This window comes from Glycine soja, chromosome 11, assembly GCF_004193775.1.
Source record: "Glycine soja cultivar W05 chromosome 11, ASM419377v2, whole genome shotgun sequence".
NCBI lineage: Eukaryota > Viridiplantae > Streptophyta > Magnoliopsida > Fabales > Fabaceae > Glycine > Glycine soja.
Genome location: NC_041012.1, coordinates 44,007,651 through 44,060,135, shown reverse-complemented (window position 1 = coordinate 44,060,135; position 52,485 = coordinate 44,007,651). Strand labels below are relative to the sequence as shown.

At 31.8% G+C, this 52,485-nt stretch overlaps 4 protein-coding genes, 1 long non-coding RNA gene and 1 pseudogene across 8 annotated transcripts; 5 read left to right on the top strand and 1 right to left on the bottom strand.

The window, feature by feature from the left end:
• The first annotated feature begins 4,054 nt into the window (after positions 1-4,054).
• LOC114374469 lies at positions 4,055-4,872 on the top strand. The gene has a single exon (XM_028332110.1). It carries the CDS (start codon positions 4,176-4,178, stop codon positions 4,674-4,676), a length of 501 nt encoding a protein of 166 aa, XP_028187911.1. The 5' UTR covers positions 4,055-4,175; the 3' UTR covers positions 4,677-4,872.
• A 1,428-nt stretch (positions 4,873-6,300) lies between these two features.
• Positions 6,301-7,779, top strand: LOC114377216. The gene is made up of 2 exons (XR_003659051.1): positions 6,301-7,352; positions 7,426-7,779. It is a non-coding gene; the product is annotated as an uncharacterized LOC114377216 (long non-coding RNA).
• Positions 7,780-8,913: 1,134 nt separating this feature from the next.
• LOC114377215 (tobamovirus multiplication protein 2B-like) lies at positions 8,914-10,950 on the top strand. Its single transcript, XM_028335641.1, has 5 exons — positions 8,914-9,143; positions 9,778-9,843; positions 9,935-9,999; positions 10,243-10,333; positions 10,451-10,950. The coding sequence occupies exons 1-5, from the start codon at positions 8,943-8,945 to the stop codon at positions 10,487-10,489; spliced, it is 462 nt and encodes a 153-aa protein (XP_028191442.1). The 5' UTR covers positions 8,914-8,942; the 3' UTR covers positions 10,490-10,950.
• A 4,832-nt stretch (positions 10,951-15,782) lies between these two features.
• Positions 15,783-24,904, top strand: LOC114377214 (ubiquitin carboxyl-terminal hydrolase 15-like). 4 transcript variants are annotated; one of them, XM_028335640.1, is made up of 14 exons: positions 15,783-15,966; positions 17,136-17,559; positions 18,179-18,602; positions 18,696-19,152; positions 19,295-19,458; positions 19,585-19,673; positions 20,051-20,136; positions 20,277-20,439; positions 20,633-20,756; positions 20,882-21,039; positions 21,206-21,290; positions 22,355-22,567; positions 23,436-23,497; positions 24,044-24,904. In XM_028335640.1, the coding sequence occupies exons 2-14, from the start codon at positions 17,273-17,275 to the stop codon at positions 24,687-24,689; spliced, it is 2,958 nt and encodes a 985-aa protein (XP_028191441.1). In that variant the 5' UTR covers positions 15,783-15,966; positions 17,136-17,272; the 3' UTR covers positions 24,690-24,904. The 4 variants fall into 4 exon arrangements, with proteins under 4 accessions (XP_028191441.1, XP_028191437.1, XP_028191440.1 ...); XM_028335636.1 differs by having other exon boundaries at positions 15,793-15,966; positions 19,292-19,458; XM_028335639.1 differs by lacking the exon at positions 15,783-15,966 and adding an exon at positions 16,020-16,383 and having other exon boundaries at positions 19,292-19,458.
• A 1,199-nt stretch (positions 24,905-26,103) lies between these two features.
• On the bottom strand, positions 26,104-34,525 carry LOC114375996 (annotated as a pseudogene).
• A 13,844-nt stretch (positions 34,526-48,369) lies between these two features.
• LOC114374372 (gibberellin 2-beta-dioxygenase 1-like) lies at positions 48,370-50,374 on the top strand. The gene is made up of 3 exons (XM_028332010.1): positions 48,370-48,948; positions 49,071-49,416; positions 49,856-50,374. The coding sequence occupies exons 1-3, from the start codon at positions 48,560-48,562 to the stop codon at positions 50,099-50,101; spliced, it is 981 nt and encodes a 326-aa protein (XP_028187811.1). The 5' UTR covers positions 48,370-48,559; the 3' UTR covers positions 50,102-50,374.
• The last annotated feature ends 2,111 nt before the right edge of the window (positions 50,375-52,485 follow it).

The following is a 52,485-nucleotide window of genomic DNA, read 5'->3' as shown; positions in this document are numbered from 1 at the left end:
CACTTCACAAACACACACATATAAAACGGATAGCTGATGTATCAAGTGATCGAAAATTTTTCTTGTGAAAATGAGAATAATAAACCTAAAACATATATATAACCATATGTGAATTATTAAAATTAAAAGTTTGTTAGTGATGATATGATTGTTTAAAAAATTATGTGCATTTTATTTTAATCGTATCATTCAAATGCTCTAATGGTTTATAAGAAGAATATTTATATATGTATACGACAAGAAAAGTTACATATATTGTAAACATGTAATATCTCTTATTCTTTATTATGACAAAAGAAACCCTAGCATGCCTTACAACGCATGACCTAACATGATCAAGGGGGAATCATGCCTATATACGGATTGTACTCTTTAACTTACTTGTATTGTTCCTCTCATTGCTACCTTAACGGCGTGAAAGAAGACGCTAAGTTTCCTTTGGTCTGGACCTATGATTTTGGGGTCCTGTACAATTTCTATGTAATTTGATGATCATGATTAGTCTAAGACGGTTTAATTCATCCTGAATCCTGATCAATAGATTACTGTTCGATTTAGAGGTCAGCCAATAATATGTGGTTTAGAGGTTAGTTAATATGCTCAGGTGATCACTCCGAAATTGAGCCTTACTTATTATCATGTTAAGTCCAATTTGTGCCATCTTAGTTAATTCTATTAAACATTAGATGAAATCAAGATGGAAGGATTTAACTGTAAATTAGAGAAAAGTTAAAGAACCTAACTGATACAATTGAAAGTTGAAATATTAAAATTACATAAAATAAAGTTTAAGCCTTAAATTTTTTATCTCTTACAATATTTTTTTTATGTCGTATCTTAATTACAATATAACATTACTCGTTGAAAATTATAATGTCGCACTAAACAGATTACAAGCTAATACTGGCCATTATTCTAATTGCATAAATGCATAGTGAGGCCAGAGCACTAAGCAAAAATAATTGTGCAAAGCATTGATCCTGTTGCTAAGACCATCTTTTGAGCAAATGAGTGGCATAATTGTAGTTGCAACAAGATATCCATGATCATGTTTCTTGTTACAATGACTTTTGACTAATATATATTCTGGTGGCATGTAGAGTCACCCTTTGCAATAAAGAATGGTACACGATACTCTGGCTTCAGACCATTGAGTTCAAAGATTAGCATTGGTTGCCAACATTCAATTGAATAACATAAAATATATGCTTAACTCCCCAATGATGCTGTCTTGCCAATAAGGGTTGGAGTTGGCCCCAGAAAGGATGCATTTCACATGGCAGTGGGTTCCTTCACAATCCATTATTTTAAAGTGATATATTCGAGGCATCTAATCTAAATCTTAATTAAAGCCCACAAAAATGAAGTGTAGTGGCAACATGTGTATTAAAATGTGACTTGGGTGGTCACAAACAATGGTATATCATCAAGCTCTCGTTAGTTTAATTGGGTCCACTTGCTTTCATTCCTTAACTATTCATTGGAGGCATATCTTTTCAAAATCCTACATGCACAAATGTAAAAGCTAGCCAAAATCTTAGAGAACCCCACAATCCAGATTTTCAGTACGGTCAATTTTAAAATAGGATGATATGGAGATTTTTTTTCCACCCTTTTTCTAGAGATTTGACATTATCAATATAAGTGGACCAATTTTTTCTGCATCAGAACCTTATCTATAATTAAAGTGGGGAAAAGATAATCTCCATATACTATAGGGTTTTTTATTAAAAAAAATACATGTTATAGTTTATAGTAGGGTGTCTTTATAAATTATAAACACTTATATTTTTTAGGAATTTTAAAGAGATGCTTGTAAATTCCAAAATTAGAGTGTATGGATAAAGAGAAGAGTGGTGAAAAAAATAGAGAAAGAGAGTAAGACAGTAATATATGTATCAAATGATGTGATGAGAAATAAAGGAAAAAAAAAATTAAAAATGATGCAAAAGTAAGATGAAAGGAAGATAAAAATAGATGTATAGTAATAATAACTCTAAATCTCACAACCTTTCTAAACTTATACTATGTTTTATTTTTAACAAAACTTATACTATGTTTTAAGAGAAGTAATATTTAGATACCCTTAAATATTAAACACTCTATTAATACTCTTAATTTTTTCTACCACTCTTTTTTTATCATATTATGTATGTTTCTTTCTCTCCTCTCTCTATATATTTGTCTGTATATATAGCATTGGTTATCCATTTATTTATTTATTTTCTCTGTTTTAAACTCCATGCTTGAGGCAATGACCGTACTTACAAAAGACTTACCGAGAACTAGAATTTCCCTTGGCACCACCTTGTCCAATGGCCATTATTAGTGACGGCATGAAGGTGCCACCGAGTCACTTCACAATGCAATTCGTCGTAACTGCACAAATGGCAGCCTGGAATATTCAATACATGTAGCAGAAGATTCACCCTTTTCTTTTTGCTAAAGAGGAAAGTCAAAACAGAAGATTCACCCTCAATGCTCAATGCCAATCATATAAGAGAAGTCAATACACAGCCCTCCAAGTACATCCCCCTCTAGTTCCTTATGATTATTTCTTACTAAAAAATGTTCTTAATATTAAACTCAAAAACATTGAAATTTTTATATTTTTTAAATACTAAATTTATTTATTTATTTAATAATAAAAAAATTATTGAGGAAATTTTTAAGAGAATATGATTACTATAATCTGCTTATTTGAAAATCAAAGAAGTGTTTAGTAAAGGCATCCTTAATTTATTATAAAAACACATTCATTCTCTTTTCTATCTAATTTTGCTTTGTTTTTTTTCTTATTTTTATATCACATCTAAATAAAAAATCACATCTATCTCTTTTTACTACTTAAATAACACACACATATCCTTAATTAATCACACAGGATCAATAAGCTATGACAATGGGCATCTAGCTATATAATAGCTAGGAGACCAACTATTTAGTTAGATTGAAGGATACCTTTAATACTATAAATGAAAAGTAAATGACCCCATAATCAAATAATATGAATAATCAATCAATCAAAAGGACATGCAAATTAATAATGCAACTAGCTACTGTTGCAGTTTCCCTTGTTAATCAGACATAGTAATAAAATTTTATGCACTATCATTAAAATAATTCTTATTCAGCTTAACCACTGAGCAAGGAGATTAACCGACACAACATTATTCTATCTTAACAAGCAATTGGTATACAGACCAAAAAAATAATTATTTTTTATTTGATAATTCACAGCAATTTTAATCATAATACATCTCCTTCGCCTTCCCCTGAAAAAGAATTTATGTTATTCCTTTTCTCACTTTTTTTACATGATTATTATCATTTTGGAATCTTGATGATACACTATCAATGGTGAAGCTTCCTATTTGTATTCAATGACAATATTCTTATCTAACCCTTTTCATAATACTTTTTACAATTCATTCTTTTATATTTTTTTTCATCATTTGCTCTACAATTCTCTTCATCTTCATCTATTTCTTTATTAAGCAAGATGTTATGAGAAGGAATTGTTAAAAAAAAATTGCATTATTCTATCTATTCTTAAGTAATTCTTTCTGCTTTGAACGCATACAGACCGCCAACAAGTCATTCTATATATAAATAAACTATTCCCCACTTTATTGTACAATTCAGTCACTATTATACACAAAACTATTCCCTACTTTATTGCAACTCGACGTTTCATCCACTGAAAGCTTTGTCTTTTCATGTTTCCTTGTCCCACTCACAAAAATGAGGTTTTTGGGTCAGATTCTACGATTTCCACGAGATCTTGCTTACTTCAAGCCGTCCTTATTGCCAGAGCACACGAGCAATATATATCGACATAGACACACATTTTTCTTTAATTATTGCTATTAATAACTTTTTTCTTTTGCTACATTGATATGCAACATGATCAATCAATACAACATAGTTTTCTTGTGTGCACATGTGCACATGACTGTCTAGCTCATGATGGATGCAATGTCCCCTTCTTGAGGTGACGTGGCACCCATATAAGTGCTTATATAAAGCCCCCATTTTGATCATACAACTCATTCATCTTAAGCTTGTTCTCTCTCTCTCTCTTGTTACACATTCTACATTCTCTCTCTATTATTTTTCACCCTTTTTCTCTCTTTTGCAAAGAAAACAATTTAATTAAGTCAATTTGTACCAAAATGGCTTCTCAAGTTTGTGAAACTTTGGCTTTCATCAACGGTGATGATGGGTTGAAAATCAACGGTGCTCTTCTAATGTCCCTGATGGAAGAGCCATCACCAAGTGATGAGAGTGATGATGATCGATTGGATAGCTTGATTAGGTCCTTTGAGGCTGAAATTAGTGGAAGCAAGATGGGGGATCATCATGATTCATCATCCATAGGGTCAGAAATATTGATGAGCAATAATATTATAGAAGAGTGTGCATCTCAATCATGGAATAATAACATGGGAGAGATTGATGGAGTGGAGTGTTGGGCTAATTCATCATCAAGTGAATTTGGGGTGGAGTGGGTAGATATGGATTTTGTGCAATCATCCCCATTTGAAGAAAGGAGCTGGAGTGTTGACCCTTGTGGAGATGAGTATGCTATCGCAAACAACTTGAAAGGGTATGATGGGTTTGCCTTGGGAGAACATGGATGCAATTCCTTGTGGCAAGACATGGCATGCAATTGATCTTGCCTTGCTAATTTATGATATTGTTCATGTAAAATCATGTTGTAATCCTCAAAATGATTTTATAAAAAAAAAATGGGATAAGATTATGTGCAAAAGAAAGTTCTTTGACATGTCAAATGATCTTCACTAGACAATAAACAAACAAAGGAAAGAGAGAGAGAAAAAAAATCTCTTTCATGACTTTTTTTTTCCATATTTCTCTCCTTTTTTTGGTCTTTTTCTTTTTAAACAGAACAAAATAACATTTTTTTTTCAAAACAAACATAATAATAACATGACACACAGAACACTTGAAAGCTATACGAAATTATTTACTCATTCTGTGAATATGTGTGTCGTAAAAGAGTAACAGCATATTTGATATTCCGATCTCTCGAATTCTCAATATGTATACAGAAAAATAATAACTAATTTGTTCTTGGTAGATGTACTGTAAGTTTTAATTAAACACGCAAAACTATGAAGTTATAACTTCAAATAAAAAACTAGTAATTAACTACAAATTTACCAAATTTATATCCTGTGGTATATGTATTTTATCACAATTTTGATAAATATTTTTCATTAAAGATTATATTCTACACTTTATCTTTTTAAAGCATATTTCTCCTTTTAAAAGAATCGGATCGGAAACTATTCTATAGAGTGTAGAGAAAAAAAGGAATGGATAAGTTATTCTTAGCATAAGTTTTATTTAACTTGTTTTTTTTTTTTTTTTTTTTATCATGACTTGTTTTGCTTATTAACATTTTATATAGACATTATAACAACAAAAAAAATAGAAATGTAACCAAAAAAATTTATACAGACATTGAAGTTCATTGAACCAACGGACCAACCATTGGTTTAAGATCTATAAAAGTAGATATATTGAACTTCATTATTAAATAGATATAAAAGTACATGTTGGTCATCAGCTTAAATATCTATAAATATTCAAATCATCTAAATATTTGACATACATGATCATCAAGCTCGTAAAGTAATTCAAGGATTAGATTTATCAAATTAATATTCTAGAAAAAATTATTAAGTCGCAAAATTTTTACTCTCAGCCGAAGGAGCAACTTCACAGGTAGACAAGATAGAATTTTGGTGATTACTATACTTGGAAGATTTATCATCATTATAATTGGAATGTTGATGCATCCACAATATTCTGTAACTTCTTCCAAAATCTTATAACTTCATTTTTTTGTTAGGTTTCTTCTAAAGATTCATACTCCTCTTTCTTGGTCTCTTTTCTTCTTTTCCCACACTAGTTGTACTTTTTTGTTTTGTTTCTTGTCAATTTGACAAAAACTAATTGTTGTTTTGTATAAAAAAAATTCCTTTATATTAAATATTTTACCAAAAAATTTAATGTAACGAAAATTTACTTTTACCGAGGTAAAGCCAAAAAAAATGGAGAGTAGTAAATAAAAAGAAAAGGAAAGGAGAAAAGAGAGAGTGAGAATAGCATGGGCCTATCTGCTATTATATAAACTGAACTGGATTGAATCAGTGATGGACTTTTTGTATTCGGGTTATGGGCCAGCCCAAGATTTTTATACTCGGGTTATGGGTCTTACTCATTCTGTGCAAGCGCAACCCTATAAAAAAAGTACTGGTCGGCGCCACATACCTCTGCCAATTCAAGAACGTTAGGGTGCGGAATCACAAATCGAACAGGATCGTTAAACATGTGCATATTTAGCTTCGTTGTTAGTGGCTCTCACTTCCAATTGGGTTTTCTTTTATAGCTTAGAACTTTACCCCTAAAAAAAAGTTTTTGTTTTTTGATATTGAAAAACGATGAGGATGAAGAATCATGTGTGTTGCAGATCCTGGTCCAATAACTGCCCGGTTAATTACCGTAGGTGGTTATTGGTTGCTGGATTTGATGTTTTTTCCCTTACTCATCTGAGATCTTCTTTATCAATTTATTTATTTTTCGAAAAAAAAATGTCAATTTTTCTCATGAATTGTCATGTTAAATAGATTTTTTTTGGTGTCGTGGTAGGAGAAATAGAAGTATTTATTTATATTTAAATTATGAGAAAAAGGGTTATGCATGGGACAGTGGTAGAAAGTGATGAATAATGCAGGTACTTCTGATGGCACGTCTAGCGTTGTTCTCTTGGTGCAGCCAATGTGGCTGTGCCGAGCTTCTGCACTGTGTCTGCGTGAATTACACTAACATCTGCCACTGATTTATTCACTGTCCCAAGTTGTTGTTGCTCATGTCAATAGGCAATCTCAAATTGTGCTATTCTTTTTTAGTAAATAGAATTTGTACAATCACAATATGTACCTACCTTGAAATTTATGATTTTAATTTTTATATTTTTTAAAATATATGAAATGTTCAAGGATAAAACCTATTTGATAAGTGTGCGTATGGATGAAAGTAAGAATTCAATTGCAAAGGTTTTACAATGATGGGAACCCCAGTCCTCCATTGAAATTTTTTGGACCTTTCATAGCATTACTTCATGCTAGGTGCCTTTGTAGTTTATTGAATCCTAAAGAAAACAACTTGGTCATCTTCTTTACAATCCTGCTACTACTGAATAGTCTGAGTCAAAAGAAGAAATTGAACACAAACATATTGGATTCCTCTCTGATATTGCAGGTCCAAAGGGTACCCAGCTGGAATTTTTTTTGTGGAGCCTTTGGATGCATTACATGCAGGTCCTCTCAACATGCTTCATGTCATTTTGCTGATGGTGGATATAATATTAATATGATGTTTCCAATGCAATAGGTCCTTTGGTCGGTGCAATAGCAATTCTTCAAGGTGCTAGCTAGCAAAGGAACTGAGATTGTTATTCCAACTGATGTTCTTGCTTGGGGAGAATTTGGATTTGTTGAAGGGCTTATGAAGTGGTGTTATAGAGTGATATAATTGGAAAGAAAATAACAGTACTTACAGCAATTAGAAGATTTGCTGCTGAGTTTGCAGCAGCTTATGTGGTTTTGTTTGCTTCAAAGATGAAGCTACCAATCTCAGCCAGTCAAATGACATGTTGTACAATTAACTTGCTATTTGATCAAACTGTATGACAAGCTGGTTTTGTTGGAGTTTCGGTTGATGATGCTAAGTGGGATTAATTTTCGATATGGACCTTTTGAGTTTGGATTGATTTTGGGGAAATGCACCTTTTGAGTGAAAATTCATGGCTGTCAGATTATAAGGAGATTACCACATGATATATATAATAAAGTAACATCACTTCCTAGCTATTAAATATAAGAATAGCTCCTTCAAGGTGCATCTTAGAACTAATTTGATGTACATTTTAAGTTTCATCGCTGAACTCCTCTTAAATGTTGTTCACTTGACAATAAAAACTAAAACAAGAAAATTTAAATTTTTAAAGGACAATTTTTTTTCAAAGGACTCATAAAAAATATCATATTTTATAGAGACAACAAATGTATTTAATATCAATATTATACAATGATTTTAATGCAATTAATTAATTATATGTATATATTCATTTTTATTTATTTATAAGTGTCTTTTAAAATATTAATTTCATTTGTATTTAACTTGTGAAAATATAATAACATTTGCCTTTAAATTTATTTTTCAATTTTTATTTTTACAAAAACATACTTTGGTATATATGTATACAAATTTTTAAAATCATACATACAAATAATTATGATTTAATAAAAATATATACATGCTTAAGTATGTATATTTTATGAAATGCTCAAAATCATAATTGATTATTGTAATTAAATATATTATAATTAAATAAACTATTGTATGAGAAAAATGCATTTTGGTTTATTTATTTTTAGTCATATTTGATTTTGGTGTTTGTATTTTTAAATTGATGAATTTAGTTATATATGAGTTTAATTAATCTCTTCATTTTTGTGCCAATAAAAAACTTATTAAATGTTAAATCGCAAAAAAAAAAGACTAAATTCATGAATTTAAAAATATAAAGAACAAAATAAGTTTATATAAGGACTAAATACAAAATTTTCTCTTATATTATTATAAATATTGTCTCTTTTTCAAAAAAAAAAAGAATTATAGATGTTGCGTCTTTGTTATTGTTATAGATTATAGATATTGATATATAAATCTACCAAAAATAAAAATAACAATGCAGACAAAGTGTAGATATAATTAGTTCCTGTTAATCCGTGTAATTATCTCCGTAAATTAACCCTTTTAACTTTCTAATCTTCTCACCAGAAGTAACAGCCGGTAATTCTGATCAGTTAAAAAAAACATAACACAGATCAATAAAGGGACGAAAAATGGACCGCAGGCGAAAATACCCAACACTATTTACTACAACCAACGGACAAGCTTCGTTCTGGCGAAGAATGGCGGCGCCGGGCTCATCCGCCGGCGGCGGCGGAGGGACGGCGAAGGCTACGGTGGCGGAGCAGATCTCGCAGGCGGTGCAGTCCACCTCCAACCTCCTCCACCTTATGCGGCACTCTTCTCCTGCCCAGGTACCACATCAACAGTGCCAATTCATTGAAATTTCATAATTAAAAATTAAAAAAGAGAACTTTGATTTGAATGATGAAAAATTGATGTTTGATGAGATGACCCTTTTAATGGGAGATAGGTCTTGACTGTTGTAGATGTTGTTGTTTGATGTTGGGGTTTTGATTTTGCATTTAATTAGAATTGAATGAAGTGAAAATGTTGTTTGGACTGCAATCTAATAATAACTTGGACTGAAATCTGATCATAGAGTGTCATATAATTGAAATTTTTTTAATATTGTGATAAGAATTTAATTAAAATGCACCTGTATTGTAAAAGTTTTTAACACTGTTTTCCAATCACGGATCGTTGCCAATCACATATTACTTGTTAATCACATATTACTTTTTCGATAAATTTGTTGACTTTTTATAATAACTTCTTTGAAAGTCGTACTTAGGATAATTTTTTATTAATTGAGAGTGTAAAAATATTTATATTAACTGTGTATGAAAATTAAACTTACTTTAAAAGTCATGGAGTAATTTCTATTTAATAGACAATAAAAATCTGTACACTATTAACCAAAGTCTTTAATTAGTTGAGTGTATCAAAATTAAATCGAGTTTTTTTACCCCTTTGTATCATTTGCAGGCTCAACTGGTTAAGCTTCCTAAGAATCTTTTGGCAAAGGTTTCCACCATCAAGAATACAGAGCAGGTATTACATCTATCTGATCCTAGGTTGTGTAGATAACACATCAATGTTAACAAGTGTGTGATGATGGTTATTTTCTGTTTTTGTTGCACAGGTTTTGGAGCAGTTGCCTGGGGTGATATCATCTCTTGACGCACACATGGAAAATGGGTTGCAAAAGTCTGAACCTTCTCTTGTCTAATTGAATAAGCTGTAACTGTAATTTTGTCATCTATTTTTGAATCTAGGGTGCCTGTGAAGTATTATGAGCTGAAACCTTTAGCTAAACTGCTAATTATTCATTTTGAAGATGTTGTGTGGATGCCTAGGCATTGGAGGGAACCCATTCTTTTTAGTATATTAAGATTTTGTGTGAAATTCAGTTTGTTTTGATTATGGCTGTTGCGGGTTATGAATTTGCAGTGTTCCACATCTAAAGACCGTGGTTCAGGTACTTTCAAATATGGAAAGTAGCCAGCTTAGCTTGCTATCCCGACCCCATCCTCTCCAGAAGGTATAAATATAATAGTTTTGTCACTGATGCAGTTGTGAATATCACTATATAATTGAAAGTGAAGTTTAACATTTTTCTATGTGTGACTGATCATTTTCTATAATTTTTTCTTAACAGGAACTTGAACCAGGAAACCAATCTCAAGGAACTGGTTAAAGAATCTCGTGTTGCTTTAGGAGTTTCACCCGTGATCAATTCATGCAGATTTTGGAAGGTTTGGAACTGTGACTTGTTGTGTTTCCTTCTTGCAGTCTTCCTGCAAATCAAATAACAATACCATCCTCTGATAAAGTGCATGGTTATTCAACTGAGAAACCTGTTAAATATTAGTGACAATTGGGAATCTTGTCCAAAGAATTCAAGGCTAGGCTATTAATTGATTGATGGCAATTGGGTATCTGTATTCTGTAATGTATGTCCATTCATTTTCAGCTTGTGCATTTTTGTTTTTCATCTTGCCAAATGTTATGTTCAAAGTGATGTAACTTTTATTTAAATCAGTTTTGTTTTACTAGCTATGGAATGTCTCAAAGCTGAGTAAAAACCACTTACTCCTATGATGGCACTTCTACTCCCCAAGACAATACAAGCTTTACATCCCAAATTCCCGTTGTTTATATTATTACTCTCATCACTACTAAATTCAACTACCACCTATTTTGCTTTTGATAAAGAGATAATTTAATGTTGAAAAGAAAGAAGGAATACAAAATTCAACACCAAACTTTCACCTCACTGATATAGTTAAGACTGACAGTCTGACACAGAAAGGTTAACTAACATATGCAGACAATTAAGCCATCAAGACGGTTCGACAAGGAAACAAAGCTACTTTGAAGAGTACAGGGTATATCAAAGTTAATCAAAATTATTTGGGATATACAGATTTAGTAATTTACATTTTGTCATTTTGGTTGATCTAGAGTCAGAAATATTCGATCTACCAAGATCTTTTTCTTGTTCGCTATAATCCAATTAATTATTTACATACTCCTATAAGTTCCTTATCTGATTAGTATGGTACTGAGATCCCTGATTAAAGTACATGAAATGAAGATACAAAATTGTTAAATCAGAAATAATGTGGATTGACACTCACCAGTCTTGATCCCTTTGCTGAAAATCCTGGTGGGATCACCTACCAAAACTATGAACAACTCCTACCTAGTCTTTCTTTCCGAATCCCATTTATTCACACAAAACATTCAGTTTTAGCCTCTATTTTCTCACTTTTGTTATGAAACTTCCAATAGAGAGAGATCAGTGGTCTTGAGAGGTCTTTATCTCAATAAATTTTATCAGGTTCCTTGGCTATTTTTCTTCTACTACCAAATGTGTATATAACTAGAAACAGAATCACACCAGAAGAAGACTCCATCTATAAGCTGATTTCTAACTCAGATGACCAAAGCATGAACAACAAATAAACAGCATGCACGTAGATGCAGTGTCTGACTGCAAATTTCGAGTCACTGTGTGGAACCTTTTTTCACCTCGCCTGTACTTTCATAGCTACGACTGTAATTGTAAATGACAAAAAGGGTATTAACGGCAGACTATAATTAACAGTTTTTGATCCATTGTCCAAAGAGCTGAAATGCCAATTTCTAATGGTCATCATGCTTCAAACTTCATTTTATATTATCAAAAACTAGATTGATGCATATCAGAAGGATGAATACAGGCTTCACTTTCAGCATCAAGCAAATACCCAAAAAATATTGTTTTGCTCGAATGATGATAGGTTTGGTTGGATTTTAGAGAATTTTAGGTGTTAGCCTTGACCCAATCCAATCACTTTTATAAAATAGGATTGTGACCCTTAAATCCATATAGATGTTTAGTCCAGGAGAAAACTAAGCATTTTTTCCGAGTGTACAAAATTTCTTTGGGTCAATAATAATCATGTGAGCGAGTAACAGCATAGTTACAAAGTTCAGAAAGCTGTAGTTTTTTGTAATTTTGTAGAAAATATTGAGATTGCTACTTGAATCACATTATCCACTAGACGAAGGAAACAAATCTACTGTGATAAACAAAATTTTGGAGTTCGTTAATAAAAACTGACACTTTATTATTTTAGTATTTTTCCATTTTATGCTCGAACTTATTTTAAATACAAAACCAAATAATGCAAATAACTTGCACTAATTTTTTGTAAATTTATTACTATAAAAATTAATTCTTTTAAAGCTATTATTTTTTGTTATAATGCTAAAATCTCAAGTAAGCTAACTCATCGTTATCTTTATCTTTTCAGACGTTTTGAATTTTCTATTATTTACTTCATTTTTTATTTGTGTGTAATGTGATTTTTGGTTACTAATGGTAAAGTCTTTTTCATCAAAATTGCAAGGTTATTGGGCTTGCTCCAATCGAAATCACAACTTTGTTGATACACGATACAAAAATGTCTATATTATTAATATATTTTTTAAAAAAGTTAAAACTTAAGATAGTGTAAGTGGAGTTTTTTCATTCACACTTTCATAACCAATCGCCAATACTGAAACATTTAAATTAGTTTTCTTAGTGAACGAGTGTTACATACACCTTGGTAAAGTTTAATTTTGAATGAAATAATATATTAGAAAATTACTTTTTACCTACCATATTGACATATAAAGCTTATTTCATCTGGTCAAATTGTAATAATAAAAATTGACTATTGAAATGATTTTTTTCGCAGTTAATTCAACACACGCTAAGTAATATTCAAACCACAGACCGTGATTCCATTTTCTCATATTTATTAGATACACAAATTTAGAAAACTCAACAATTCTAACCCGCCAACTTATCCAACTACCATCAGTTTGCTTGCTACACTCACTTTTATGACTTTGTTTCTCAACTATATGCTTTTTTTCCATATTGATGCTTCTGTAAAAATGATGGACATAATCAGCAAGCTCTATATTAGCAATGCACCTTGTCTTTCTTTCAATAGTGTATGAGAAAATAGACTAAATTGATACCTCCAATATGTGGAGACGATTTTTTTTTTTGCCAAGAGATCTTTGAATACCAAAATAGGACCCAGGGGTTGTAATAGTTGGTCACGGTCAATAATGTTAAAATAGTTAAATCCACTCAAAAAAATACCAGTAAAGAGTTGTTATATGAGAATTCTAAATCCTCCCATTATATCCTTTTACTAGCACTCCTGATTTCTTTTTGGGCTTAAATATTTTTTTTCCTGAAATATATTTGTATTTTGTTTTTGTCTCTAAAATGCTTTTGCTTAACTTTTAGTTGCTATCAAATTTCTTTTTTGATTTTGATCTTTTTATTTTGTTTTACTCATTCTAATATATCAAATTTTCATTTTAGTTTCTATAACATGCAGATAATTTGCTTTTGCTCTCAATCAAATAATTTTCAAAAGACTAATTTAAAATGAGCAAACTATTAAAGGGATTGAAAAGAGAATAAAATTTTTGAAATTCATTTATTTCTTGCAGGGGTGGCTTGTTTTGGTTTTGGCGCAGTACCAAAGAAAAATAAAAACTTCGGGTGAAATGGATCAATCTATAATTACGTTACTTGTCACACACATTTAAACTGAATTCTTAAATCAATCTAAACAAACACTTCCAACTTGTCACAAAAATATTCTCTATCGAGTTTAATACAATTGCATTTTAATAATTTATATTCAAAATCATTAGATAAGCTCCTGAAAAATTCGTTAATGTTTATATGTACTAACTTCCTAATATACCATGGTTTTTTCAGACAAATGAATAAACATAAAAGGCCACGTCAATTTCATAAAAAAAAAACATTATCACTACAAAATTAACAGTTAAAAAAGTGAATTATTTAATCACGATGCATGACTCAATGATTCTTAAACGAGTGATTAGGTTAATGAAAATAGCATAGAATAAAGACTCATGTTCAGTCTTTGAAAATAAAATAACTATTCAAATAAACTAAAAGTTAAGTTGCTTTAATATATTTGTGATGTGTTTTTATTTTAAATATTAAAAATTAAAACAAAAAATAAACTAAATTAAAAATAAATAATTTTGAATTTTTATATTATATTAAAATTATATTAAAGCAACTTGACTTATATATAATTAAAATTATTTAAATAATTTTAAATTATGTGTCTGTAAGTTTAGGTTATAATATATATTCAATAGTTTTAAAAAAGCAACAATTGAATCTTCGATCATCATGCTATTAGTTAGCTTAATTATTAACTTGAATATATTAGTTATCTTAATTACTCTTTTAATATATCAATTGTTTAAATCCACTTAAGCAAATAAATCATACTAAACTTTTTTAAGTAAATGAGTTTGTCTTCAATACTAATTTTTAAAAATAATATTAAATTAAAAATATATGATTGTAGATTAGCCATAATATTTATCGAAATGCGATTTCTGAAAATATAATATGATACCTTCAAACAAATGTTCCAAATATTTTTTTTTCCTTTTTCATGTTTTGGTTGAATTTTATTTTATTTGTTTTATAAAAAAACAAATTAATTATACAAAATCTAATTTCACCATTATTTTTCACATGTAGAAACAACCAACAACTATGTTTTACATAATATATAAATATAGATGATTATACCATGCGCACAAAACTGATCACTGTGATTTAGATCTGATTGATTTTTCTTAATCAGAATTATCCAACATTGAACTACAATAATTGCATCCACATGCCCCTAGCTACAAAATTTTAAGTAACAAGCTTAAAATATGTCTTTCATCATTATAAATATAAAAATGTTTAAAATTTATTTTTATTAAATTTTTAATATATTTTTTATTCTTATAAAATTAATATATATTATTTTTCAATTTAGACATAAATTTAAATAAATCTAAACTTATAATAATATTTTTTATATTAATTATGTATATGATCAATGTATAAATATAATGTTAATACACGTAAATTTGGATGCTGAATCTTGTTTAGGATAAAAATGACATTTTAATTTTATGAGATAAAAAATATACTAAAAACTTTAGATAAATGAATTTCAATTATTTTTATATTTATAAAAATAAAAAATATATTTTAATTTTTTATTAATAATGATGTAAAAATTATAGTAAATTACTAATTTTAAAGAATTTTTATTTATATTTTCCCAATTTCCAAGCCTCTCTTACCACTGACATTGTAATATTCGGAGCAAAGGACAGTCACGGCTCTGTCACATCACATGTCTCATATCAAAAGAGTTAAAAAAAACATATAATAATTTTTCCTTAGTGACAATTCAAAATTCGCCACTCTGACCAACAATTATGCTCTTATTAATGCATCACCCGTACACGTGGCATCCGCGACAAATCATTGGAAACATCATCGGAGTAGGTCCCACTCTGCGATCCGACGGTGTAAAACGTGTTGTCGTGATCAACGGGTGCGGTGCTTCCATGTGGAGGGTCCTGATGGAGGCTTGTGTGGAGCGGGAACAGGCTAGTGTTTCCCAAAAACGTTAAAGAAAAGGGTGGTAAGAGGCTGCTAAGTTGTGTGAAGTGAAGAAGAAGGTGTGTTGAGGAGGGAATCAAGGAATCTTTTGAAGGGTGAAGAGAGTAAAGAGGTGAAGTGTTGGTGGGTTTTGCTCAGATTTCTTCTCTGTGTTGAGGGTATGTTCAAAGTTTGTAACTTGCATTGTGTTGCACTGTTGGGTGGTGTTGATTTCTTGTACTTGAATCTTAGATTGGGAAAAAAAATGCATTATCTTTTCTGGGGTTTGGCTCATTTGTCTGAAACACTTGGAATTTTTTGAGTTTTTTTTTGCTGCTGATGTGTGGAACTAGAGAGTTTATTTCTTTTTTTGTTTTATGGGGTTGAAATTTGTCTATTTAGAAACCAAAAAGAAATTTTTTAAAAAAATTTAGGGTGGTTCAGTGGTTTCTTTTGGTGGAAGCATCTTTTTAGGTGGAGGGGTTTGTCCCATTCTCTCTATACAACTGTGGAATGGGGTTGTTCACTTGTTTGGTTGTGTTTTGCCTGAAATGGGTGGTTGTTGAATATAAAATTGGGGCAGTGGGCACACAAAGGTGAGGGTTTTTTTTTTTTTTTATGTGCTCATTGCTTTGTTCTGTGCCATTATTGCATCTTTGACTGTTGACATCTTTGTGTGTGTTAGTGAAATGGTATTTAATCAGACCTTTTGGTTTTGTGTTTAGCTTTGTTTTTTTTAACTGGATGAGAACATGACAACTAGGCCGATGGCTGTTGCATTTCCTGTCGGACTTGAAAGCAATTGTCCTCTATTTCTTCTTGGAATTTATTTTTTTCCCTCTTCTCCCTGTAAATTTAACGTTCAAGCAAACTATGCTGGCACTATATTTAAGATGTGCAAGTTTGGGAACTCTTTGTTGAGTCTGTTGTTTCTTTGCTGTAAAAGTTTGAGCAAGCCTGGATTACATTTCATCAGGTTATAGTGTTATTATACAAGGTAGGTGATTAGGTTACTCAAAGAAGGATAGATTAACACTAACCACTGTTTCTTTTTTTGGAACTAAATGAACTAATATATTAATCTAAAGTTTTGCTTTCATTAGTGTATCTGGAAAGCAAAAAGAATTGCAGGGTTGAGGCATTTGTTCCTTCATTATAATGGACAGGAAATGGTGTAGTATTAATGTCTAAGATAAAGTGCTTGGGTGATAATTGTGAACGCTTTTCATTTCATAAGTAAATCTGTAAATGTCTTGTGAGAGTGCTGAAAATTCGTAGATTAATTAAGTACTTAATTCTTTATTGGGAAACCTCAGATCATGAAACTGTAGTAGATGATACTTGACAGGTTTGAATGCTGGGGAATGGGTTATGCTGCACTTGAAGTTTCTGTTTACTCAGATGCTGATTACTTAGACTTTTAGGGGATGATATTCTGATTAGTGATTTTGGGAGGAAACTGGACATGAGTATGCTTGTGGGGATATGCTCGAACCGCGAGAATCTGATATACCTGTCCTGTTTCTGGTCCTGGTTGTGCTTCCCTTGGTGGCTTACATCTTACTTGGAAAATGGAGTGAAACTAGTAAGAAGAGAGATAGGATAAATTTGCTTGCCCATTTGGCTGCTGAAGAAGCTCTAAGAGCTGAAGAAATGGCCGTGGCTGATGTAATTCCTCCAGTGTCTGCTTCAAAAAATGAACATCATGTGTGTGCTAGGTGCTCTGCTCCAGCCAGAACTCGCTGCTCCAGATGCAAAATTGTTAGATATTGGTAATTCTTCTAACTTACTTTAGCTGCAAATCTTTTTTTTTTTCTCCCCTATTTTCTTAAATTGTGTGGAAGCATGCTTTGAATACTTATCACAATATCTGCCTTGGGAATAAGGATACATGTCTGCTAGTTAGATTGAAGTTTTACACCATTACCGCGCCACCAAATGAAGAATACATTACCTTAGGAGTTGTGCTCAATTAGTTCTCAGATAGGTAATTCTACTCAGTTTTCTCTAATTGCTATGAAATAATAAACCCATGGCTATAAAAATTAGTTCTTGGCCAGTAAAATGTGCTAGTTTTTCGATTGTTTGTCACATTGGCAATTTGCTAATTTTGTGCTTTTGTTAGAACAACTCTTTATGTTGATTTCTCCATGACATTTTGATTAAGAGTTTTCAAGGCTTCAACTAATGGAAATGAAGCAGAACGACTAAATCTTGTTTTCCGATTTGGAAGAGAGAAGAAGAGGGGAGACAGGGTATATTGTAACCTATATTAAACAGCTCTTCTATCTGCTCTTTTATAAATTTTCTTCTATAACATGATTGTTGGGGAAAATATTATGTTTGACCTAAAGATTAATTCTCAAAATTTGAGCTGTAAGTGGTTTGCAGCTCTGGAAATTGTCAAATAATCCATTGGAGGCTAATTCACAAGCAAGAATGCCAGCAACTGGAACCTCATAAATCAAGCTCATTTCCTCTGGCTGTTTCAGTTGAGGAATTTGGTCATGGGGATGGTAGTTACTTTTATGAAAATTTGAACAACCAGTTCTTAGGTCCCTCTTTGAAGCAGACTTTAAGGGAGAGTGCACCTTTGGACTATTTGGTTCACCCTCTGACAGGCACTGCTGCTCCTACTACAGCTGATTTTTCTGTATTTAATAACTTTCAACATTCTGCTTTTGAAAGAACTTCCCATAAATCCAACAGAGAAACATTGAGAAGAGATAATGGCTCTATATATGAATCTTCTGATTATAAAGCTAGCAGTTCTCTCTCAAGTGTGGTACCAAAGGAGGCGTTTATGAGACAGAAGGTTTACTTGTTTTACTTTGATATCCAATTGACATACATTTTATAAATTAATCAATGCTAAATCTCTGATCATGTTGCTTAACTTTTGCTGCAGTCAAGAAAGAGCAGTGATTCTGTGTTGGAAGAAGAAATTTCAAATGTCAGTTCTGGTGGCTTTGGAGTTTATATTAACAGATTTGATGCATCAAAAAACATGATCCATGAGAATGACAACCATCAAAGTCAATATGGAAATGCATTGGTAACAAGACACAAATATGGACGCTCAAATGTGTCAAGTGCTGCAAACAATGATAACGGTGTAGATGAATTTGAAACGGACATCACCACTAAAGGTGTAAGTGTAGTCAAAGGGGGAAATTATCATTCTGATGAAGCAGCACAATACAAACGCCCTTCTGAATCGACAATCAAAGGAAGCATGAAAGCTAAAAAGATATTACATACTCCCAAGACCAAATCTTCTAAATCACCAAAGTCAACATCAAAGACATCAGCTGACTTTTGTTGCTCAGAAATAGAGAAGAAAGGAAAAACTGCAGATGAACTTAGTTAGTATTTAAGATGTTTTTTTCCCCACATTTGTTGTCTTAATGTCACTTTTCATATAGTTTTAGTTCAGTATTAATTCTATGTTAAGTTATTCTCCCTTAGATTTTTTTTAAATGCAAATCTATGTTAATCATGCAGAAGTTGCTGGAAATAGTGATACCATCCCTTTACATGGTAATGGTAGCAATGGGACTGCAAACACTGGAATTATGAAAATGATGGGCTTGAGGAAATCAACAAAGCCTACTCCTCTAGCCTCTACAGAAAGCATGGACGTAAAGTGCAAGAAGGTGAAGAAGATAAAGGTCAGATTTGTGTAGATGCCTACAAATGTCCATTCCCTCTCCCCTCTTACTTGAAACAGTTTTCTATAGCTGCTAGTTAGAAACTGATGCCTTCACTAACTAATTGGTGTCTGGATCATGTCTCAGATGTTGTTTCCTTATGATGAATTTGTAAAGATTTTTCAGAGTGATGTCTTTGGCATATACCCCAGGGGCCTTTTAAATTGTGGGAACAGGTAATACTAGCACTACAACTTTATAATTGTGATAAAAGTAGAAAGAAATGCTGAATATTTTATAGATTTAATCATTTAAAAATAGATATTAACTTTGGTCATTTATCAAGTGATGCTGTACCCTTATTCAACAGCTAGATTATTATTATTGTTATGGTGGCCAAAAGTTTTGGGGAGGGGAGGTTTCCCCATTTCAAGATTACTCCTGTGAACTGTCTCAATTTACCTTTTGTTTTCAAACTTCTCATCTTGCTGGAATTTGCAAAAATGAGCCATGATTCACTTGGAGATAACTTTTTGGAAAAATTTAGTTATGGTTCATTTCTTGGTATGTTCCGAATCATTGTTAATTTTTTTTAATCTCTTTATTTTTGCAGTTGCTATGCCAATGCTGTCTTGCAGTGCTTAACTTCTACAAAGCCTCTAGTTGTCTATTTGCTTTATAGATCACACTCAAAAGCTTGTATTGACTTTCTCTCTCTCTCTCTCTCTCTCTCTCTATATATATATATATATATATGCTTTCACTAAGATGAGTGTCAATACTCAATTTGCTTTCAAGACATTGTTTTAGATACTGTCTTATTTTTCCTTGAATGTCAGGTTGTGCGAAAGATTGGTGTCTCATGTGTGAGTTAGAGAAACACATAATGGTTTTAAGAGAAAATGGGGATCCTCTATCTCCTAGTAGGATACTTTGGCATATGCGGAGCATTAACTGCCACATGGGTGAAGGAAATCAAGAAGATGCCCATGAATTTTTAAGGTCTTTTTAGATTATCTTGCCTATGTTTTTTGAAGTATTGATTAATACAGATACTTTGTATTCCTTTCTTAGCACATGCACACACACATACACTAATTTCCTTTATTTTAGCTTGTTTCTATACTGAAATTTACTTGTGTTTGTTTGAAACCTAGGCTTAGTCATTGGTAAATTAAATGTGTTGTTTATATAGGCTTCTAATTGCATCAATGCAATCTATATGCTTGGAGGCACTTGGTGGTGAGAAAAAGGTTGATCCTAGACTACAAGAAACAACTTTCATACAACATACTTTTGGTGGTCGTCTTCAATCCAAGGTGTGTATCCCCTTTATCATTCCTTTTCTCTTATGTTTTTCTGTTACCTCTGGCTCTAAATCTTACACAACAGTGATCTTAGTTTTGCATTTGTTTGATGGCTTAGTGGAATTTAATGTCTACAGGTTAAGTGTTTGAAATGTAATCACGAATCAGAAAGATATGAGAACATTATGGACCTGACCTTGGAGATATTGGGTTGGGTTGAGTCACTGGAAGATGCACTGACTCAGTTTACTTCCCCTGAAGATTTGGATGGAGAGAATATGTACAGATGTGGAAGGTCTGATGATCTAATGTGTATCTATTTTGTTACTATTATGTGGTTTAGTTGGTGACTTTAGTTGTAATTAAAGGATATGAGGAAAAAGAGAACAACAAAGAGCACTGCTAGATTTTTCACCTTAAATTTAAGGGACTCTCACCCATCTTTATACATTTTGATCTAGGTGCACATCATATGTCAGAGCTAGAAAGCAACTGAGCATACATGAGGCTCCTAACATCTTGACTATAGTTCTGAAGAGATTTCAGGTATCTCAGCTCTTGTAAGGTTTTTCTCTATTGTGGTTCCTCTTTTGCTTGGGAAGCTTGACTTTATTGTTTGTCTTGCTAGTCTTATAGCTACTTATGGCTTGGTTAGTGTTACTGTTATTGGCTTTCTAGATTAAGGTTGGTTAAGCAAGACATAAATTGACTTATAAAACTTTATATGGCTGTTGATGTGATGTGGAGCTTTGCCATGTAACAATAATGCTCTAAAATTACATTCCAAAATTCTTTGGCAATATCTTCTAAAGCAAAATATTACTAACATATATTTTTTTTTCTCTGTATAAGTTATTTCTTTGTCGAATTGGCTGTTTTTTGTTTGTGTGAATGAGTGGGTTTGACCAATTTCTAGAGACCCTTTTGAGAATAAGTTTTAAATGGTATGGAAGAAGAAAAGAGCCAACCCTTTTGACAACAAGTTTTAAAGGGTATGGAAGAATAAAGGAGGTTAAGGATCTGTGGAACTGTGCTTTGTTTGCTATTCTTTGGTGCATATAGATGGAGATGAATGCTTGGATTTTTCAAGGTGTTTCGGCTTCTTTAGGAGTGTTGTGGGGTAGATTATGATTTTTGGCTTCTCTTGGATGGTTAGCTCATGGTCTTTATAAAGTGATGACTTTTCAGATTTGTATAGAGACTAGCATTATTATCACCTATGCTATGTATTGATATAGTCTCAATTTTGGTTATTTAATTGTTCTGTTTATTTTATTTTTGACACAAAATCTTGATATGATTTGTCTAAAAAATATTCAGGTTAATGTTACTAATAAATAATAAATAATTCTACAGATGAAAAACTTCACCTAAATTGGCCATTACCTACATAATGAGAGATTATGTAAATAGTACATAAATCTGCAAGTCATTGTTGAGTTCCTTGACACTATCAGTCTTAAATTATCTCATTTGTACTTGTGCCTTGTGCATTTATAACTTTGTATTTTAGAACTTATACGTTTGGGTGCCTGAAAATGTTTTGAATTTCTTCATTGTCTATATATTGACTCTTTGGATTGGAATATCTTCTGGTTCTGTATCATCAGGAAGGAAGATATGGGAAAATTAACAAGTGCATAACTTTTCCTGAAATGCTGGATATGATTCCTTTCATGACTGGGACGGGTGATATTCCGCCACTTTACATGCTTTATGCTGTTGTTGTGCACCTGGACACACTAAATGCGTCTTTCTCTGGACACTATGTTTCATATGTGAAAGATCTGCAAGGCAATTGGTTCAGAATAGATGATATTGAGGTAATGATATTATTGCCTTGTTTGCAATATCTGCATGTAATTGGCAATTTAACGTGTGTAATAACTAATAAGTAATTGTCATACATTAACTATCTCAAAAGCCTAAGTTATTGGGTCGAAGTGCATGAATGTTTTTTATATCTAACAGTAACCATTGTCTTTTGTTGCTTAACATTGTATATTCATGTCTAGTGTGTTTGTGAATATTAAAGAATTTGGGGAGGAACTCATGATTAAATGGAATTAAGAAGTAATCAAAATATTCAAGGAGTTGGAATAACTTGTTACCTTGGGTTTCTGCCACGCTGCCCATTCTCTGTGCTATTAATACTTTGTCTTCAAGTTTGTGTCTTTGTACCAAAGATTCATAACTTCTCAATTTTGAATTACAAATCATGTCATTTGGCCACTGCAGGGTCTGATTGTGTGGTAGCGTGTAAACTTATAGCTGCTTAGGTTTCTCTTTTATAATAAGCTGATTGCATTTTTATGGATATGGACTAAAAAGAGATGATGGGTTTAAATTAACATGGAGTTTCTGCACAGTGAACTTAGATACTTGATTGCATTTCCCTATGTAAATTGTATTTAGATAATGCAGTATGTATCATCTGTAGATGAGAAGTTGCTGCAACATTGTTGTTAGGAACCCAGAGAAAAGAAAAGAAGGATTTTATTTATGGAAAGAAATTGAACAGAACAAGGAGAAAAAACTATCTACCAAGGATTTCCCCTTCAAAAAGGGTTTCCCTTTTCTGACAAATCTATTTTTCTGAATGGTTCTTCATACCTTGTTACCCTATTTATCTAACTGATCCCCTTTAAATAACTTATTACTCTAACTACTGAGATTATTTCTATTTAACAGGTTCAGCCAGTACTAGTTAATCAGGTCATGTCAGAAGGAGCATATATCTTATTCTACATGAGGTAGAGATTCAGTTGCTGTCACATTTGTTGACAATTTATATCCTTTATGAGTACGTTGGCACTTTAATATGCTCATAATACTTGGTTCTATAGTTGTATTTATGTTTACAAGTGTTACTTTCTGAGCAAATTACCCTCCTTCGACAATAAAAAGAAAAATTCAAAATGTCTTTCCAAACTAAAGATGAAAGTGCTAAGGTGGACATTATGTGGAATGTTGTCATTTTATCTTATTGCTTCCATCAACTTTAGGTGGCTGTCTAATCAAAACTGCTCTCATTATAATAGAGGGCTTGAAAGTAAATCGTAGTTTGATAATATTCTATCATTCTGTTGCTGCATATGGTAGGTGGGGATGCGTTTTTATATTTGACTTGCTTAGTTCCTATAAACATACATATTTTGACTGATTCTTCATCAATATTGTATATGATCCTATTTCTGGGATTTGATAAATTGTATTCTTCAATGTCAGTGCATCTTTCTATTGATGCATGCCTGTATATATGTTTTCTTTGGGCTTTAAAACTGTTGAATTTTTGGTAGGTCTTGTCCCCGTCCTCCGGTGGAACATACTGTGAAAGCTGTGCAGCAATCAGTTTATGATTCTTCAAAGCACAATCCAATGGAAATGCAGAAACCTAATAAACCAGGACATAGCAGGCATGGCAGTCATCAGTTTTTTGTCTCAGAGTCATCACCCAATGCGAGGCCAGAAATTTCCACTCACATTATTGACACCACCAATGGCTTCCTTAGAAAAAGCACCAATAGGAATGCCCTGCCGGTGACCCAAACTTACGCCAAAAATGTCAGGAGTGAGTTCTCTGACACCACCTCAAGCGACTGGTCCCTTTTCACAAGCTCGGATGAGGCTTCTTTCACAACTGAGAGCACCAGGGACTCCTTCAGCACTGTAGACTATGGTGATTCAGGCAACATGGATCCAATTTCATCAATCTTCAACTACACCCCAGAAAAGTCCTACTTGAAGTTTTCACATAGTAGGCCAGTTACCAGGGTCTTCCCTGAAAAGGGTCATGTTGAACAAGTACAGAGAATTGATCACTCCAAAAGGGTCAGCCATTCTTCAAATGAACATCCACCAAATGGGAATTGTGGCTTGTATGTATATTATGGGAGTAATCCTGTGTGTGGTACTACCCGGACTTCTAGTCAGTGTGAATTTTAGTCTTTGGAGAATCCTAACTTGTTGAACTGATTATTAGATGCAGTAGGTGCTGTGCCTCAAAGTTTTCAGTATTTAGTTGATTGAGGCATATAGTTCTTTTAAGCGCAGATGTATTTTTTTTTACTATTGATAATTGTAAAGATGACGGCATCGATCCTTTAGTTAACTATCAATCCATCCAAGTCTTTTCCTAGTGGTATCACTGTTCAATTTCATATTTGAGACTATTTTTAAACTTGAGTTAATTGTTAGTAGGGTCCATGCTCTCTAGGCAAGTTGATGTGTATTTAGAATGCATTATTATAATATTAAAAACTTATCGGGAATACTTATGTTATTATTTAACTTAAAGCTCATTCTTAATAGCTATTCACTTAACGAGAAATTCTAGTACAGTATCTTCTTTAGTGTAAATTGTACAAAACAATAATTGATGTATCATCATTTAAATAATCATAGAAGTTTGAATTCCACAACTACAGTACTTTCTATTTAAAACGATAATGTGGCTGTTATTGATTGGTGTATATTATGGAACTTGTGTAAACGAGACTTGCACATGTCTATATTATAATGCAGGTTTTTCAGTTGACCAAGGCAAAGAAAGTTGGCCCTTTAACCAATGGCATCATGAACTTGATATTCTTGACATAAATTTTCAGGCATCATCATAAGGATTTTCGCTCAATTTTGATTGAGTTTTACGAATCTGTCTGGCAATTATAGGGGATGATTACATTAAGTCAGGGGAATAACAACCACTAAACAAACCAACTTTAAAGCACATGACAGTGATCACACTACTCAGCTTATGTTTGAATTAAAGTTTGAAAAATATATTTGCAAATTTTAATATGCAATAACATTCCAATGCACAAAATGAAGAACAAAATTATTAATTTCAAAGTAAAAAAACTTTTAATACAAACATGCACTCAATCTTGTGTAAACACCATTTGAACAAAGTGTATGTTTGAATTAAAGTTGGGACAACTCAAAAGTATTTTTACTCCAGAAGCAACAAAATTTTCCTTCTCAATTCATGCGTCAGAACACATCATTTTGTGTTGAAATTTGCAAAAGTACTTCTGTGACTTTAAACCAAAGATAGACCCAGAAGATACAAGCCAAAAATAAGATATCACTCTGCACATATGCCTACAAGTATTTGCAAAATTCTGATATATGCACTACATGATGATTTAAACTCACCAAGTGATAAAGTAAAATATTAGAAGTAGCTCATTATAAATGTTCAAAATGACCGTAATAGTGTATTTGGATAGCTGTTTGAAATCCCAAAGCCTTCTGCAGTTCTGCTCAATCCATGATTTTTAATTTTTCAAGTGGAAATCTAAACACGCTAAAGCTGGCAAGCTAGCGATCCAAAATACTATTTAATCTAAAAGCATTGCGTAAGCAAAATGTTAAACACTTTATTTTATCAATTTCAGATGCTCTAATACCTCAAACCATGATCTGCTCAGTTTTCTTGTATAAATTTTAGAAGCCAAGTGCTGAAAATAGTTCTCTCACAGATTTCACATTGCATGCCGTTCACTTTCCATTTCAAACAAGAACCATATCTCATTCACATTCTCATATTCAAAAGGGTCATTGTATTGTGCCACGGTGTAAACAGAAGCATGACCAGCTCTGTGGCTTTTGTCAATGGCACTAGACCATTCTGTGCCAGCAATACTAGCTCGCAACGCAGCGGCTTCCACCCAACATTTGAATCGTTTACGTGTCCACCAAACTGCCTTGCTGCTACATACACATTGTTCCATCTTTGGACACGGAGACCCTTTGCAGGAGGAGGGTTTGCTTGGTTCAATTTTGGCACAAAGAAGCTGAAAACAAATGAGGATTTACAAAAGGGTCCATCACTGGGTGAAACTTCTGTAATCACAGGTGCTATCATCTCAATTCTTTGCTTGTAGTTGTTCTTGCCTTGAATATAATCAAATAGACTGCATGTGCAAAAAACCAAAGCGGATACTCAAGGATACTCAAGCTCAGTTAAATCTTTGGATGGAATAAGAAAACCAGAAGCACTTGTTGAAAACTTTTGCAATGTTGATGAACTTAATAACTTATTTCATTGAATAAAAATAAACCATCCCTTGTTAAATGTTTTTCGTGCAAAAATAATTATGCGATAAGTTGCATTTGCAATTGCAAATGAGTTATGGCTAAGGATAAACTCTTCCAAACTACCATATATTAATTTCAAGATGCATTTATTATAGCATACAGGGTAAGACATGGGCTTTTATAAGGATAAGGATACAGTTCTTTAGAAAAAAATTTATACTATTTTGTAATTAGAGTTGCATCTCAATAATCAACATGATAAACATTTGCATTATACGTAAACATAAATTCCTGCGATGAAACTCTAATTTTGATTAAATTGTTGCGAAAAGTAGTTGAGTAACTGTATCTCAAATTTGTCTTTTTATAACTAGTGAGTGTCTATTACCAGTTTGCCACTCCTATTCAAATAATTGTAATTTAAAATGCCCTTCTTATTCTTTGTTACTCAATCTAATAATTTAAGGGGGGAAATATGAAATTCAATTAAATAGGAGTGGTAATAGACATACTGACGTGACAATACATACTAATGATAATGATGATGAACATAAAAGAAAACCAGTACCAGAGACTGAGTGTCACTGTTGCACTATTACTGAACTTGACAAGAAAACAACTCAGAAATTCATATAAAAAAATTGCTAAAATGAAAGAAACTTAACTCCTGAAGCCAGTTCTAGTAGGGGAGTTGCTACGTGCACCCAGCATTATTGCTGGGGCACCCAGCAAACAGTGAAGTGGCGAAACTGCCCTTCAGCAATTATTCTTCCGGAAGAAGGTTCTTCCGGAAAGTTTCCGGAAATAATTTTTCCGGAAAGTTTCCGGAAGAACCTTCTTCCGGAAGAATAATTTGTGTCTTCCGGAGAAACTCACAGACAATTTCCGGAAGAACGTCATCCGGAATGTTTCCGGAAGAAGCTTCTTCCGGAAGAATTCCGGTGTCTTCCGGAAGAAGCTTCTTCCGGAAGACTTCCGGAAGAAGCTTCTTCCGGAGGTTTTTTTTTTTTTTTAATGCGTACGTAATGACGATTTTGCCCTTGTGTAAATTTCTTTAAATTAACGTCTTCAGGCTGTGTTTTACTGCGCTTTCTTTCTTTCTTCTTCCGTTTGCTTTGTTTCTTCTTCCGTTTACTTTGTTTCTTCTTCCGTTTGCTCTTGTTTCGGTGGTGGTCCCTTCAGCAGTCTGTTGGTGGTCCAGTGAAGTGAAGTATTTGAAGATTTGGTGGTCCCGTGTTCCGTATTTGAAGTTTTATTAGTGGCTGTTGTTCCTATTTTGTCGGAGGTACAAGTTTATTTCGTTTTCCGGTTAGCTTTTAGAGAAGAAAAACAGTAAAAAATGTATCCGGAAGAAATTTTAGGCACAGGAGGAGGAAGGTCCGGAATGACCACTTCCGGATGAAGGTCTTCCGGAAGTTACGAAGGTCAATTCCGGAAGAAGTGCTTCCGGAAACTATTTCCGGAAGACCTTCTTCCGGAATTGGGCTTCGTAACTTCCGGAAGAAGGTCTTCCGGAAGTTACGAAGCCCAATTCCGGAAGAAGTGCTTCCGGAAGTAGTTTCCGGAAGAACTTCTTCCGGAATTGGGCTTCTTAACTTCCGGAAGACCTTCTTCCGGAAGTTAAGAAGCCCAATTCCGGAAGAAGGTCTTCCGGAAATAGTTTCCGGAAGCACTTCTTCCGGAATTGGGCTTCGTAACTTCCGGAAGACCTTCTTCCGGAAGTTAAGAAGCCCAATTCCGGAAGAGGGTCTTCCGGAAATAGTTTCCGGAAGCACTTCTTCCGGAATTGGCCTTCGTAACTTCCGGAAGAACTTCTTCCGGAATGTTAAATTATTACTAATTTATTAATTTCTGTTTTATAATTTTTTTAATTTCTGTTTTATATATATTTCTGTTAGTTAATAATGAATTATTGGTTTAATTAGGTATAATGATATATATTGTGGATTATAATTTTTTTTGTTTTATAATGGTATATATATTTCTGTTTTATAATTTTTTTTTATTTCTGGTTTATATATGTTGTGGATTATTGATTTAATTAGGTATAATGGTATAATATTAAATGATTTAGGTAACTTAAATGTATAATGGTACAAAAATGTTTTATTAGTTGTTTATTATAGTGATAAGTTTAGTTTAAGTAAATAATGTAGTTATAAATTTAGAATATAGTGATAATTTTAATATAGTCGTGTATGATGCATATGTCCTATTAATATGTTTGTTATTTAAGGTGTAGTAAATTTTTGGATGTGGTTATATGATAATTTGAATGTACTTGTGTATGATGCATATGTCCTTAAGATGGACGAAGATCAATGGAGGTATGACTTTGCGATGTCACAAGAAGTTGATATGGATTATGATTATGATAATCAAGAAGAATGTGGAGTGAATGAACGACATGTCGATTGTTCAAATGCTTTTAATACATCTCAGGTAATCATAGATAATTTGAGTCATTGGTTGAATTGATGGTTTGTACGAAAATTAATGTGTTAGGGTTGCGTTGTAGGTATTCACTACTCGAGATGATGTTTTGCCTGTAAGAAAATTGGCACGTAAATGGAAATGGTTTTTCATCTATTTCGTAGAAAGAGCTCCAACCCATGAGTGACTGAGACTCCATGATTATGCTTCACACAGGAAGATATGTATAACGATGCTGAAGTAGTAGTGAAGAAGGATTGGAGTAAGTCCTTTCCTTGATGAAACAGTAGTAGAACGTGGGAATATGAAAGGAAGTGTTGGCAACATATATGAATATACGATATGATGAGAGTGAATCATTTGTAACTAAAGGTGGCTATTAATTGTTTGGAGAATGTGCGCGCCGCCTTCTATGCGTTTTAATGGTGACGATGAGTATGCTTGTGAGAGTTACAAGATCAATTTAATTACTAGGATTAGGATATATCCAAGGTGGTTGTGCTCAATCTCAGCCATTGGATTAAACAAAATTAACTCCCTTCTTTTTTATTCTCTCGTGCGGTAACCATGCATGCATGGTCAGGAGGAGGTCCAGTCTTATGAAGATTACTGTATTTATCTGAGGTTGATCAATATACTATAGCCATAGAAGATTAATTAGCATGCCTAGTTATCGCTCTTTCCCAATCAAATTTGTAGAAAGTGACTACGAATTAATTATCAAGGGGAATAAGAATATTCCAAGTTTGAACTTTAATGAACTCTCTTGCTTCTTTAATGAATAGGTTTTGAAGATTGTGATCGTGGAGCTTCTGTGCATTTGGAAAAAAAAATCCCAAACATGGGTACTTGAACATGGAAAAAGGGTTCATTTCCTATTTTTTTTCGATTTTGAGGCTTTGTTTTGACGTGTTAGTTGACGGAACTGGGGAACAGGACTATTTTTTTTGGATTCTTTGACGTCCAAACATGAGAAATGGCCGCCCTCCATTGTCTCAGGGCACAGGCACACCCACGCAAAAAAATCCCAAACATGGGTACTTGAACATGGAAAAAGGGTTCATTTCCTATTTTTTTTCGATTTTGAGGCTTTGTTTTGACGTGTTAGTTGACGGAACTGGGGAACAGGACTATTTTTTTTGGATTCTTTGACGTCCAAACATGAGAACTGGGGAACGGGACTATTTCCTGATTTATTAATTATTTTAAAAACTTTTATTTTTTATGTAATTCTTACAAACAAAACTCATGATTCTAGGTTCCCTTTTTTTAAAAATAAATTTAAAACAACCGTAAACTTTGCTTAAGGACCACAAACAATCGGAATAACAAACTATATTATAAAATAATAAACTGTGCAAAACACGCCAACTATATTAAACAAAAACTGTAATAATTACAAATATTCATGTCAACTACAACACAACAATATAAATACAATGATCAATGGTCCGTGCGGCGTCTCTGACGAGCCCTGACCGTCCCATCAGCACTGGGTCCCCCTCTCGCGATCGTCAGGCAGTCCTGCATAATGTCATATAACTCTGTGCCTGCAGTGACTATCCTAAGGTTGAGCACACGCTCCAACCTCTGTGCAATCGCCTCATATCCCTCGTAATCATCCTGTCAAAGTCAGTAAAAACATTTATTATGAAATTCAAAATAAACAACAACTCATAAAACATTAAACGCGCAAATAATCTTACCACATATGGAGGGGGGTCAAATGCCACTGGAACCTGGGGGCTGGGCGGCTGTATGTAGTCCTCAGGGTCTGCAGCTGGTGCATCCCTCTGCTGGTCAGCTGCCTGGGTCGGTGTCATGAAAGGGTGAGATATGCGGAAAAACCACTCAATGTAATCCGCAGATACCTGCCCAGGCACTAAACAAGGCTGACCCGCAGGTAGTAAGTGATCCGCAAACTCCATCCACCTGTCATCTATCTGCTCCTGTGACAATCGTGCACTAACAGGCGGCGGAGGGATGCTCTGGATGTAACCGAACTGGCGTACCACCCTCTCCGGTCGAACTGCGACGATCATAGGACCCCATCTGAGCTGACCCTGGAACGATGAAATCTCCTGAAACGCCCTAACACCCCGATGCTCCGTGTACGGCAACCAGGACACATCTGTGACGGTCAAACCATCACAACGTGCCCTGTAGGGTGCTCCTGTGATGCCCTTCATGTGCGCCTTCGACGTCAACCACCGGGAAGCACGTGGGGACGTCTCCTGGTATGTGTCGTCAGTCACGCACTGATGCACACTAGGGAAGTGCTCATAGATCCAGCACTACACAATAATTGAGGTTAACATAACATAAAAACATGTTTAAATCATAATCGAACCTAACATATTAATAAACACAAAATTTACCTGAAATAGCGTCAAGTACCCCGCAAGCTGTCGGGTGGTGGTCCTACAAGCCTCATCTAACTGGTCGTACATATGAACCAGCGCGGCAACCCCCCAAGCGTAACCACCACTATGAGCGAGGTCCCGGAAAGCGTCAAGGTGGACCACATGCACGTATGTTGCACTCTTATTAGCAAAAAGAGTGCAACCGACAAGGTGCAGCAAATAAGCGCGAGCTGCGACAATCCACCGCCGGGCCTGACATCTGGTCTCATAAATGTCACGAACCCATCCTAATCGTACATATGCTCCACGTGTGAGCGCTGTCTCGGCTCTGGCCTCCTCCGCAGACACTTCCAGCAACTCTGTGAGCAAGAATCTGGCCTCCTCCGTAGAAAGAGCGTGGAAACTGTGCAAGGCGCCAGTGATGGGCAAATGTAGAATGGACGACACATCATCCAATGTGATCGTCAGCTCTCCTACTGGAAGGTGGAAGGTGCTAGTCTCACTGTGCCACCTCTCCACAAATGCGGATATAAGTCCAGGATCGCCAGTAATAACTGAACAATCTATCAGTGGACTTAATCCTGTGGCAGCCACCAGGCCTTCAATCTCAGGCACTGGCCTCCCAATCAGTGTCAGCTTCCTCCCATGTGACACTAACTTCAAATCAGGACGTTCCTGATTTGAAGTACAAATTATACAATTATTAAAAAAAAATTAATCATAAATAAATAAATAAACAATGACAAATAATTAACAAATTAAAATACCTGTCCACTCCACACGGCATGTGCAACATGCTCGGCAAATGATGTGAGCACTGACGGGTCACGTGGACCACCAGGGAATCCCTCTGCAGCATCATCACCATCTGACCCCTCACCACTATCAGCACCCTGTGCGTCCGCACGCATCTCAGGTGCCTCCGTAGGCTGCTCAGGGACATCATCAGTCATGTCAGCGACGTCCTCAGCCATATCACGTCCCTCCGTAATCATCTGATGAACGCGTAGCCTACGGGCTGAGGCAGTAGGCCTACGCCTCTCGGGAACATCGCCAGCATCCTCGCCAGCAGCTCTATCTCTGCCTACAAATCTACCTATGGCACGACCTAAACCTCGTGTTCTGGCCATGATCTGTAAATCATGTCGAACACGTTTTTTTTTCGGTCAAAATATACACAATTTTCTTTATAAAAAATCAACTTTATTTATAAACAAATAAGACTAACTTAAATCAAATCATTTTCACACATACACGACCTAATTTTAAAAAAAAAAATTAAACAACTTCATTTATATAAAAAAAACAACTAATGTAAAATAAAATTATTAATAAACATGCACAACTTAATTTTTTTAAAAAAAAAATAAACAACTTCATTTATATAAAAAAAAACAACTAATGTAAAATAAAATTATTAATAAACATGCACAACTTAATTTTTTTTAAAAAAAATTAAACAACTTCATTTATAAAAAAAAAAAAACACAACTAATATAAAAATAATTCATTACTAAACATCCACAACTTAATTTTTAAAAAAAATTAAACAACTAATGTAAAAAAAAAATTATTTAGTAAACATCCACAATTTTTTTAGTAAATAAAATACTTCATTTATAATAAAATAAACTAATTAATTATAAAAAATTAGTATTTTTATAAAACTTCCAAAACACACAACTTTAATTATAAAAATAGACAACTTCATTTTTAAAGAAAAAACACTAATTTAAAAAAAAACAATAAACAAAAACAAACACAACTACTTTTATAAAAAAAAATTAATTTACAAATTAATATTTAGTAAAAATACACAATTTAAATTATAAAAAAAATATGACATCAAAAACCCAAACTTCATTTTTCATAAAATCTAAAAAACAAAATAACCAAAATAAATAAAATAATTCATTTAAAAAAAACAAAACAATTTCTGTTTAAAAAAAATTTTAAAAAAAAACACAAAAAAAAAACAAAAAAACCACTTCCGGAAGAAGTGGTTCTTCCGGAAACACTCCGGAAGAAGGGTTCTTCCGGAAAGGTCTTCCGGAAGTTTGAAACTTCTTCCGGAAGTGCGAGTCTTCCGGAATTCTTCCGGATGAACCACTTCTTCCGGAAAGTTCCCGGAAGACGTTTTCCGGAAGTCTTCCGGAAGAAGTGTTCTTCCGGAAGACGTTTGGTTACTTCCGGAAGAACACTTCTTCCGGAAACTTTCCGGAAAACGTTCTTCCGGAACTTCCGGAAGAACCCCTAAGGGGTCTTCCGGAAGACTCCTCCGTCAGCGATTTCCGCCATTTTTTCCGGCGTCCTCTCGTCTTCTCCCCTCTCGTCTTCTACCCTAGGTTTCGTCTTCTAACCTAACGTTACACTAACCTACCCTAATGTAGTGCATAACAAAACCAAAGCTAAGAAGAAGGCCACCTACCTCGAAAGCAAATGGGTCCAAGGGCTGTCGGAGAAGCTCGCGGAGGGCTGTCGGAGAAGCTCGCGGAGAAGAAGCTTGTCGGGGAAGAGAGAAGAGAAGAAGCTTTTTGCGGAAGAGACACAGTGAGAAAAAGAGAGAATGCTTCCGGGAAGAAAAAAAATGCTTTTTATATTTTTAACTGAAGGGCAAAATTGACCTTTCATTGAATTGCTGGGTGCACCAGCAATATTGCTGGGTGCACCTAGCATATCCCTTCTAGTAGCTTGAACAAGAGAAATGTCTTGAATGGGAGAAGTTGACTCAATCACATCATGGGTGGGGCACTCGATGCGATTGCATGTTGGAGGAATCGTTCTTCTCCAACATGGTGGCTATGTGATGACCTTACACCACCTAAGAGTGAAACTGAGAGAAGGAGACTCAAGAGGAATGAGAACTTGAGTGTGATGATAGTACTTGCAGCCATGGCTAAAGTTGCTGAATGTTCGATGAAGATGCAATGTGTTTAAATTATTACTGTTATATCATGTGGCTAGAAATGTTTGATGTTCACACATTTACAATGTAATGTTTCTTCTAGTACCTGCTTTTGTATATTCTTCTAATGTATTTAGAAGGTCATGCATCATTTTGTACCGTCAGAATTAAATACGGATTTTTCTATAAAATAAATCATTTTTATTTATATGAATATAATAAAATCTTATAATCAACTCTTTTACAAATATATATCTAATAATCTAATGTAATGTTCTAAAAAAAATCTAATGTATTGTTTTATTTTACATTCATTTTAACCAATTTGGATCATAGCTTTCGTTTATTATTTGAAAATATTTACAAGAAATTCATCTAATACTAAAAATAAAGTGTGTGACTTTAATGTTTCTCTTGTTTATATGACCTTTCTTATGACATTTGGAAGAATAGAAAATATTTGCATGAATTGTTTTTTTCTGCATTGTTATTATTTGAAGGCTCTTACTACTTACACCACCATGTTTTCTTAGTACACCCCCATACACTCCTTTCTACCTCCCAACTACCTATTATACCCTTTTTCCTTAAAGATGTACACCTCTTTTACTTTTTCAAAATATATTTCTGAAATTAAATGTATCTATTCCAGAAACATATCTCTGGAACTATAATTTATAGTTCAAGAAATACACTTTCAAAATGATATACATTATTTTAGAAAGACATTTTCACGATAATAATAAATCATACATCAATCAAAGTACTTAAGAGTCATTGAGGGTTGAGACATGAATGTTTGACGTAGACTTGGATTAGAAAATGAATGAGCATACTTAAAAGAAAAAAATCATCGTCAAAAGCTTTGTTTTACAATTAAGGTGTATAATAGATGTAGTAATGAACATACCTTTAAACAAAGTGTCACATAAAGAAAACCATAAAATATTGTATGTTATTGATGAAAACACAATATTATATAATGAATATATGGTAAAGATAATTTAAAATTAGGATTCAAAAAATAATAAAGATAGAATGAAAATAAGATTTTACATAAAATTTAAAGAATCTTAATAATAAGGTAAAAACAAGACTAACAAACATCTGTATAAGATAAAATGTTTATTTTGTCTTTGTCTATTTTTTTTTGTATTTCTCGTCAGCAATCTAAATTCCATTGTGATATTATATATATATATATATTTCAGAAGTATACCTCTGAAACTATCAATTATAGTTCTAGAAATATATTTCTAGAATAGATATATTTAATTCCAAAAATACATTTCTAGTAAGCAAAATGGATGTACATCTTTAAGGGAAAAGGGTATAATGGGTAGTTGCGATAGAAAGGGGTGTACTTAGAAAAATAGAGGTGTAATTAGCAAGAACCTTATTTTAATTGATGAAATTACATGTGGGCCCATGTCAGAATTGAAAAGGCCTACGGCCCAAATTGTATCAAAGTTTTTCCGTTTACGAAAAACTTATTCGGCCATTATTATTCTTACTCCCCTTTTCTCTTTTTTCATACCCCAATTTATTTTTTTGAAAAAACACGTTTGTGCAGAAACTAGTTTTCTTTGTATTTCTTTTTGTATATTAATAAAATAGAAACTAGCTAGTTTCTGTTACATATTCATACTCAACGAAAACATATTTTTGTTAATGGTATGTTTGTAAAAAAAAAATTAAAAAGTTAGAGTTTGAAAATAGAAAAAAGGGTTGGGAAAATAACAATGGCCAATTTATTCCTAAAAAAGGGCCCTAAGGAATTTAGTATGTTGGGTATTGCTTGGCTTCATGACTATATATGCTTAACCGTTGTTTCCTGCACTTTTCAAGTTGCTTTCTACATTAGTTTGAAAATGTTTTTTTGACCTTTCAAATTGGTCATTTGGAAAGCCAAAAAAATAAGTACGTTCTAGAATATAATTTTACATTTTGGATTAATCATTCCAAAAGGCAAAATGGAAGTGTAGGAAGCAATTGCATGGTAACCTTTGGCATGAATTGGAGGGCTAAATTTATAGCAAGTACAATTGTTCATTGTATTTGTAGAGAATAACTATCTGGTTGGATATGTAGTACAAGTTCACTTTCGGTCTCAGATAGGCTAGGACGGATAAGGGAATCTTATTGCAATTTTCAACTTTCAAGTATGATGATATTGGAAGATTTGACAGGTTTTACCATCTTTTGGTGCTAACTGTTACATGACATATATGTGATTTTTCTTAGATTTCATGTAAGGGAATCAATGAGTCGGTTCAGTGTTGCTTTACCATTTGCAGGTCTAGCAATGAATAATGTGTAGTAGCTAAAGATGAGACATGTCATGCCTTTTGTACTCAATGTGATAAAGAAGAAAGAAGAAAAAAAAGCTAGTCAAAGCTTATGTGCTCAAGTACTCTACAAAATCTGAATTCAGAAAGATATTGTACGGTTGAGAATATCTACACTGGTGAGTGGTGAGGTGTGGATTGAATGAATTCCAGCAAAAAGGGATCAAGTTAGTGCAAGCACAGGATAAGCTAGGTGAATTTGGATAAAGTTAAGCGTAGTTCAATACTAAGGGTAGTTATTCTTTAAATAAAATTATTCTCTTCATATTCATGATTCTCAGTTAGATGAGATTATCCTAATCCTTGACTGAAAATAGGGATTCGGTTGGCAGAAATTTGGGCTTTGCTTTCTATTAGGCCTGATGGGAACTAATTGTGTGATGTTCTTTGGGGGAAAGAAACGGTTTTGAAAGTCCTAATATCTTTTGTTAGAATTTACTAAATTAACTAGTAGTATTTTAACACCTCCATTATTTGCTACATAATTAAAGATCGTATTAAATATTTTGAATTTACAATAAACCATTTAAATTGTAATATAAAGTTATTTCTAACTATTGACAAATTATTTTATAAAAACTATTGAAATGCAATTTAAAGATAGAAATAAAAGAGGCTAAATTAAATGGAATAAGAGATTAAGTAAATCAAATATACATATAAAAAATAAAAGAATGATAATTTGAGATAGTTGAGCATTTTATTTTATTTTTTTGCTTGTCGTGAGAGTAGTCAGTAAAATGTGCATCCAAACGAGAAAAGAGAGAAAAAATTAACATGACAAATTAAGAGAGTGGGTAGAATGGGAGCCTCACTCTCCAAATTGTGTACTTAAATTTATAATGTAAGAGCATATTTCAAATTTTATTTATAAGTAGACTTGGTTTTTTAAGTGTGTTAGATTTTGGTATATAAAAAAGCAACAGAAACTTAAAATATTTCTATAAATTTAAGTCATTTGAATTAATTATGAGATTAATTTTTCATTCAATACTTAATCACACTCAATTTTTTTAGAAGCACACTTAAAATCTCTGTCCTTTTTTAAAAAATGTGTTATACAAGAATTAAACCTAAATTCTCTCCGACAAATTAAAGATGTGAAAGTAAGTAAAACACATCCATTGGATGTTAGATTTTGATATATGGTCAAGTAAGGGAAAACTATGTTAGCTGCATGTGCACTTTTCTCCATAATTAGAAGTCTCAATTATTGAGAGGGAAGAAGCAGAAGATCTTTTTGCTGGACATGTAGAGGTGCTAACATTTTTACGTAGCATTCTCAATCTTCATTCTTAGAAAAATCTCTTCAAGACGTGCATTTGCAATTTATTATAGTTTTCTTTAGGCATATTGTAGGTTTTATTTTTGCGTCTTCCAAATTCTAGTAAAGAAACAATTAATTTTACATGTGATACCAAAATAATTTATATTAAATTTGAAACCCTTGAAAATGATTTTAGAAAACACCAAAATTTGATTCATAGTTTGGAGAGAGTTTCTTAAATGCTGATTTTTTTTTATTTTTTTATTTTGCACAATGCTGATGTGAGATTGAATCAGATCTAATGTGCTTGTGGGACATTTATACTCGATAAGTTTTGGCACGTTGGAGATCCTGACATCTTGATTTTTCAAGTGACCAAAATTAAAATAGATAATTCGATATATTTTTTGTGGTTTGAATGGGATTTTTCTTTCTTTTTTAAGAAACTCTTGGTGAAGCATGGTCAAGGGCCATGGTACTATTCACTATTAATGGTGATTTAGCATGTTTGTGCTGCTGCCATGATAGTAAAAGATTTCTTATTATTATGTAGCGGTAGATCCTTGGATTTTGTTGGTGTTCATGATTTGTTAAGAATCCTAACAAGATTTGGTTGTTTTGGTACTTTCCATTGGAACCCTATTTTGGGTCTACATTGGTGTTGAGCGTGCAACAATGCAAAAGGAGATCAATCTTTAGAGGTTTTGGCAGTGTCATGCCGACATGCGTAACTCCCGTGTAACACCCGCGTGAACCAAATGCACGACTCACTGTGACCTGAGTTTCATTTCACAAGTTTCTTTCCTTTTTGGCGCCATATGTCACTTCACATTTATAAGTATTATAGAACACATTTATAATTACATATAGTTGTATGTATAGATTAAAGTTTGCAAACTTAAATTTACAAAAATATTACTTTTCAAATAAATTTTTATTATGTTCAATTAAATGTATTTTTGGAATCAGTAATCAAACATATCACTAAAATAAGCGTACGTGTGTTTGTTTTCACGGTGGATTTACAGTAATACAAAACCCAATATGATTTCACTGCAGAAACATGTCTTTTGTTGTTTCTAGAAACTTAAGTTGGATTGTCATAACGGCAATCCAAACACACGTTAAGTTTATTTTTCAAACAAAAATTGAAGTCCCTAAACAGAAGACCAGACGTAGTCATATTTGACGAAAATCAGTTTTTTTTTTTTTATACGAAAATCAATTCATATAAAATAACATTTTTCATAGTTACATGCAAAGTATATACTTGCCTACAAGATTAGATATTGAAGCAAATTGATTTGAAATTAATTTGAGACTTAATTTGGAAATTGATTCATTAATTTGATTCATAGATCAAATTAGATGGACTTGAAAAAATTGAACTAATTAAATAAATGAATTCTACTTGAGATATCATCCCGTTTAGTTCACGTTACATTGCACTTCAAGTTTCAAAAAGATAATTTTCATTTCAATTACCTTCTCGTTTGTTATTATTGTTGTTACTTTAAAGACCTATACCAAATTATAGAAAGTTATGTGTTAATTTTGTAAGAAGATCAATTTAGTACATCCCCTTATTTTATTTTAATTAATGTGAAACATGAATTAATTTCCTTTTTTAACTTATTTATTTTCCTTTGATTTTGTAGAGTACAAAAATATTTGATCAAATTAAACATAAATTTAACGCATAATAGTATACTAATAAATCTATAACAAATGTAGGTTTATAAATCATTAATTTCTGATATTTTTAATACATTAACTTGGTGAATATTGTGAAAAATAACTCATAATATTGTGTTTTGCTTTTAAAGAAAGTATTACTTATACAACTGAAATACACCTATCTTCTTAACATATATACTAAAACGAAGTTAATTTCTGTAAAAATATTAATGATTAATTTGCTTAATTAATTAATCTATTGTTCAACTATATACTATTAAAATTTGTATAATATACAATAAGATTTAGATGCATATACATATATAAAAACAGTATTTCTGTATTTGAGTCCATTCTTTTGAAAGCCGATAATAAATTTATAGTTTGATTGCCAACGTTAATTTCAAAGCTTATTCACAATCAGTCTTTTTTATAAATAAAATTATCAATTTTCTTGAAACAAACCTGATCACATGAATTGACATCTAATAGCTGATAATATATTACGCACCAATGTTGGTTATATATTAATTGATTTATTTTCTGGAAAGGTTAAGTCTTCTCTTCCACTCCAAATTGAAATACAATACGTAAAACTCTCATGGTCGCGAGGTAGTGGATAATGGACTTAACCTGGATATATAAACATCTTGATGTTAAGCCTAATAAGACCTTCTATTACAAGTTACTAATGGTTTTGACCTATATATACTAAACTATAATAGACACTAAATAATTTGATCATCCTAGGATTATCCCTTCTCCGCATAGAGGGACTATTAACCTCTCTTTTTTTAAAAAAAAAAAATCCGAAGTTATTAATTAGCAGCATCCCAAAATTTTTTAAAAAAATGTTGTAACAACTTAATCATCCCATGACTTAATGAAATTATAGTCTTTGTACTCTGGCAGAGTGTTCTTAATGTTGAAAATTTAAATTTAGCTTGTTGATGATAACGATGAGTCGATGACTGTTAATGATTGACTGAATTTATATCATAAACGAATTAACTTTCATGGTTTGATACAGATAATGTTGTCATTAGAAACAGAGGAGCACTTGATACGTACAGTTATTTTATCATTAGCTATAATGGCTAGATTCAAAAATTTATGGTCATGAGTCATAATGTGGTTTGGGACTAATTTATCTTGAACACCTTATCCTGATACATTAATCTTCTGTAGATAATGCTGACTGCCAATATCCTCAAGGACGAATTAGGCAGAGCCATACCTAATCAAAATTTGATTAATCAACACAAAACCATGATGCTATAAGCTTATGAATTAAGTACACATCTTGTGCTAACAAGAGGCCTACCATTCAATTTTGTGAGGCAGGAATGCATGCATTATCCGGATTTCAATTTTAACATGACTTGGTCCTTTTCATGGATGACAAACCAACCCACTAGTGTCACCTTTTTATTTTGTTTATCATTTCCACAACCCAATTATATGATCACGAGAATTTTTTTAAAAAAAATCTCTCGGAGATAGTAATATACTAATCATAAACTTCATAGTTTGGCATGCAATTGGTTTGTTTGAGGATCAGAGAAACTGTCAAGTCGTGTCAAAAAGGAGATATTGGCAACACCATTGGTGTTGAGGAACCACTTTATGTTAAGGGTCATGCTGAAACCACAAGTCTAATTATTATGATGAAAATTCATGCATCTATATAGTAGCGTCTTCATCCAAGTTTGTAATAATAATGATGGATCCGTTTAGAGCATTACAGGTTCCTAATTAATAATAATCATCTTTGAATAATGCTTGCTGTTGTGACTGTGTGATTGAGACCCTATCCGCTAATAGCTAGGTTTTGACAATTTGGAGATCATAATTAAGCATGCCAATGAAATCTTTAAATACATTTGCTGCATTTTTCTGATAGATCTTGTCTATGATACCTGCAGGACCGGCAGTGTCATAATTCACGAGCCCTGATCTATACTATAGCCTCTTAAAATACAAAACCTCACATGCCTTGTTTAGCCTACACAAGTTGACACCTTCCTTGTCAATATTAAGTGAGTGAAAAATAAGAAAATTGAAATTAAAATGGGTTTGAAAATATCATACAAGCAATTGTATTAGGTCTTTTGTGCTATAATTATATCTTATAGAAACTTGTATATTCAAGGCTCAATCTCAAATTCCTAATTTTGTTATTAAGAATTCAAGAAATTAATAGAGTAGAATAAGACATAGTCTCTTAAGTCACATATGATAAATTTAGATTTTATATTTGAACTCTTATTCATGTTTTTAAGTGAGATAAAGTAGATTCTTCATTAAGTATTCTTTGAATCTAGAAGTTTTTCTAAATTGGATGATATTTCTCTGCACCAATTAAAAAAAAACTATGATAAACATAAAACTTAAAGGATGAGAATGAACTAAGATTAACATTCATTTCATCAGCCCAATTTTTCAAAAGTAAATTTTGAAAAATTGACCTCTTTATTCGAAATTTGCTCCCCTCCGTACAAATATTCCTACCAACCTGCACACATGAATATTGAAAAGAAAAAAAAAGAACGAGAAGAAAAATTTTCATGGTATTGATGCCTACAAGTGGTTTAAATAAATAATGGATGAAAATGGGACAAAGGGTACTCTTTTGCATCATCATCATTATCCACAAGAAAAAGTTACAATTAATTAAATCCGAATATGTATAAAGTAAACGAATAATGTTGTATTTACACCTAAAGTTTAATGAGTTACATTTATGATATACTTTCGATTTTATTAAAGATATATTAATACACTTTTGCGTACAAGTTGAGTTTGTTTTAAAAATTCATACTAATTAAAAAATATGAAGATGAAGAAATTATAAAAGCAATAATTTTATTTTTGGAGTACGTAGTCACGCTCATGGTCATTGAAGCCCAATTTGTTTTTCGTTTTAGTATTTTCCTTTTCAAAAATTTAGGTACAACGTACAATTCCAATTCCAGATATAGGTTTTTATCTTGACACTGTTGATCACTCAAAACATCGCATGCACATGGGGCCATGGAAAGACATCAGTGGAGGGCATGGACACCGAAAATAATGATAAACATTGAAGGAAATTAAGAGGAAGCAAGGAAGTCACGAAGAAGAAGAAGAAGAAAAATAAAAATATGCTTCTATAGCACTGTTGCTATTTCAAGCAGCGGACAGAGTTGACGTTGGAAATTTATTAATTAGAGACATTTGATTACGTTGTCTTATAAGTACGTGTTCAAATATTAATTGTCATATAGTATATATTATAGTATTTTTTTAAATGTTATTTTATTTTGATAATTATAACTTAAATGTACGTGTTGCTATAAATTATTTTTCAAAAACATATATAAATAATTTTATCATTTTAATATATAGCTTTTACTAACAACTTGATGAGATGAAATTCAATTTTTATATATTTATTAAAACTGAGAATAGGAATAGCAATTGGATAAAATTATAAATCACTTAATCATACAAAAAAATGTATACGGATAAACAAATTGCCCTTAAAAATTAAGAATAAAAGTGTAGGATTTTTGTTTTCCCCACCTCTTTTTACATTTTTTTCATTTTCCTTCTATTTTTATCTTTTCTTTCTTTTTATTCCATTATTTATAAGATTTTTATTTTTATCCTGTTCTTTTCTTATCTTCCTAATTTTCTCCATGTTTTACGTATTTTACAATCTTTAACAGACTATAAGATACAGTTTAATTTCCATGCATGTACTGTTCATATAATTTTTTTTCTTCATATTTTCAACTTATTAAAATTCTTCGTAGTATGACTTTAAAATTAATTATATAAAATTAATAAATTTAACATATATAAAAAATTTATAATTAGTTTTAAGTCTTAAATATGCATTTATATTAAATATTCAAACACATAGTTTTATCCTCAGTAATTATCTTATTTGGTTTCCATCAAGATTATTCTATGTAAAAATACATATAGATTGTATTAAAATTAGAAGAAAATGAAAAAATAAGACTTGCATTGACAAACAATCTAAGCAGTTTTTACCTGGTCATTCAATTGATTTCATATAGCATTATATTTTGAACACGTGCTAAAGCATGATTCAAAATATTTATGACGCATTAATTATGTTTAAAGAAGTAAACCACAGCCAAATAATGGTGTGATGGAAGGAATCATTGGCACGTTGGAGATTTTGTGCGTGTGACACTGGTGGAAGACTCAAACGTGGCGTACGTGTCATTTGCGGAGTGGTGGTGCACATGTGTTCCTAGAACCCATGATTTGGTCGCGAGAGAGACACACACAAAAAAAAAATGGCTGGCTGGGTCGGGTCTGCTCAGTACTCACGCCACTAACTCATGTCATGCCATCAAAATATTATGTTTTAATTTAAATTTAGTTACATGTTTTATAATCTAGTTATCATTATTTTATAAATTTTAGTATTTAAGTTTAGTTTTATGAATTTTACCGACCAATTTTTTTTTTCATTTTACCACTACTACTGATGTTTACTAAAAAAGTTAAAGAATAAAGAATACAAAATCATTTTTTTCGAGACAAGTAATTTTGTTATCAGCATAATAATAAATTACGTAAAAATTAAGAACTTTAGTAATAAAATTTAGGGGGAAAATATAAGTGATAAAATGCGTGAAAATTAAAATTTTAAATGATAAAATTTGTAAAAAAAAATTATGAAATGATAATATTTAGATGATAAACTGTATAATTAAAATTTTAATTTATAAGAAAAAAAATTAACTACACTTAGTTATGTATAACGAGAAAAATGGTCGAAATTGTGAACTACCTACATAATTTCTCATTGAGAAAAAGAAAGGGATATGATTATGTACGACAGAAAAATTAGTTAAAAACATAATTAAAAGTTAAAAAATTAACTGACAATGGAAAGTTGGAAGTTAAAAAAATTAGTTAATTAAATTTAAAATATTTGATAAAATTAGTTATTAAACTATTTAAAAAGTGTGAAATGACAGAAAAATAATAATTATGATTTATTTTAAAAAGATAACAAAGAAAATGAATAAATATATTAAAAATAAAAATAGAAAAAAATATTATAAAAATAGAAACTAAAAGCTTTAAAACATTACTTCAAGTAATATTTAATAAATAATATTAAAAATTACTAAAATAATTTACTTATGAAACAGTTAAATTAACTTTTCAACTAGTACAAAAATTTAAAATTAGTTAAAATATTTTAGCAAACATGACCATAATTTTTTTTCATTTCAACACGAGCTTCTATCATTTGGACACGCATGTCGGCAAATTTCTTCACGTAAACCTCACTTTGTACATCAATCTTTATGCACAATTCACTTTTGTTCTTTCTCTCAACCGAATATCCTTCCAATTCTAAACCATTTTTTTCATTTTATTTCTTCTTTACGTAATTACGTCTCAATAATAACGTAATGATACGGATATTCGGAAATGTTAGATGCACACATATGTAATATTTATGATTTTTTTTTTGTGTTTAGAAACATCAGTTTATAAATTTAATTTCATATATTATTAATCTAAAGCTTTAGTTATATTATATATCATTCAATTATAAATCATCTATGACTTCTTTTTAGAAGAACCTAAGTATAACCTTATTAAGTAATTATTTTAAAAGTTAATAATTTTATCATATATAATAATTTATCATTGGACAATAATATAAAATATTTTATTTTAAAACCAAATTATATCTATTTATCGTACACTATTTAATAATTTTTAATTAAATAAATTTATTTCAAAATTTAGTTTAATTTTTTTTACAAAGGTTTATTTTGATCTAAAAACATATTTTATATCTCATTCATATATAAAAATTGATATAATAAATATTTTTAAAAGACATTAAAATGTGAATCATTTTATTAATTTTTATTTCTATTCAACTTTAAAAAATGAAATCAATATAATATCTAATTAAAATTTAACAGTTAAATCAATAAAACTCATTTTTTATATAAAGTTATTGATAATATAATAATTATCAGCATCTTCCATATTTTATAAACACCCTATTTTATACAGAGACTAAAAGATTATTTAAGTCAATTTATATTTTCATACAAAATCTTCCTTAACATTCAACATCTTCCCGGGCAATAACTTTTGGCCTAGTCATAAAGTGCTTGATCTAACATTATATGTATCATACAAAATAAGTTAAGAATATTTGCTAAATTAAAGATTATTATAATAAACTTTTTTTTGAAAGGAGTTTATTATAATAAATTAAAATTATAAAAACCCATAAATCATTTTGATATTTTTATGTAAATTAAGCCCATGTAAACTCGTTTAAAACTCCCCCTTAATTGGCAAAATACTTCTAATCTTGAAGCAGAAATGATCATGTAAGCAAACCAACGCTAATTTTTATTCCCTATTGCAAAAGAATCACATTTGACACGTATTGACTACTCATTGACGTTAATACACTCATCGATCGCATTACATATATAAAATTTTTTAAAATAGTAATAATACAAAGTATATATGCTTCTATATATAGCAATATAAGTTTTTTTTTTCAAATTATTGTCATTTTATATAGCTGACACCTTTAGTATAGACAGATCTAGAAGTGTTAAAAGATGTTTCTTCTTCTATGTGAATATAGAACATTCTATGGGCGCATAATTATGCCTTGCAAAGTTTGATCTGTATATCATTTGATGTACATGATTGTTGATTAAAAATCAAATGATTTAACAATTAAATTAATAAAATTTAATTTGTATAAAAAATATTTATATATATATATATATATATATATGAAAGACATAACTAGTGAGTGTTAGAAGTGAAAGGAGTTAATCTTGACCATACAATTATACATGAATGATAAATATTGTTTTAATTAGTTTTAGTTATCTGTTTGAATTATACAGTTAAAATTCACTTAATGATAAAAAAATATATGCATTATTAATTCCAAAACAATTAACCTTAAAAATATCTATTAAAATATTTAAGAGTATAAAAATATATCAATGATTAATTTTAAAAAATAAATTTAATAGAAAAAATAAGAATAATATGTAACTTGTTTAGGAAAGAGTATATTAAGAGATACAATTACCTTTAAAAAGAGTATAATTTAATTTAGTTTACAAATGCACATTTTAAAGTAGTCCATTTATATTATAAGCAGTTGAGATTAAGGATTATGAGAAGTTTTTAACATAAAAAATAAAAGGTTTAAAACAATTAATTTAAAAGTATGCACAATGATAATAAAAGTATTTTAATTATGGATTATTTTAAAATGATATATATATATATATATATATATATATATATATATATATATATATATATATATATAATATGAAGAGAAGACATGCATTTAAAACATAAAGTATATATATGTACCTATCTTATTGATGACGATTTTATGTTTAAAAAAAGAAAAAATAGTAATTTTTCTCACTCTCTAAATAAGTAGTGAGACAAATCATGTAGAACTAACTTTGTACAAAATGATTCTCTATGCTAATTCTTACTCTTACCTTAAAAATGCATATGGACCAATATAGTACGAAAAAGTAACATGACATCTCAGAATTTGTTTGTGGTGTGTCAACCACATTTTCTTATATTTGATGTCAGCTAGCTCCATGAACATAATATCGTGGCATCTTGATATCGAAATAAAAAATAATAATATCGTGGCATCAATGCAACTCACAAGTTCTGATCTAATTATAGGCCAAGCTTTTCATAATGTTGACTACACATACTTCCTACCCTCAAATAACTTTTTTTCAGAGTATCCCTCGTGAGTGCCATATTTATTTTAGTTTCCTTCGATAGAAACCGACTTTTATTTTAGCTAAAGAAAAAATATAATTATAATAAGGTATAAAGGATACCCGAATCATCAAATAAGTCTAGTTCAATCGATTGATACATGAATTATTATAAACTTGAATATGTATCTTTCATTTTTAAATATTAAAAAAAAGTATCCAAACCCAAAAATACAACACAACCAAACAGAAAATGAAAGTCCAAAGGAAATTAACAGAACTCCTAATTACAGAAAAGCAGAAAATAGACAGAACCAGATGATGACAGCAACAATTTCCCTACGTTTCAGAGACAATTGCTCTGTAAGTGTGTCATACCCACTATGTGACTAGTTTCCCCAGCATATACCTACACCAATGTATGATGAAATTTATGTCCATACCAATTAGCACGTCCTTCACAATATTTTATGATATTATATGCTGCCTGCCTTGATAGTTGATACATTAATAATTAATAAAGAATCTTCACCTTATTTTCTTCCCCTCCCAGTAATGTTTCACCTCTTATGCTTTGTTTTAACACTTAAACCAACAGGAGCTCATCCTTCTGCATGTTATCATTTTCAGTGTAGCCTTCAATTTTTTAGTAGAACGATGAAGCAAATGTCAAAGAATAACTGTGCTTGATATAGGGCCCACACAAAGATCTCCTATTAGACATTGAATCATCTTGCTTTTCCCCACTCTTTCTTTTTCAATGCCCCCACCAATTTTTGGGTATAAATACCGAAGAACACAACCGCTTTTCTCACAAGCATCCTCTGTTCAGAGCCTCATTAAGTTTTTCTCTCTTTCACTTATTTATTGACTCTCCATAAGCCCTTCAAACCTCTCTCTATTCCTCTCTACTAGTCACCTTCTCCCTTCCATTCACTCCACTTCTTAACACCCCCAAACAGAACAACGGCAGAGCAAGCAGCCAGAAAAATGGTGTTGCTGTCCAAAGCAACAACAGAACAATACTCCTACATCAAGAACTACATGCCAACTGCATTCTCCTCAACAATTCCCATAGTGGACCTCTCCAAACCCGATGCAAAGACCCTCATAGTGAAGGCTTGTGAGGAGTTTGGATTCTTCAAAGTCATCAACCATGGTGTTCCCATTGAAGCTATATCCCAATTGGAATCCGAAGCCTTCAAGTTCTTCTCTATGCCACTCAATGAGAAGGAAAAAGCAGGGCCTCCCAAACCATTTGGGTATGGTAGCAAGAAAATTGGACACAATGGGGATGTTGGTTGGGTTGAGTACCTTCTTCTCAACACCAATCAAGAACACAACTTCTCTTTTTATGGCAAAAATGCTGAAAAATTTAGGTACCATTTCAAAATAGTACAAAAACCGGACCAATCTAAATTAACTTATACATATATAAATAAATTAACAAAGTTATGGTAAGAAAAAATGATTATTTTTTTCTCGTGTTGCTATACTGTAGGTGTCTATTAAACAGTTACATGTCTTCTGTGAGAAAAATGGCATGCGAGATTCTTGAGTTGATGGCAGAAGGATTGAAGATTCAGCAAAAGAATGTGTTTAGCAAGCTTCTGATGGATAAACAGAGTGACTCTGTTTTCAGGGTGAATCACTACCCTGCTTGTCCTGAACTTGCCGTGAATGGTCAGAACTTGATTGGGTTCGGAGAACATACAGACCCACAAATCATTTCTTTACTTAGGTCCAACAACACTTCAGGCCTTCAGATTTTTCTTAGAGATGGAAACTGGATTTCAGTCCCACCTGATCACAAATCTTTCTTCATAAATGTTGGTGATTCTCTTCAGGTACAACACAAAGCATATTATTGGTTCATACTAAAAAGTTAAATGAAAAAAAAAATCTCATTTCCTTTAGGACTTCCCTGTTTCTTTGGATAAGTGAAAAATAAAAAATAAATACAAACTTTTCCTTTCTTTTAAGTACTTTTTTGAAAATGTGTCTGCAAAAATTTGGGTTGACTCGTTAATTATTACATTTCCACTTGGTTATTCAGCTCCCACAACCCTTTACCATGAAAAAAAATTAAAAAAGAAAATTGGAAAGCAAGAGCAAAAAGTTTTGCTTTAACCTTATGTTAGTATGGAATAATATTTTATTCAAAAGAGGTTTGTCATATATATATATATATATATATATATATATTATTGTTATTGACTAGTATTCTAACATGTCTATTGTATGTTTATTTTTTTTGTTCTTGTTTTTGGTCGTGCATCAATATAGGTTATGACCAATGGAAGATTTCGGAGTGTGAGACATAGAGTTTTGGCAAATGGATTTAAGTCTAGGCTCTCAATGATTTACTTTGGAGGTCCACCTTTGAGTGAAAAAATAGCGCCATTACCTTCTCTCATGAAAGGAAAAGAAAGCTTATATAAAGAATTTACGTGGTTTGAGTACAAGAATTCAACCTATGGTTCAAGATTGGCTGATAATAGGCTTGGACATTTTGAGAGAATTGTTGCTTGATAATATGTAGAGAATTATGGGGGCACTTGTCAATACAAAATGGGGGTTACAATAGTCTATATACTATAAATGTTTTTTCTTTTTCTTTTTTCTACTTTAAGGTTATTTATCAATTAGAATGCCTCACAGATATAGGACAACGCATACACCCCTTTTGCTTCAACACTAGTGAATGCATCTGATGTAGTTAACAATGGAGATTTGATAATGGTCAAAAGCTTGATACAAATTGCAATAAAGCTTTATAAGAATAAAATATATATTCCAGACATATATAGCTTTCTCGATAATCTTGCAGATTACATAACAAATTTAACGTATCATGTGTCATGTATTGAGTTTTCTTTAAAGGAAGACCTAAGCATGTTCAATCTAATGTTCCTTTATATATATATATATATATATATATATATATATATATATATATATATATATATTATAGATTCTATTATTACACATTATTTATTTATTTCTTACAATTTGAACAACCCTTATATTCAATTCAACCATTTTAAAAATTTCACTAAATGGGTTTCATTAATGATCTTAAATCCTTTCATGTTAGGATAAATTATCATTTTATTTTTCGATAGTATAAAATATTGCCGTATTAGTTTCTGAAAGTAAAAAAAAGTCAAAATGAATCTTACTTTAATCCCTAAACCTAACGGTTTAATATCACTTTAATCTTATAAAATATATTAATATTTTCACTTAAGTCATGACTTTTTGAAAACTAAAGTAAATGACAAATTATAATGTTAAAGACTTTTTTAAATATTATTACTTTCAGAGATTAACGTGAAAACACCTCATACTTTCAATAACCATTTTGGATATTCACCCAACATTTTTTTAGCATTAATTTTTTGCTATTTTTTAATATTATCGTGACATAATTGGGTCCATAAAGAAGAGGAAAAGTACTTGGTACCTGAGTAATGTTTGATAAGCGCAAGCTCCCATAAAGATTCTTATTAAACTTGGTCCTTAATGTGCAAACACGATTCAAACATCTCCATTGGAGCTGATCTTTTAATAATAATGTAAAACGTGACAAATTGTAAATGGTACATGAACACGTATATCCTTACCATGTATCTCATAACAGTGAACTTGATTTTTGTCATAGTGAGTGAGGTAATTTTTATATTTAGAAAGAAAAACGGTTAACAAAATCTCCACCTCACCAACATTTGAGCTTGGGAATATCTCAAAAAATTCATTAAGAAAAAGTACTGAAAATACTGTTGAGATTACAGCACATGGCAGTGATCAGAACATCTTGTGGGTTCATGTGTTAGGGACCATCCTTTGATCTTGAGTGGAATTCCAAAACCGTGGGCATTGGTAGCTAGGCACTAGGCCCAAATTAAACAAACCGCGTAAGAAGAGGGAGAGGGAGAGAGAGAATGAGGTGATTCCACGAAATAACTAATTACAGTGTTAATTAGGCCTATGCTTCTGTGCCTGAATATTGTAGCAAATATGGGACAAGTCGTACACATTGCAAACTTGTTCATCGGGACCATAGAAAATTCCTCTCCCTTCCTCAGAATAGGATTTGTGAAACAGAAACTTAAAAGGCCGTTGAATAAGGGTCAGCATCAAAGTTGAAACCAATAATGCAACCAACCAGCTAGTGGATGAGTTCTTACGTGCCCGAATAATTATTGAGATGGCGTACCATGCATCCGAAAAAGATTCTCATTTTCTATTATCATCTACATCATCCACTTTTTCTCAATTCCCATAATCACATCCCTATTTCCATTCTTATAAATTAGTGAGAACAGAAAGAATGATTAATTGCAAATAGCTCGAAAGATATATACTAGTACTACACCTCTATGACAATCCAGGGCCATTAAGTACTATAAATAGGATAATATGAATATTGCATAATTAAATCCAGCTTAGTGATGTGGCATTACACGATCTTCATTATGATTCCATTTATATAAGGAAGCTATAGGTCTATTAGTTTGTGGGCACCATCCCCTATTGCTAAATTAATTAGACATCCATAATATGTGACTCCCAATGTAAACACAAATACAATGTATTCACAAAAGTGATAGGGATTGGAGAGGAATGGAGTTAGCCGTGGGTTTTTGAATATAAATTCACTAGATACAGAAGAAAAGAATAATTCGATCTCCACTAAAGCATGTGAGCAAAGTCATGTATGATACTTAATTACCTGGAAAAAAAAGAAGAAAAGGCCATGAATCTTATCTTACACGTACGTATGAGTGTGTGTTAACGATGAAATGGACAGATACTATATATTTATAATTAACTTATCAAGATTTGCTATTAATTATAATTTTCTACTTGAAAGGTACCTACATACTATTTTTGATTTTGAGTGTTTGACAATG

Coding starts and splice junctions, on each gene's coding strand:
- LOC114377214 (XM_028335636.1), top strand. CDS start 17,273: ATGCTCGAACCGCGAGAATCTGATATACCTGTCCTGTTTCTGGTCCTG. Junction 20,137..20,276: donor TAGATCACACTCAAAAGCTT/GTATTGACTTTC, acceptor CTTGAATGTCAG/GTTGTGCGAAAGATTGGTGT. Junction 20,757..20,881: donor GTGGTCGTCTTCAATCCAAG/GTGTGTATCCCC, acceptor TAATGTCTACAG/GTTAAGTGTTTGAAATGTAA.
- LOC114374372 (XM_028332010.1), top strand. CDS start 48,560: ATGGTGTTGCTGTCCAAAGCAACAACAGAACAATACTCCTACATCAAG. Junction 48,949..49,070: donor AAAAATGCTGAAAAATTTAG/GTACCATTTCAA, acceptor GCTATACTGTAG/GTGTCTATTAAACAGTTACA. Junction 49,417..49,855: donor ATGTTGGTGATTCTCTTCAG/GTACAACACAAA, acceptor GCATCAATATAG/GTTATGACCAATGGAAGATT.
- LOC114374469 (XM_028332110.1), top strand. CDS start 4,176: ATGGCTTCTCAAGTTTGTGAAACTTTGGCTTTCATCAACGGTGATGAT.
- LOC114377215 (XM_028335641.1), top strand. CDS start 8,943: ATGGACCGCAGGCGAAAATACCCAACACTATTTACTACAACCAACGGA. Junction 9,144..9,777: donor GGCACTCTTCTCCTGCCCAG/GTACCACATCAA, acceptor TATCATTTGCAG/GCTCAACTGGTTAAGCTTCC. Junction 10,000..10,242: donor ATGGAAAATGGGTTGCAAAA/GTCTGAACCTTC, acceptor ATGAATTTGCAG/TGTTCCACATCTAAAGACCG.